Source organism: Schistocerca piceifrons, chromosome 2, assembly GCF_021461385.2.
Source record: "Schistocerca piceifrons isolate TAMUIC-IGC-003096 chromosome 2, iqSchPice1.1, whole genome shotgun sequence".
Taxonomy (NCBI): Eukaryota; Metazoa; Arthropoda; class Insecta; order Orthoptera; family Acrididae; genus Schistocerca; species Schistocerca piceifrons.
The window spans coordinates 674799522-674871610 of record NC_060139.1 but is presented as its reverse complement, the minus strand read 5'-3'; positions in this window follow the sequence as shown (position 1 = coordinate 674871610).

Here is a 72089-nt window from a genome sequence, read left to right as displayed (position 1 = left end):
CACTATTTCACTATGGACAACTGCATCTGAAACATCCCCTTTGAAAAATTAATGAATTACTGTGCTGGTAAACCCCTTGCATTATTTGATTTTCAAACAGTTGAGTGAAACTGAACGTACTCAGACATTACTCTCTTTACTTATTCTGATCAACACTAAACTGACACACAATATTTTTAGCGCAACGCAATCTGACTTTCAAAAATTCCTACAAAATAATGGCCCTGACTAACAATAACCTATACCTTTCATGAATCACTTACCTCACAAAAACCTTCGTTACTCGAACTACTGCAATACGGCGAGCGCCAAAACTTCCAGCTAAATAAAATATTCTAACTACTGAAGGCACTAACTACTGATAGGCACAGTTAGCAAATGAAAGATTTTGATAGAGAGCAAACAATGTATTTACCTTAATAGTGTTCAAAAGTCATAATATACCTATATATCAGTCCATGACATCCAGTCTTACAAATTTACTCTCTCTGATGGACACACGTCCAGATCATCCGCTCTCAAAACTCCACCATCTCACTCCCCACATCCACCACTACTGGCGGCTCACCTCCAACTGCACAATGCTACACGCTGTTAACAGCCAACTGCCCAACACTGCAATAGCAAATTCCAACAATGCAAACCAGCCACAGACTGCACACAGCACAGTCAGTGATTTTCATACAGAGCGCTACATGACGTTACCAACATAAAAACCTAAACAGCCTACTTACATAGCCCCCATGCTCCCCAAAAAAAAATTTACAAGTTTTTTGAGCAGTGGACAATACAGATTTGAAGAAATTTCTCATAATTACAATAACAAAGAAATCAAATGCACACACTTATTGATACAATGTTGGTCAAAAGCTAAAATATTCTCACAGTCCATAAAGACAGTCCTGATCATTCATGACAGTAAAATTGCAAGTGTTTTTTTTCTCAAAGTCTGAGCAGTAAAAGAAAACGCACACGGAAGTAGTGGATTTCCATGCAGTCTTGAAGAAGTAGTGTTGTCCTTCCAATAGAAAGACAATGCTGACTCTTGACATGCAGAGAGGTAATGGGCCACAACAGAGCAAACCCACAGCAGAGTCAGTCGAAGTTTTGAAGAATATTGGTAGGTAGATCATCACAGAGCAGACCCACTGTAGTCCTGGTAGAGATCATGGTATTGGTGGGCCACCAGAGGTGCAGATCCACTGCAGTCCTTGCAGAGATAATGGTATTGGTGGGCCAACAAAGATGCAGACCCACTGTAGTCCTTGTAGAGACAGCCAGCAGCCATCTGCTGCGACTGTGCACGTGCACAATCACCATTGATGAGTCTTGTCCATAAACCAACACTTGTGCACTCACAAAGTTTTTGGAATTGTCCTTAGAACCAGCAATGCTGTTAACCAGCCCCTGCTGAATTATTAAAACAGGTGCAAACACTAACAGTCCCAACTTCTCACATATTGTGCATATACTGTGACCAACAGAACTGTGTGCAGTGAAATGAATGCTTAAAAGTTACTTAATTTGATGAAATGGTGTCAAATACAATTTTATAACATGAGAATACAATCACAAAGGTACAGAAAACATCATTAAAACATAATAATACAGATAACATTTGTAGTAGTACAGGCTTTACAAAAGAATAGAAATAAACATGTACATCAGTGTTACAGGAATTATGACATAAGTAAATAAGTAAAATAATGAGAATAGTTTTCGAAACATTAATTTCACACATGAGCATTATAACAGAACAAAATAAATAATGTCTAAACATCTTTACAAAGTAAATGATATATTATCAATGCAAATTATATTTGAGGATAACAGTATTCCTCATCATAGTGAATGTAGCTTAGTATTAGAAAAATTATACAACATAAATCTTATTAACTAAACACATAAAGACAGGAAAAACACAAATACACAAGGGTACACAAACACATATCGGAATAACACAAAGGAAAGGACAGGGTTCGTTTTCAGTGTAACATTTGGTACTGCAGTCCAACCCAAAACTTCATTCCATAGATATTTCCTCTTATTTCAACATTTGCTCCTGCAAAAAAAATCCTATCTAGCCCTGTTGTCCCTAAACCCTACTGTTTTGTTCGTATCCTCTTTGAAAATAAATATTTATCATTGTACAATACTCACTTTTGCCCAAATCTTTTTCATATAACTTCTCACATTCCTTCCCTATTCTTCATAGTTAGTTTCTTATATAGTCTACCCCCTCTTAAGCTAACTTAAATCTACTGAGCTCAGATATATGTACTAAGGGACCAGGCAATGCAGCAGCAAAAAAAATTAATACAAACAGCAATGACAAAAAACGCAAACATGCAAAGCAAACAGCACTATTAATTAGCAAAGCAAATGCAATATTACAACTAATATAAGGCAATGTGCAGCAAACAAGAAAAATAAATCAGTAGTAAAACTCGCTTAACAGAGTAATACAAAGTGAAATTTAGTAGCACTATGTGTGGCAAACAGCAGCAGCAAATCCTATAACTTATACCTAAATATGACATAGCTCAAGCAAAAAAAAAAAAAATAGTACACTAAAGACAACAATGCAGATAAGGGAAACGACTGTTCACATCTTAGTGTCTATGTCATTAAAGTGGTGCAGCACAACAACTTATTCTATCAAAAAAATTACCAAGTGGTTGGAAAGAAAATTATGTATACAGTTGCTGTTACTAGGCTCTTCTTATTGTTCTTTCCTTTCCAAGTGCTCCTTTTTTGAAGAATGTGGATCATACAATTATTATTTAACAGATCTGTTGACAGAAAGTGTTCACATTAGCAAATACATTTAATTTTACTTTATAAAACCAATGCTGCAACACAGCTGGAAAGCAGATATCAAATGAAATAAGCAAGTATGTACAAAGCAAAGCATAAAAACATCATTCAATAGCCATGTGGCATTTCATAAGTCAGTAGAAATTCTCTAAACTCTTGTACAAAGACACTTGTCATAATCAGGTGTGCAGATGTAAGAATATTTCCCATCAATTCATAAGCATTTCAGTAAGTAGCACAAAGTATGTACGCCACAGTATAATCATATGTTTCCAAGTAATAGTATGTCATATTTGCGATGCTTTCTACAAAGGAATGTCAATAGCGAGGTTAATGACCTTGTAGCGACGCTGCCGCGTGCTAATTCAAGCTCGCCGGTGTGTGTGCGTGCTGTGCGCGTGTGTCAGTGCAGTGGTGTGCGACGTTTGTGTAGTTCCGCGCCCAGCCTCTAGAGGCGCTGTGTTTTCTAGCTTTTATATAGTTCTGTTTATTATTATTATTATTATTCCTTGTTTTTTGAGTTAGTGAGTAGTTCCGTGCCTCCTGACTTGTGTGGACGAGTACTGTTTTCTCTCCTAACTACAGAAGTTTCCGAGGATTAAGGATCCTCTGTATAGGCCGGAAGCAAATTTTATAGCTCCGATCTGTCCATGCATGCCGGGCGTCGTCAGATACGCGCTCGCAATAAAGTTATTGTTGCTCAACTGAGGGTTTTCATTCTTCTGAATCACGTTAAGCAAAGGTCGGACAGCCATCAGTTTAGCTGAACCCGACAAATGGTGACCCCGACGTGATTCAAGCAGAGACCGACGTGATTCAAGCAGAGACCGACGTGATTAAGAAGAAGCAGCCGTAAGCTACGCAAGTAACGAGCACATAATGATCGAACAGCAGGCCGTCTCCAGGCTTGCAGTCCGTTTGCCGCCGTTCTGGCCCGACAACCCGGTACTCTGGTTCGCGCAGGCAGAGGCAAATTTTAGCTGCGCTGGAATAACGGTCGAAGCAACTAAATTTGCGCTGATTGTGAGCCAACTCGACCAACGTTATGCAGCCGAGGTGCAGGACATAATCACAGCACCGCCCGAGGCTGGAGCTTATGCCAGGTTAAAATCAGAGTTGATTCGACGGGTGGCCGCGTCACAAGAGGACCGGATACGTCAGGTTGTGACACAGGAAGAAATTGGCGACAGGAAGCCTTCTCAATACCTGCGACATCTACGCAGCAAAGTTGACACCGCTACTGTGCCAGACAGTCTGCTCAGAACGCTGTGGAGCAGTAGGTTGCCGCCGCAAATAAAAGCCATAATCGCCTCACAAACGGACATGCCGCTGGATGACGTGGCGCAGCTAGCAGACCGGAGTCGGGACGCGATCACACCGGCTCCGGTCAGCGCAGTCGCGGCGTTGGACAACAGTGCAAACAGTACCGCGTCTGTAGCACGAGCCGACCATGATTCTCTCGCTGCCAAGGTTGAGCTTCTGTGCGCCCAGGTCAGTGCGCTGCTGGCGCGAGACGACGACAATAATAGAAGAAGCCGATACAGACGGCGGCGTTCGAGAAGCAGATCTTCCGGCGGTACTACCACTCCGCAAGGCGAGGTACCGTTGTGCTGGTACCACCGACGATTCGGCGATCAGGCAAGAAAGTGCACATCACCATGCTCGCACCCAAACGCCACCGGCGGTCGACAATAGGCGCAACCGACTGCCAGTTATCCTCCAAGTGCCTGTTCGTTACCGATAGGAGTTCCGGCGTTAAGATTTTAATTGACACTGGGTCGGACCTGAGTATCATACCACGAACAGCCATACATCGTTGCCGGCCGCCAACTGCCTTCCGTCTGGCGGCTGCCAACAATTCTTCCATCGCAACATATGGCACACGGAGGATGGAGCTTAATCTCGGCCTACGTCGCGCGTACGAGTGGAATTTTACAGTGGCTGACGTCACGGAGGCGATCGTCGGGGCTGATCTCCTCGCGCACTACCACCTGCTGCCGGACGTCGCAAACGCACGCTTGGTAGACAGCGTCACTGGCTTAGCAGTCACGGGTTTCCGTCGCAACACCGCAACGCACAGTGCCAAGTTGGTCCATGCTACGGAGGGTGAGTACACTGAATTACTGTTTAACTATCCGAACTTGACCAGGCCGCCCGGCGCTCCCAGGTTCATACCACATGACACGATGCATCACATTCAAACGACTGATGGTCCCCCAGTAGCATGCCGACCTAGGCGTCTCGCTCCGGACCGATTGAAGATAGCGAAGGCAGAATTTGACGCCATGATTCGCGAGGGCATAATGCGGCCATCTAAGAGCCCGTGGTCCTCCGCATTACATCTTGTTCCGAAGAAGGGTGGAGCTTGGCGCCCATGCGGTGACTACCGTGCGCTTAACGCGCGAACAGTGCCGGACAGATATCCCGTTCCGTTACTGAGGGATTATAATCACGCTTTACATGGTGCCACGGTGTTCACAGTTCTGGACTGCGCTAAAGCGTATACACAGATTCCGGTGGCCAATGACGACATTCCAAAGACTGCAATAATAACGCCTTTCGGTTTATTTGAAAGCAAATTTATGACTTTCGGTTTACGCAATGCCGCTCAGACCTGGCAAAGGTTTATAGACTCGGTTCTCCAGGGGCTGCCGTTCTGTTTCGCCTACCTGGACGATGTGTTAGTGTTCTCTGCTGACCACGATCAACACCGACAACATCTGCGAGAGATTTTCGAGCGATTGGAGCGTTACGGTGTCGTCTTGAACGTGGACAAGTGTGTTTTTGGGCAGTCAGAGGTGACATTTCTTGGCCATAAGATTTCTGCTGAAGGCTCTCTTCCTCTCTCCGAGAAGGTGGACGCTATCTTGCAGCTACCCCGACCAATTACGATCAAAGAATTACGTCGTTTTTTGGGGATGCTCAATTTTTATCGACGACACCTTCCTCACGCTGCAGAGCTGCAGGAACTGTTGACGGCGGCATTATCAGGCCCTAAAGTAAGTAGCAAGTCTCTGATACAGTGGACAGAGGACATGTGTTCTGCGTTCGAGGCAACAAAGAGGAGCATGGCCGACGCGGCGCTTCTCGCACACCCACGGCTCGACGCGCCATTAGCAATTGTCGTAGATGCGAGCCAGACGGCGATCGGTGCCGCGTTACAACAATGGTCCGACAACGCATGGCAGCCACTGGCGTATTATTCCCACAAGCTTTCGCCTGCACAGAGAAAATGGAGCACATATGACCGTGAGCTCCTGGCAGTATACCAGGCAGTGAAATATTTTCGCCCCCAAGTGGAAGCGCGAAGTTTCACGATATATACAGACCACAAGCCACTCACGTTCGCCTTCCGTCGGAATAGTGTCAACTGCTCTCCCCGTCAATTTCATCACCTTGAGTTCGTGGCCCAGTTTACTACCGACATTAGACATATTTCTGGGATCGACAACATTGTTGCGGATTGCCTTTCACGGATCAGCAGTGTTTCCAGTACCATAGACTTTCCTGCACTGGCACAGGCACAGAGAGACGACGAAGAACTCCTTGCCTATGTTAAATACACGGCTTCCGCATTGCAACTGAAACTCGTTGATGTTCCGGGGGAAGATACACAGCTATACTGCGACGTTTCTCGCGGCCGACCTCGTCCCTTTCTGACGCCGGCTTTTAGAAGACAAGCCTTTGATATAGTACATGGATTGTGCCATCCCGGGGTACGCCCGACATTCCGCCTAGTATCGCAACGTTTCGTGTGCCCAGGCATGCAAAAAGACTGCCGCGAGTGGGTCCAATCTTGTCTTCAGTGCCAACGCTGCAAGATTAACCGCCATGTACACGCACCGATCGGCGATTTTCCGGATACCACCGCCCGCTTTGCCCACGTTCATTTAGATGTAGTCGGACCACTTCCACCTTCGAACGGGCAAAGATATCTGTTTACAATGATCGACCGTTTTACGCGTTGGCCGGAGGCAGTGCCGGTGGATAATATCACAGCAGACACATTAGCTTCCGCTTTTGCAATGACTTGGTTGGTAAGATTTGGATGCCCACTGCATATTACCACTGACCGCGGACGGCAATTTGAATCAGACCTGTTCTCACAGCTGGCCAAGTTTTGTGGTTACACCCACCATAAAACCACAAGTTATCACCCAGCAAGCAACGGAATGATCGAACGCTGGCACCGTTGTTTGAAGGCTGCGCTGATGTGCCACGAAGAAACCTGGACAACCGCACTACCGGTGGTCTTGTTAGGCTTACGGACGACTTTCAAACCAGACCTGGGGTCGTCAGCGGCAGAACTGGTTTATGGAGAAACACTGTGCCTTCCTGGTGACTTTGTAGACGCTGATGCCACAGAGACAGTTGCTACTGGCCAGCCAGATTTCTTGCGACGATTGAGGGACCATGTATCAAAGATTCGCCCTCCGAAAGCCACACGTCATGGCAAGCCGCCCACTTTCGTGCACCAGGACCTGGAACAATGTCGTCACGTCATGCTCCGCACTGAGGGCGTTAAAACGCCTCTACAAGCTCCTTATTCTGGTCCATATTAAGTGCTACGGCGCAGTGCCCACACCATGGATATCCTAGTGAACGGCAAAACCACGACTGTCGCGTTGAATCGGGTTAAACCTGCGTATGTTTTGCCACTAGCGGCACCTCGTCGTAGGCGTCCACTTACCGCTGTTCCAGACACTGACGCCACATCTCCGGCGCCGGCTCTTCAACATCCGCCGCCCAACGCACCACAACATCCGCCTCCTGACGTTGTTCCTCCTCCTCCGACGAGGACGACCCGTTCTGGACGTCGGGTGCACTTTCCGGCGCGGTATCTCGACGCCGACGCTCCGCTTCCGCCCGGGGGGCTGATGTAGCGACGCTGCCGCGCGCTAATTCAAGCTCGCCGGTGTGTGTGCGTGCTGTGCGCGTGTGTCAGTGCAGTGGTGTGCGACGTTTGTGTAGTTCCGCGCCTAGCCTCTAGAGGCGCTGTGTTTTCTAGCTTTTATATACGTTCTGTTTATTATTATTATTATTATTCCTTGTTTTTTGAGTTAGTGAGTAGTTTCGTGCCTCCTGACTTGTGTGGACGAGTACTGTTTTCTCTCCTAACTACGGAAGTTTCCGAGGATTAAGGATCCTCTGTATAGGCCGGAAGCAAATTTTATAGCTCCGATCTGTCCATGCATGCCGGGCGTCGTCAGATACGCGCTCGCAATAAAGTTATTGTTGCTCAACTGAAGGTCTTCATTCTTCTGAATCACGTTAAGCAAAGGTCGGACAGCCACCAGTTTAGCTGAACCCGACAACCTCTTGTTTATCCACCTAATGGCTTTTTTTCCAGGCAGGTGGGCGCCCACAGTTCATTATGTCAAGGTCACTTAACTTTCTTACCAAAATATTTACGACAGCAGTTTGCACTGCAGTGACGGTCTCATACAAAAAAATTTCACAGGTTGAGAATTTACGTTACAAATGTGTAGAAATCCTATAAATATAACAGTGTCCAAAAAATTTTCGGTGGCATTGTGATACATTCACGCATGTACACACATTTCATAACTCTGAAAGTACGTTTCTTGGTTTCCAACATCCTTTTTCACATATCAGAGACCCTAACCACTATTCGTTACTCCTTACCTTATTATACATATACATATTCATCGACACTTCTTCAATATTTCATCATAATAAATACGTAGCATAATGAAATTCCTCATATATGGTTGCATCATCTTATTGATCATAAACATACCTCAACAGTATAATGCACGTCGTCATCATAATAATATCATAAAACCTCAGTCAAATCTCCAAAACGTCGTAGCTTTCTGCAATAATTTCAAAACCTAAAAAAATTTCTCTGCTCATTTCAATAGTGTCATCTACCTCAAACGTACTTTAAAAATCATGATTCCATACATCATTCAAAGCTCTCGTAGTATCACAATGGTTCCAAAAAAATATGAACAATTCACAAAGTACAGACAAAATACAATTTCATAAGTGTGAAGTTATCCAACTGTGTAATTACATAAACATCTGTGACTGATGTAGTAAAAAAAATGTTTGTCTCTCTCAGTTAAATGATCAGATAGCTGTGTAATTTATGTGGTAGAGAAATATGGTACCGATGTGTAAAGTTGTATAAGCAAATACCATATTAGCTAAGGCTCCTTGTGCTTGCCAAACACATGGTACACAAAGTAATCGTGTACCCCCTAAGGATTAATGTACTTATACCCTGAGGTGTTACAGATTACAGCAATGGAATCAAATGTATCACAGAAAACCTTTGTATCTTTGTAATACAAAAAACTTTAAAAATAAATGTTTTAAGTACAAAATTAATCACTCAAATACGTGTACTGTAGCGCTAAGCTGTGCGTCTTGTGAGATAATCTCTGTCATTACTTAAGGGTAAAAAATATGCCAAGTGTCGTAATTATCGTCGTCTGTAAGCAAAGTTCTGTAGAAGTCAATGTACTTACCTCGCAATAAACAAAAGTGAAATGCTATGCGTATAGATATCGTAGTTATTACGTACCTTGCCATTATCAAGAAAGTACTATAATGTAACGTATTGTTCTGCTACGGAAAAGGCTGTCTCATTGTAGCTACACCACAAAAGTTACTATTAAAACATGTTTTACTTTCCAGAATAATACATAAAATATGTGCAGATATAAAACAGATACACCGCAAAAGCAACAATGTAAATTGTGTCACACATTAGTAGCGTCGTGATACAATCGTGTAGCTGTCACAGAAACCAAATGCTAAGTCATCTTCAATCTCACAGAAAGTACTTTAAATCCAGAATGTATTTTCAAGTAAACCAAAATGTTGCATTAAAATCTCGTTAGCAGTACCGATATATGTTATAAGTATGTAAGCCTTATAGTCTTTACGTAATCGTGCAACTAACAAGCAAGAATGTACACACACAATAACACTGTGTCATCTGTTCACTGAAACAAAGCATTCGTAATTAATGTCTAAATATATTCCGTAGGTTCTAGACTGGATAGTTAACTTTAAAACATTGTTGCATGTTAACATTTTCGAAGTGAGACAAAGCGTACAAGTAACGTGAAGCGAAAAATATTATGGCAGAGAATAAGTTAAAAAGCAGATTATCTCTCACGAAACGGTTTTACATGTGAAATGTGGAGTAAACATTTACTCTTCCTAGTACGCAGAGATTCAGCTTCAAAGCAATTATCATGTTGTATACGTCGGTAAGTAATGCTAAAATGTTTTCAAGGATAGCGTCTAAGTAATTTTTCTCTGAGCCAGCCGGCGACGTGGCTGCCTGCGGTGCGAGTCATTGACTCTCTTTGTTGGCACGCGTCGTTATTAGGAGACCTAACTTCTACAAATTCACCTTGTCGAGAGGCCCTGCCCTATTTAAATCCCGCCAGTTCTGATGAAATTCAGGTCTGTCGTTACGATTATATCGTCTGTCGTCATACCGGTAGTTGCTGTAATTTTTTTCTTGTCGGTCACATGTTGGAGACTTTCTCCATGAGTCGTAACTGTGCGGTGGACCGTTGCGTCTGGAGTTATTCTGTCTCATTTTATAATAATTATTTTGGTTTCCATATTGTCTGTTTCTCTGATTATCTCTGTTGTAGTCATTACAGGGCAGAGGTGATCTTTCCCTGTAATTATTACTACTCTGCCAACGGTTGTCATACGTGTGGTGTCTGTTTTGGTCATGATTTGCGTTGTAAGAATAGCCTTGTCGTATCCAGTTATTATTTCTGTCATCGCGGAATTGTGACGGATATGACCTGTAACTGTTGTGTTCATGTTTTCGCGTCCCGCGATTGTCAGTGTCAATTTCCAATTCTTGTAACAGTCCCTGAAAAGCTTCAGTGTCGTCTTTGCAACGTCTTGCCAAAATAATATGTCGTAAATGTTCAGGCAATTTGATTAAGCAAATGCGGATGAGTTCTGAGGGGCTGTATGGGTTTGACAGGTACTGATTCTTGTGAAACATGTCTTCAAAATACCCTCCTGGAAATGGAAAAAAGAACACATTGACACCGGTGTGTCAGACCCACCATACTTGCTCCGGACACTGCGAGAGGGCTGTACAAGCAATGATCACACGCACGGCACAGCGGACACACCAGGAACCGCGGTGTTGGCCGTCGAATGGCGCTAGCTGCGCAGCATTTGTGCACCGCCGCCGTCAGTGTCAGCCAGTTTGCCGTGGCATACGGAGCTCCATCGCAGTCTTTAACACTGGTAGCATGCCGCGACAGCGTAGACGTGAACCGTATGTGCAGTTGACGGACTTTGAGCGAGGGCGTATAGTGGGCATGCGGGAGGCCGGATGGACGTACCGCCGAATTGCTCAACACGTGGGGCGTGAGGTCTCCACAATACATCGATGTTGTCGCTAGTGGTCGGCGGAAGGTGCACGTGCCCGTCGACCTGAGACCGGACCGCAGCGACGCACGGATGCACGCCAAGACCGTAGGATCCTACGCAGTGCCGTAGGGGACCGCACCGCCACTTCCCAGCAAATTAGGGACACTGTTGCTCCTGGGGTATCGGCGAGGACCATTCGCAACCTTCTCCATGAAGCTGGGCTACGGTCCGGCACACCGTTAGGCCGTCTTCCGCTCACGCCCCAACATCGTGCAGCCCGCCTCCAGTGGTGTCGCGACAGGCGTGAATGGAGGGACGAATGGAGACGTGTCGTCTTCAGCGATGAGAGTCGCTTCTGCCTTGGTGCCAATGATGGTCGTATGCGTGTTTGGCGCCGTGCAGGTGAGCGCCACAATCAGGACTGCATACGACCGAGGCACACAGGGCCAACACCCGGCATCATGGTGTGGGGAGCGATCTCCTACACTGGCCGTACACCACTGGTGGTCGTCGAGGGGACACTGAATAGTGCACGGTACATCCAAACCGTCATCGAACCCATCGTTCTACCATTCCTAGACCGGCAAGGGAACTTGCTGTTCCAACAGGACAATGCACGTCCGCATGTATCCCGTGCCACCAAACGTGCTCTAGAAGGTGTAAGTCAACTACCCTGGCCAGCAAGATCTCCGGATCTGTCCCCCATTGAGCATGTTTGGGACTGGATGAAGCGTCGTCTCACGCGGTCTGCACGTCCAGCACGAACGCTGGTCCAACTGAGGCGCCAGGTGGAAATAGCATGGCAAGCCGTTCCACAGGACTACATCCAGCATCTCTACGATCGTCTCCATGGGAGAATAGCAGCCTGCATTGCTGCGAAAGGTGGATATACACTGTATTAGTGCCGACATTGTGCATGCTCTGTTGCCTGTGTCTATGTGCCTGTGGTTCTGTCAGTGTGATCATGTGATGTATCTGACCCCAGGAATGTGTCAATAAAGTTTCCCCTTCCTGGGACAATGAATTTACGGTGTTCTTATTTCAATTTCCAGGAGTGTATTTCACAACACTGGAAAATTCAGATTGTTCGAAATGTTTCATCATTGTGATGCTATGTTCTACTCGGTCTTGTGTAGCTTGAGACCAATACGCTGAGAGGAAGGCATGATAAAATTCTCCTTCACTGTAACAATCGTGAATGACCGATCGCATTCTTACAGCTGGTTCATTCTCTAAGTAGCCACACATAAATTCTAATCTGTGCTCTAATGACCTGTTGGGAGGAAAACAATGAGAGAATTGATGAAGCCACGCTTGTGGATGAATGTCGCGGCCAGAATTCTTAAATGATTTGAATTTACGTGTAGTAATGAACAGCTTATAGTCAAAATCATCTTGTCGGCGAGTCGCCTATCGGTCATTGTTAATTCGTTCCGGCGGTTCCATCTCAAAATTCGGCGTACCTTGCCAATTTCTTTCATAATTTCCGAAGTGCCCTGTGTTATTATTTTGTGGCCGTTCTGTATTTCTATGTCCCTCTTCCCGTATTGGATCGTGAGTGTCCTCTGAAATATGTAGTTCTTGTATTACCTGTGTCAACTGATCTTGTACTTCCCATATTTCTCTTTTGTACTGTGTATTGATCTGATTTTGATTTTGTTTGAATTTCTAATTTGTTCATACTCTTCTGTGTCAGTGAAGGCTACCGGTCTCGTGTCATTCAGATCATCATCTAACTATGTAGATAAGTTAGTGAACTGATCCGAAAGTTCGGCTACTTTCTTCGATAATGAACTGATTTCCTCAGTGTGTTTTTCTGAACCAAGTTTCAGAGTGTCCATTTGTGTTGAAAGCGTATCTACCATGCCATTTAAGTTTCCTTGAGTTTTTGCAAGTTGTGTAACCGAATCGGTAGATGCAAATGAGTCAATTTTAGCTTGCAAGGTGTCGAGATTTTCATGAACAATAGTTTGCAGTTCTTTTATGGCTGCTTCGTGATTCTGTAATGCATTTTCATGACGCGAAAGAATAGGTTGAAAATGCTCACAAATTTGTGTTTTTACATCATTACAGACTTTTTGACATTTCGATTCGATTTTAAGTAACTCAGCAGTTAAGCCGTCACCAGCCACAGACTGCACACAGCACAGTCAGTGATTTTCATACCGAATGCTACATGACGTTACCAGCATAAAAACCTAAACAGCCTACTTACACATCATCTACGAAAAGTCTCACGTTACTGTTAACATTTCTGCAAGGTCATTAAAACACAACATGAGTAGCAAGGGTGTTGACAGCCAAAGTTACTTCTGCTTCTGTCGATAACTCTCCATCCAAGATAACTTACTTCGTCCTCCCTACCAAAAAATCCTCATCCAGTCACAAATTTCACTTGTTACCACATGACCATACTTTTGATAATAAGCAGAGATGAGATTTGGAATCAAATGTTTTTGAAAATGTGCAAATACTGCATCTACCTGAATGGCTCGATCCACAGCTTTCAGTATGTCGTGTGAGAAAAGTGCGACTTGGGTTTCACATAATCTATGTTCTGAGAATTCTCTCTGCTTGGCATAGAGGAGTGTTTCAAGAAGTCTGTTACCTGTTCTCAGATGGCAGGTGAAGATTTGAAAGAGTTACAATGTTCTTAAGTGTGCAATATGGTGATCTTCTCTTGCGGTGACCAGAACCCTGATGACAAGTACGTCTGCCCTCACGTTTCCATGCAGTGTGAAACTGTACTACCGTCAAATCCAAACGGCTCAAAAATCTGGATATTTGTACAACCAGCTTAATGGAGACCCACAGTGAGGTCCCTTTGAAACTCAGTCAAGTACTGATAAAACTATCTTATACGAGTACACTGCATCTCTGTGCCCTTCATAGTTATCATCCAACATCTGGCGCAATTGAAAGGTTTCTCTGAAGTAACTGAGAGCGTAATGTATGAAAGGCTAGCTGACTTCCTGAATAAAAATAAAAGATTGACTAATGCTCAAAATGGGTTTAGGAAGAACAGATCAACAGAAACAGCAGTCTTTCAGTTCTTGAAACGGTCCTAAATGCTTTGAATGCGAATGAATTAAGCTGTGGGATATTCTTAGATTTATCCAAAGTATTTGATCTAATCATCCATGACATAACTGCTTCTGAAACCAGATTGTTATAGAGTCCAGGAACTGGACTTCAAATGGTTCAAGTCTTATCTTATTGACAGACAACAGAGAATAAAAACATGTCATGAAGGAAACGAATACTTTCCAAATAAAAAAGCTATAGAGTGCCCCAGAGTTCCATATTATGCTCTCTGTTATTCCTGATACATGTACAAATGATTTGTCAGACCATCTAAGGCCTGCAGATACAGTGATGGTTGCCTATAACACAAGCATTTTTATAGAAGGAAGTAGTGAGGATGATCTACATCAGAATGTCCCCAAGACGACAAATGAGACAGGAAAATGGTTTACAGATAACACTTTGGTCATAAATAAGGAAAAAGCCATATGGATGACTTTAAGTATTGTTAGAAGCAAATCTAGAAGCATCCTAAAAATGGAGTTAGGAAACTGTGCTATTGCACCAGGTCCACACACAAATTTTCTAGGCATAAAGGTGGATGAGCACTTGAGATAGGAGAAGAACCTAGAACTTTTGAATAAAAACAAAGTAAACGCTGTTATGTGTTAATGAAGCTCTGGAACTATTGCAGCACTGAATCATTGTTGTGTATCTATTATGCTTATATGGACAGCTTGTTTAGATATGGCGTGCTCTTTTGGTAAAATACAGGTATTGCAAAACAAACTCTCAAATTTCAGTAATAAAAGGAGTTCCCTGCAAACAGCCATGCAGGGAAATATTTGGAGAATTGAGATTTCCTAGCTTATACATTTACGATTATGTGTGCTTTCTGAAGACTCACCAGCAGTTTCCAATCTTGGACAATCAGGTTCATAACTATAAAACAAGAAACAGCTGATGATTTTCATGGACATATAGACATACCCACACAAAATTCCTCTACCAAAAAAAGTCCATTATCAACCCCAAATACCTTTTAATACAAAGACTGCTACAACTGAGAAAATTAAAGAACTTCATAAATTCAAAGTGGAGATACAATAATTTTTAATAAAACGTTGTTGAAAATCTGAATATAAAAAAATAAAATTATTTATGTATACTGATGTAAGATGACTTTTTTTTTACAAGTAAGTTTGTAGATAACCTAAATATAAGAACTTTCATTGTAACTATCCTTGACTATGAATTGATTACATCCATACAATGTATATTGTTAGCAGATGAATAAAGAGATTGAACTGTACCGTTCACACCTCTTGTATATACCTCCCTGCCTGGTAACAACAATACACACAAGCAGTTCTTATGCACTCTGGTGGAAATTCTACTGTCATAGTGAATTGCAACTCTAATCATTTACATCTCTGTTGGTGGTGAGTACGTGTACAAAATTACATTGACAATTGATGATGCCTTCTGGGTGCTTCACTTTTTCCTGTATAATATTCACTACCAAACATGATTTTGGGTTTCAGCAAATATGATACTGGAATAAGGTGTTGTATCGCATTTTAATGATTGACGACAATGTTGACCACTTCAAACTGTGAAACGACTATATTCTCTGGATACTCTGGTTCCATTAGCACCCAAATTTCAAATCTTGTAGTTTACTGATTTGACATCTGGAATGGGCATATGGTTACGTAGTGGCGATATGGGAACTACTGCCTTTAAGAAGTTCTCTGACAGAAAATATTCTGCAGTTGATGATAACTGTATCAGTTACAGTTAACATTTTGGAATTGACATGGATTCCTCTTGTCAGAGAGGATACTGAGCAATTTACTGATACTTTACATGCCTTTCGAAAGAAGCAGTTTCAGCTGAATTAAGTACAACTAGATTTCAATCCAAAAGCCCATTTCCTTTAAACTTTCAGAAATATGATACCAGTCTGTAATGACTTTGGTATGAGATGTTATCTGTGACATCATTTTTGTCTGTTGGCCTACAATGATGTCAGGGATTATAACATTGACTCTTGATAACAGATAAACATTCACAAAGCATGTATGTGCCTCATTTCGTAACCGTTTATAATTTTCAGACTTTGTATTTCAGTCATTATGGAAATACGATTGACAGTAATTTCTTTTTTCATAATGTCAGTACAGTTATTGATCACATCCTTGAACTGAGAAGGTGCGTGTTACGATAAAAGAAACTAATGGCATTTACAATGATGACTTCCCATTTCGCAAGTTTACGGAAGGCATGACTGTTGTTTTGAACCACTAGTGCCGCATAATTTCGTCGTATTTCACGTCAACAAATACGTAGTTGTGGAAACTGATGTGAATTAGATTAAAAAAAGAAAAAGGACAAGTAACTGTAGAAATTGTGCACAGAGGATTCTGTACAAACCTAATTATGTATATAGACAGTTCATCCATTCTGGAAATCGAGACTCTCGGACCATTTTTGCCAGCAACTGACATTGATCCCAAGTATTTCAAGATTTTTGAGAATGTTTTAATTACTGTAATACAAACGTGACAAAGTATGGCAGGAGGCAGGTGACCCTTACTATAATAATCAGTAGTTCTCCGTTCAGGCTGACTGGGTCGCAATGGTAAAATTAAACATCAGGCAAGAAATTACTTTATTGCTCATATAACGCATTTCGAATTTATCTATCATCAGATATCCTAGTCCAGACTGCACATGTTAGTTCCACACACTACTTGAAACGCCATATCTATGTTCAGTAAACAATCCTGGATATCTGATGTTGGATAAATTCCGGAAATGCGTCATATGAGCAACGAAGTCATTCCTTGCTTGATGTTTGACTTTTATCATTAATATCCAGTCAGTTTGAATGCAGGATTACTGATTGCTTTAACTTCAAATTGTATATCTTATAACAGATGCCAAAAGAAATATCTAATTGTGTGTATTAATTACAACTTAACGATTTTCGGATTTTTCCTTTACTTGTACTGTACACTTACTTCTTGCAGATTTCATCATTGCAGATCAATGGAAAGTACCCTACACGTTTTGACGAGTAAGCACCAAAATATGTGACATAAATGGCTGTACCTTTTGACTGCATTGACTTAAAAGCTAAATTTTATTATACCACCAAGGGACTGTAGACCTTAGCATGTGACATAAATTTCAACTTGATAAGTCCTCCCGTGCCTGAGAAAAAGAGATCTTAACAGACAAACAGATGGACTTGACTTGATTTAATTTAATTTTTTATTTGGTCCTCTTGATTACATATTGTACAAAGGATGTACTTATAACAGAGGACAAGTCAAACGAAATAATACAAAATTATGTCAGAATTTTGTATATGGTAGAAATACATATTTTCTATGACCTATTGGTTGTGGACAATACTACAACCTGCGTTTTATTGGTGTAAGCCGAATGATTGAAAGTACACATTTTTATCCCAGTGCCACAAATAAATAAATTTAGGTTTTGTCATTATGATTTAAAATAAAATAGAAAACTTTTTATCTTCATCATATAAGTAAGTTCAAGTGAATACGGAAGTACACATTTCAACAGATAGACAGTCTGATAAGAAATAACAAAAAAATGTTTTTTCGTGTGACAAAATTACACACTTACAGTTTTCGGATTTTTTTTCCTTTGGTTTTACTGTGAAAGCTTCATTTCATGACTCTAGGCCAACGGGACGTACCCTACAGCTTTTGATGAGTGATTTTGCGAATTTTAAAATATGTAACATAAATGGCCGTATCTTTGATTGCACTGACTTACAAGCTTCAATCTTTTTAAGCTGCCAAGGGACCACAGACCTTAGTATGTGACGTAAATTTCAACCTGATACGTCTACCCGTTCCTGAGAAAAAGGGTTTTGAACTGTCGGACAGACAGACCGACAACAAAGCGATTTTAGAACGGTCCCCTTGTCCACCCCCCCCCCCCCCCCCAACCGGTAGCTGAGTGGTCAGCACGACAGAATGCCACTCGTAAGGGCCCGGGTTTGATTTCCGGCTAGGTCGGAGATTTTCTCCGCTCAGGGATTGGGTGTTGTGTTGTCCTAATCATCATCATTTCATCCTCATAGGCGCGCAGGTCGCCGAAGTAGTGGCGTCATATCGAAAGACTTGCAGCGCGCGAACGGTCTACCCGACGGGAGGCGCTAGTCACACGACACTTACGATTCCGTTTTTAGCGATTGAGGCACGGAAGGGTCACAAAGCAGTGGCAGGCGAGGTACACCTGAAAAACGTGTAAGCAGACGACATTTCTTGATGTGGGTGTAAATCTGTCACGAAATATCACCACTGATGATGTGTTATATCAATAAAACGAAACATGTTTAGCCAGAAAAGCACGTCTTTTCTTGTCGATGCATAGACGGATACAAAACCAATAATTCTAAAGCAACCATGGACGATATGGGCACACGAATGAAGACTGAATGAATGTGTGAATGTGGAAGGAAAACATACAAATACAAGAAGGCATAGTTTTATGAAAAGCACCCAAAAGTGAATGAAAATAAAAAGTGGTCGGTACTAATCCTTAACAGCATTTGTCGTTTTCCACTAGATGTTGTAGATGTGATGTCTTTAGACACAGTTTCAGTGTTCCTTTGGTATTTGGAAACGGAGGTTAGAGGAATGATAGGGCAAGCACAAGCAAGCAGTGTAAGGAATGAAATGGAAAGCCTGGGTGAAAGTTATGATAAAAGTTTTGCCCTCGGGAGGCTGTGCCAGGGATTCCCTGTCGGGTAACTGTTTGCCCTCTTCCGTTCTAGCGGCGCATCACGTCACGCGGACCTGCTCACGCGCCCGGTGAGCAAAGAAACCGGTAACCAACGTTAGCCGGTCAAAGTTCGCCACTTTTCTCGAAAAGAGTGCATCAGCTTGAGCCAATAGTCAGACTGTATCTGCGAAAAAAACAATCACGCCCTGTTCCTAATTCGTGTGATTGCTTCACACAACAGCTCTGTACCTTCATAAACACAAAACTGTCAACTTACAAGCGAAATGAGTCGATTGGTCAGCATCTACAGGAACGGGGGGAAAAGATCAACATAATAGGTACTGTACTCCTCTTTGTAGGCCTAAATCTGCATAATTTTCGGAGATATGAAATGTCCACATAACAAATTTCTTATGGACTGTATGATTCTAATATGATTTCAACTGTATTTATACTTCATAATCCATTACGTATGTACTGAAGAATGAATGAACCCGCTGCCAATTTTGTTATACGTGCTTCCGTTTCTATTCACTTTCCATTTAGCCCCAGTCATTGGGAATCTATATATCATTCCCGCAGTGGCTGTGAAGATTAGTATATCTGCAGTGCAGAACGATAAGAGGCTTTAATAAGTGGTACAATTGGAAGCACCTTCTGCCATCCAGTTCACAGTGGTTTGTAGTGTGTAGATGTGATTTCGTATATCATTGAATGCTCGAACGATTAGTGGGTACTAGTAAACCCACTGACGATTTTCCTCCTCGTCCTTGCACAACGGAGCTAGTGTTCCATTTCTATTGACCATGACGTCGACAAGACGCTGACTTTTAATTTTCCCCTTTTGAGGCCTGCCGATTGCAGTAGCCTTGTATCCAGGGAAAACTACGACGCTATCATTCTGTGTTTGTCCTAGGTTCTCTAATTTTTTTATCGCTGTAGCTTTCGCGCCATACAAGATGACAGATTGATAATTTCTATGAAAGTGATAGAAATTCTGAGCAATGCGCAGGTGGTGGTGAAAACGATTCTTATGATGTTTTTTTTGATTGTTTGCCATGGTTATGACGTGTAGTTCGGGTGCGATGAGGTGTATTACCGGAGGAAAAAAACGAGTTTCGTGTTGCTACGTAATTTGAACAGCGCTGGAGTTGCAAGTATCAAAAGTTCATGGTAATTCTGGACTGCTAATTATGACTGTTTACTTCTGGATTAATGATTTAAAATGGAGTCACAGAAGACTGGTACCTCAACAGTAAAAAACAGTCGGTCGTTAACTTCTTCTCATACGACTCGCGGTACTGCTCATCTCTGCATCACCTTGATACGGCAAGCCACACTGAGGAACCAAAACGTTACAACCACCTGCTTAAAAGTGTATCGCCGGCCGGGGTGGCCGAGCGGTTCTAGGCGCTACAGGTTCGAGTCTTGCCTCGGGCATGGATGTGTGTGATGTCCTTAGGTTGGTTAGGTTTATGCAGTTCTAAGTTCTAGGAGACTGATGACCTCAGAAGTTAAGTCCTATAGTGCTCAGAGCCATTTGAACCATTTTTAAAAGTGTATCGGTTCGTCCTTGGAAAGCAGTACAGCTGTTGCTTCGCGTGGCATGGACTAGACAAGTCCATGGTAGGTTTCCGGATGTATGTGGCGCCGGTTGCCTACACATAGGTTACGCAGTACCATTGAGTAAAGAAAGAGTCGGCGGTCTGTGGGCGCGGAGGTGGTGCCCGATAGCGTTCCAGGTGTTTCCCATCAGGTTAAAATCAGGAGAACCTGGGGGCCGAGGCATCAACGTGAGGTCAGTATCGTTTCCCTCAAACCATTGTAGCACGATTCTGTCCTTGTGATACGGCCAGTTGTGCTGCAGAAATATAGCATCGTCGTTCGGGTGGACATCAAGCTTGAATGATTGTAGATGGTCCTCAATAACGTTCACGTAGTACACAAACGCATGACTTTGCTTACTACCACAGGTCCCATGGTGCCAAGATGAATGACCCCCATGGCACAGTACTGTCCCCAGCGGCCTGCGTCCATCGTGCAGGGCATATTTAGGTAAACCGTACACCTGGATGACAGCATACGCAAACGCGGTCATCGATCTGATGTGACAAGAAACGTGAGTCATCTGACCAGGTGGCACGTTTCCTACGTTCCTCAGTTCAATTTAGATGATACCAATACCAATACAATTGTAACTGACGATGTTGTTTGATCAACATGAGAACACAGAGGTACCGGCCGTCTGCTACAGAGCCCAGTTGCCATCAATTTGCGCTGGACGGCGTGCTCTGAAACACTTGTACCTGCACCAGCATTGTACTCTGTCGTGATATCCGCTACAGACCGCCACCTATCCTACTTCACAGAGCGGGAAACCTTTCGATGTTGTCCCCTACTCTCTGTTTCACCGCCTTTCAACCACGTTTCATAGAAGCTCACGACGCGAACAGCCGATCAGCTTCGCCGTGTTGTTCCCAGGTCCTGGACGACAACAGTTTGTCCTTTGTCAAGATCGCTTAGCTAAGTGGATTTGATAAATTTTTGTATCCAGGAATCATCTCACAATGATACAGAATTTTGTATCATAATACAATGAAAATAAATAACTCAAAATATACATACACATGAAATACATAAGAACGTATTCATGAGGATAGGAACTGTGATCGTCCCTTGCCTTTCTGGAGGAACCATCCGGGCATTTGCCTGATTCAGGAAAACCAGAGAAAAGCTAAATCAGGATGCCAAGACGGAGCAGATTCCATCCACCCGAATATGAGATCATTGTCTTAACAACTGCACAACTCCAGTCTCATTTGGTTAGTCCTTATTGTACAACGTTCTTTTATTTGTACACAATTTACAATTTATATTGTGAAACACGTTTTCGCACTGCCTCACTGCAACGCTATAGACACCTGCTGGTCACTCCTGGACCACGAATGTGCTGCTATATCACTTCCTCTCCCTCCAGTCTGTTACAAAAGCTGACTCTACGCCCATGAATATGCAGCTATGGACCATGCACAACTACCTGTCCTCCACACAGTTCACCTGAAGAACTGAGTCAGCGTTCCCCCAATGATGAGTGAGATGTTGAGCTCAGGGGAATGGCAACGCATTACTGTCTTCCACGATAAATTTTGGTGCATGATTTCCTTGAAAAAATATTGCATTGTATTCATGTATTATAACGTGGTAGTGAACTGTAGTTGTACCCTGTCATTATAACCACTATTCTGAGTCTTATAAGCAGTTTTTAATTGTGCAGTATGCATTACCTATGGAGAAAGTTTCAGCTGCTTTTTAAGCAGGTATGTGTTAGTGATCTACTTCACCTCGCTAGGCAATTTATTATACAAGATTATTCCCAGAGAGAAAATACTGTTTTCAATTTTCCGTTTGTTTTTACTTGGTAAATGTTAAGTCCGAACTGGTTCTTGTTCCATTATTATATTTAAACCTATTAGTGTAAACTTAGTACTGTTTTCGTTGCTTTGCGCAGTAGATAGGTAGTTGAACTCACTTGATGCAGTAAGAATAGCCAGTTTGTTAAACAGTTCTTTACAATAAGCTCGCTTACTATTCTAGTTATTATTTTTACGGCTCTTTTCCGCAGTTTAAAAACTCTGTCCATGTTTTGTGCCATAGATTCCCCAGAAAGGAATCCCGTAGCTGAGAACTGAATGTATGTAGGAATAGTAGCCCTACGTCACCATAAGGCATTGGCTGGTACAAACTGATGATAGAACCCCAAGAGCATAATATTAGGATGATATACTTTTTGCCAGTATCTTTGTGTGATCATTTCACGTTAACTGGCAATCAACGATCATCTCTAAAAAATTTGTGTTTCTACACAATCTACAGATTTATCATCTACACTTAACGCGACAGAGTTGTTTTCACTTTTTATGCTGGAGTGGGACATCCATGCATAGTAGAGGATGGGTCGGATCAAGGCTCTTATACGTGTGGAGGATACTGGAAGGCTATATTATATTTCCAAAAATGCTCATAAAGGTGTTTCAGCACCCCAGTAACTTGCATAGCATGTGTTTTTATATTAATGAGAAATCTCTTTCTCATTTTCTTTTGATCGCAGGGAGCTTATTGTACAGTCCCGTCTGGGTAACAGAAGTAAAAGTAAGGCTGCATTATCAGTGGATTTGAGTAGAGCGCGCTGTGCCTCTAATCGTGAGCGTGACAACGTGGCTGAAGCTCACAGTGTGGGTGCCTGGTCACTTTACGGCAAGGCGGCTCGCGCCAGGGGAAGTTGATCCCGAAACTGACTTACACCACAGCTGCATCGTTCGGCTATTCAGCCGCTGTCGTCCACAGTTAACAACTCCGGCTGATGACCGCTAGCTACACTTATGGTTCGTACAGGTGTTGGTCAAAAATGTGGAAACACCGCGAAAAATGCGTGTTGGAACACAAATACAGGTGCTAGCCAAGCCTGCAGGTGGCGCTGTTGTATTTGACGACGAACATCACCTGTGAAATGTCCTAAATATGAAGTATCAGTCATGTTCAAAACAGCGTCCTGTGTAGGTGTCAGTGCGTTATGTCAATTCGAACTTGGGGAAATTGTTGGTGCTCATATGGTAGCTGCTTTCTTAATCAAGGTAGCCGAAGTAGTTGGTGTTTTGAGACACACTGTATTGTAAAAAATCCCTATATCAATAATGGACTTGTTATGCTAAAACAGAACATATATCTGTGCTGTAGAGTAATACCATATCTAATCATGAATTACGATCATCTTATGTTTAAAAAGGAATGAGACACCATAAGTCCCCCTGTTATCTTTTGTCTCCTGACTGCCATGATGTAAGGACGTATTATTTTGTTATGTATATATCATTTAGTTACAAATTATGATATCATTTGAGCTTATTTATTAAGAAATTGATGAACACCGTTCATAATCAAATAACAAACATTTCCATATGTTTAAGCCCCCATTGGTAGCGATTTGTCCTGTGACGTAACGATAATGCCCAATCAGCGCGCTAGCGACTGCACATTAGCATTTTCACAAGTCGAACGTGCAATCTAAATTATTTTGTACGAATTTCGTTCACTACTGCTATTGTAAAACGAATCATTTATTACATTGCATATCATATTTTTACTGCCCGGCGTCATCAAACTTTTGCGCTCTTCAACGACGACCTCTGTGCCTGATTTCACCAGAATTTAAGTATACAGGTAACAGGGTTGCCTTCGACAGTAGAGGTCTTAATTTTGTCCCACATCAAAAAATCTACTTATGTGTATTATTAATGAACTTCTGTTGCCTTCAATGTGATGTGTCCCACCTCTCGAACAACTAGCATTTGGAGGATCCGTTCGCAATTTCAATCATATTTATTGCTATTATTTTTCTATGTGTATATTATAGTATCGAATATTTATACTATATACACAGGAAAGCGGAAAAACATCGTCCACTAAGTCACAACTTAGACGAAAGTGTGTGTTGAATGATGGCGCCAGAGGGTCATCGAAGACGGAAAATAAGAGGACGACAGCTGCAGAAGTCACTGCAGAACTGAATGTCCTCGCGACCTCTGTCAGCACCCAACCAACACGAAGGAAGCTCCATAAGCGGGGAACTACACGGGGAACTGTAATTCCAAAACCAGTCGTCTGTCATGCAGATGTCCGTGGCAAGGGAAACGGGGTGCCAAAGACGTAAAACGTGCACTGTGGAAGAAAGTCATCTGGTCGGATGAGTCTGGTTTTGCAGTTTCTAACTTGCGGCCGCGTCTGCGTCTGGCATACGCCATCCCAAGCCAACGAAATAGATTTCTGGCTCCACTAGTAAAGTATGTAAAACATGCCGGGGGTTCGGTGATGATCCGGAGAGCCACGTCATGGTATTCGGTGAGTCCCATGGTTACTCTCGGAGTTCGCATTACTGCAGAGAAGTGTATGACCATGTCATTACTAAGGTAAAATATTTGTTCCCCAATGACGATACTGTGCTCCAAAACGACAGGACCCCTGTTTACGCACCTCGCATCGTCAAGGACTGGTATTATGACCACTGGGATGAAGTTTCGCATCTCTTCTGACCACTACAGTCACCATATCTCAGCTTTATTGAGCTTTTATGGTGTACTTTGGAGAGAAAGGGGCGTGATCGCTATCTACCTCCATCCCCATACACTTCTGACGCCGTCAGCGTGAGGGTGATCTGTAGTATGGTGAACACTGAGTAAATTTTCAACTGTCAAGATCGATAAAATCATTTATTCATATAGGTGACCGGTTTCAGCAATTCTCTGTTGCCATCTTCGGGTCTGTGTTTACATCATTACGAAATAACCTTTGTTCATCACAGTAAGTGGTGCTATTCAACGTACGTCCATGTTGATATCGTGGTAAGTGTACACACAAAATCGGCGGAGTAGTATGCGGGTATACATTTGTTATTTTAAAATTGACATGCCGACTTATAGTATAGCTCACAATACCAACATGGACGTGCATTGTTTGGAACCACTTACTGTACTGAAAAGGAGATTAAGTAATGATGAAAACGTAGCTCGGAAGAGGGCAACAGAGAACTGGCGAAACCAGTCATCTATATGAATAAACGATTTTAGCGATCTTGGCAGCTGAAAATTTATTCATTGTTAACATCTATCATCGTTTAGCAGAGCTTTCCACTATTTTGCAGGAAGAATAATATAAGATTCCCTTCAAACCCATTTAGAACCAGTATTTATCCACTGCGAGACAGTTTTCCTACGCTGTATTACGCTTGGTGATGTGCTGTGTTTTTGGTGTTTCCATGTTCTTGTCCATCCCTTGTAGGTACGCCGAGTAGAGTTAATCAAAATTGCGGGCTGTGTCTATCCAGACAGTCGGAAACCGTCTCCATACAGTCAATTTGTCCTCCAGGCGTCCGTTAGAAATAACAGTGCAAACCCCTAGCACCGTAGTGTGTGAAAATGTTGGCAAGGGAACGTAAACTGGATGAATGGTCTCGTGTTATTTCAACGACGAGTACGGTTTTTGTCTTAAAGCCTGTGGCCGTACAATAATAAAAAGGCAGTCAGAATAGCAATGCATGTCTCAGGCTTGCAGTCCCACCAATCCAGCAAGGAGATTGCTGATTGATGATACGGGGTAGTGTCAAGCACGGAAGGTGGATACCTCTCGTGGTAATCGGGAGTAATTTGAGCGTTCTTCAATATTGAGACAGGCTCCTCTAAAGTATTACCCAGCCCTACGGTCTATGTTTTCGACGATGGGTTTCACATTTCAAGACGACAATGCAAGAGCACAAGTTCCCGTCTTTTGAACGCATTCTCCCAGGGAGCAAGAACCAATCGAATTGAATGGCACGCAGTATGTGCTGACACGAATCTGATTGGTTTTTCAGCGTCAGGAATCCATCATGTTTGGTGGGATCTATAGAGCGAGCGGGTAGGGTGCGCGAGTGGCAGACTTCTGAGTACCGCCTATTAAAGGGCAACTGTCATTGACAGGAACTCTTCATAATTCTCTTGGAGGAGAATTAAGTGGAACCCACAAGGCTGGCAGCTAACTGACGTCCCCATGGCCGGTCCAGCACAAGACGACCAGCGCCGGAAACGATTGAGTCATTTACTGATTGCACTATTTAAAGCCTAAGGGCTACAACACGCCTCGTATATGTGAAGCACCAAGAGAAAGTTAATGAATGTGGCGGTTCTAGGCGCTTCAGTCCGGAACCGTGCTGCTGCTACGGTCGCAGGTTCGAATCCTGCCTCGGGCCTGGATGTGTCTGATGTCCTTAGGTTAGTTAGGTTTAAGTAGTTCTAAGTCTAGGGAAATGATGACCTCAGATGTTGAGTCCCACAGTGCTTAGAGCCATTTGAACCATTTGGTATATGAAACCGGTAACAGACCTAGTGATTTTCAAATGTGTATAATGGTATCACTGTCAAACAAAACATTAGCCAGCAGATGTGATCAATATCATACATTTAATTTTATCCCCATAACAGCTGAGCTGTTGGCTATTAACGTGATATTAAGCGAGAGCTCACATTTGCATTTAAACGGGAGAGAGGCTGGGTTACACCGTGAAACTAAAAGGTTTTCAAAGTGGTCTTATGTTGGGCATCATTAGTGTAACGATAAGTCACAGAAATTTTAGCTCACCTAAAGAAACTAACTGAAGCTCTTCTAAACCAACCAAGTCAGATGTTTCAGTTTTCATGACTAAGTGTAAACACCACAGAAATTTCACGGAAAAAGTAACGAGAATGAAGCATATTTAGGGTTGCTGAATGTTGAAGGGTTCCCACTGAGAGACTGAAAAACTATACGTCATTATTCTCTCGTTACAACATCCTACGAGCAATAACTATTGTTGATACTTGCTGATGGGGAAGCTACCTTGTCGCACTGCTTCCAGTAAATGGCCGCGGGGTTCCTGTTACACTATTGGATAAGCATGTGCCGAATTGTTACATACGAGTATATGTTATTGCTGTTTATTTGTCGTCTGTCATTGGAAACCGTTTATGCTATCAAAGTTTAGCTTATCAACGCAAAGAACACTCATACCAAGTGAAAAAGTACTGTGGTTATGTACTAGTTTTTTTCATATTTTTATTGAATCTAGCTCAGTATTTGGGAGATACTTAAAAACCATAACATCACGTTAGACAACAGAGAGGGCAACATTAGGGTCCCTGTCATTACGCCTAGTGTAAGAAAGATACTTTTCTTTCCAGTAAACCTTTCACCATATAGGTAATAGCTTATTTCTGGGATTGGTGGAATAGTAAAACTAATAAAGGCTGATAGAAAACCATGACGCCACAGCAGGCTATGGAACACGGTCGTAATTTAAATGCAATTTCGTGTCAGTTTCCAGATTGATTTAAGCATTTACTGTGTGCTTAATTAAGAAAGTTAATAGAGCGAACCTTCTAGCAAAAAAATATACTCGAAAACAGCCACTTTGTTAGCCGAGGTAGCTAACGCACTACTGTGCGGTAACGCTCGGTTCAGAGATAATCGATTTGAATCCCGGTTGTGGAACAAACTCTCATCCCTAGGCTAGAAAAGAGGGTGCTGAATAATTCCTGATATGATACTTTTCGCCATTATCCCAGATTAAATGCTAAATCTCTCCTTATTATTTCATGGAGTGAGGGCAAGTGATATAACTGATGGTCTGCGCAGATGGGAATTTTATACTAGCTGCCCATCTGGTGCTATGTAGAGATGAGTGTGCTGCGTGTCCATATCGTATTTCTCCCTGGTGTCTCTTCCTATTATCGTCATCAACAACATTGACATGACACTAAAACATTACACACCCACAACTCTTGTACTTCGCGAAGGGAAGACGCCAAAGTTCGCAAAGAAAATACTCATTTCTAATATTTTAGAATATCTCCTGCTTCTGTTTGTGCACCATAATAGTTTCAGAAACGCGAAATTTGTTGATAACTTGGTCTGAAATTTATTGATAATTTGGTCTCAGACAGCTTAAGTAACAAGTAAGGAAAAAAATTCACAAATATACTTTCATGATATTAGTTCCATGTTTAATGACAGAAGGAAAATGGTAAAAAGGAAATTAAAATGTCAAGAGGAACTAAAGGCACTGAGAAAGCAACTAAGACAAGAAAGAATTTCAGAGAAGCTGCGGTAGGGAGAGGGACAACAGGGAGGGAAGCCCTTCATTTTCAGTGAGGAGGAAGCCTACAGCAGACAAACTCGATCTATGTTGGAGCGAGAAGCAACACGACGCTTGCGCGTGTTTCTGCCCGCTCCTGGAGTGAAATAAAGTTACTTTACCAGGAAAGAAAATTAGGATGTAGTCTGTAAGAGAAGTGTTTCCACTGTTTTTCCAGAGACGAAGGTTATCGAGTTCGCGTTTATGAACAGGGCAGTTTGTTGTGAGCTTCCTATAGCGATATTCCCCCTCGCCCTTACCATCCCACCAAACCAAGTACGTACCCAGTAAGGAGGGACAGGAGAGGGCAGCTACAGATTTCCCCCCCCCCACTCTCCCTCCGCAGCCCCCCTCTCCCCCCTCCCCGCCCCGCCCGGCCAAATCCTCTCCTTAGAAACAAATTTAACAAATTTTTTGTAATCCGAACTCATCCTGCCATGCCAAAGGGGCTGTCGTGTCAAGCCGGTATGTTTGAAGAAAGACAGAACTTGTAAGAGATATTAACATGCAGCAAGTGTAATCAGAGACATTTGCGATGAAATTCAAAACTATACCGTCATTCACAGCGAAACTAAAATGAGTTGGTCCCCTACCCACCCGTCCTTGCAAATCGAGAACTCTCAACGTGATGTTTCGCTCGAGGAAGGTTGTCAATACTTTACCCACAGCACCGAATCTGTCAAAATACAATGGTGTGGGAATAATATTCAACGAAGGATCAACGACCGCGGAGGGATGTGACTGCGCATTGTAGGAACTTGCCAGTAGGGATGGTAGTTATCGCTGAGACAACTGGTTTTTAGTTGCACCTGTCCTTTCCGCCTCCAATACAATCTGACAGTTTAAACCGCTCACAAAATAACCATTTTATAAAACCGCGGATTTTCGGTCTTTTATTGTTCTTACTTCCGGGAATAAATGTAGACTTCGAACAAAGACTGAAAATTCTAATGAAGGGGAAGGATTAGGAGATGACGATCAATATGTGGTTGAGGTAGCGCCAGCGACGGAAATCGCTTCCATTGTCTCCAGCAGACATTGCGGAGGTGAAGGAGACGGGCTCGGCAAAAGCCAGAGAGAAAGGTCACAAGTCGATGACTTTCCTGCGTCATAATTTTTGGATGGTATCAATTTTTCACTCTGAAGCAACCACAAAATTAAGGATTCAATTGTTATCCCAAGTTCACAGCATGTCAATAAAATTATACGCACAACAATCAATCAAATTTACCTTCTCCTCCATGGAGCATCGTCAATGTTTTTTCGTTATAGGACGTCGCAAGCTTGTTGAGCTTCCTTCCGTTTGTAATCTTTTCCGCTACAGCACTCCGTAAAATACTTCAAAACTAAGGTGATACCATTCTGCAATACAACGATTGTCTGAGGACGACTGGGAGAAACTACCGTATAGACCAGGTGGGGGTCCTGCAGCGTCTAATTGGCCACACCACACGGCAGTTGGTATATTATTGTCTCTGCAGTTCTGTACCTATCCATATGTGTTTGCTGCTAGTTTCTAACTGTAGGCGTTTTTATTCAAATAGTTCTGACTGGTTTTTCCAGTCGCTGCACATAGAAACGGGATTTTTCTGGGCCTCATGGGCCTCATACCTCGGTTTCTACTGGCGATAGGAAAGCAGGGCAAGTATTTTGGATAGCCCTTGCGCTAGAAATCATTTGTATACCCAACAAAAGCATTCTCTTTGTGTCACTACTCTACACTACCTGGTCATGTTTTGAATATTACACACTTTCTCTAGCTTAGGCAAATGGAACAAATCGGTTGCTTCTTTTGAGTTACATGTGGTCCACGGTGCTCCTTAAGAGGCTTAAGGAGGCAAAATTTAGTTCATTGGCGGTTCCTGAAAAGCGAAAACAGCGTTTGTCACCATTTTTTGCCTTGAACAGTGGATATCGAAATAACTAACCGCAACAATTTGCTCAAATTTTAACAATATAATTTCCAAGTATTTGCTTTGAAGTGCTATTTTCAAAATGGCTCTAAGCACAATGGGACTTAACATCAGAGATCATCAGCCCCCTAGACTTAGAACTGCTTAAACCTAACTAACCTAAGGTCATCACACACATCCATACCTGAGGCAGGATTCGAACCTGCGACCGTAGCAACAGCGCGGTTCCGGACTGAAGCGCCTAGAACCGTTCTGTCACAGCGGCCGGCAAGTGCTATTTTACCGTTATCAAAAATTCAAATTCGTTATCGAGAAACAGCCCAGAAACATGGTTTTTGAGTACCAATACCATACCACGAGCTCCAGGACGGCTACGCAAAGAAAATGGCTGAAATTTTTAAGATGTATTCCTAAGATCCCGATCTCGAACAATTTTGAAACTATTCTTGATATTTTTATCCGTTCTCGATAAATAGAGGTTCAACGTTATCCTAGTTATACGCGTAAAATCCGGTGTCAGGTGAAGAATAGCTTGTTTATAAAGTAAAGAAGCAAGGCGAAACATGCTGTAAAATGTCTCCGTTATCATCAGAAGTGCTCCGGGAATCCCATATTCTAATACACATGCAAAATTTTTCTGTACGTAAAATCCGCTCTGAGGTGTAAAATTAGTTTCGCTTTATTTCAGTTCCACATCTACATCTGCACTCTTCAAACCAGTGAGAAGTGCATGGGAGAGAGTGCCTCCCATTGCACCTCTTATTATGGTTTCTTCCCGTTCAGCTCACGTATTGAGCGCAGGAGGAATGATTTTCTTAAACTGCCCCTGTGTGTAATAAATCTAATCTTGTCCTCAACATCATTTAAAGCCTGTGCTTGAAACATTGTAAGGCTTTCTCTGGATAGTGTGCGTCTATTTTTGAGAGTCTGCCAGTTGAAATTCTTCAGCACCTCTGTAATACTTTGCCACAGGTCGAACAAACCTGTGACCATTTAAGCTGTCCCTCTGTGTATACGTTCAACATCCCTTGTTAGCGCTATTTGGTATGGATCCCACACACCTGAGCAATATTCCAGAATGGGTCGCACGAGTGATTTGTCAGCATAAGTAAATTATCAAAATTTTACTGACCCATAAAGTTCTGTTCATATGAGAGACATGTACTGTAGCAGGGAGAAGAAGGGAACCAGCCGAAAAATGAACTTATCGGAGCACAAAAAAGGCGAATATGCCCCTGTTTAAAGGACTCTGAACGAAAGTTGGGATACCAGCTGCCTCATTCTACCTTCCTCAGCACCTTAAAAAGTTTTACAAAAATGATAGCGTGCGAACATAAGCGCACTTTTTTGCGCTGAGAGAGAAGGAGACAGCGGCAGGTGGAAAGAGAGGGTAATGTAATAAGTTCTGGAAGATAGCAGACAGTGACTGCGATACGGAAAGAGCGAAGGAGACAATGGCAGTGTGAGAGAAAAAGACCGATACAGTGGCGATGGAACTTGGTTGATAGTGAAAGAACAGTGCTTAGAAGGGAGTGGAAGAGACAATATCAGTGGGAGAACAACAAAGAGAAGGAAAAAGTGGAAGAGGGTAAGAGGCAGTGACAATAACAGACAGAATCTATGACAGCGATAACGAGGAAGAGAAAGACAGTGTTGAGTTAGAAGAGACAACACGAGGCGACGCGTTGCGTTGCGAAGTTCCACTCACCTTGTGGTGAATCTCTTCTCACACGCACGCCTCCTTGAAGGTACTGAAATGCAGTTCTCAGCCGGAAAAAATCATATAAGAAACAGATGTGCGCATCGTAACCACAAGTCACACTAAAAATTATTTTGTCGGTGGAAGGAATAGTCAAATGAAAGTATTTATCTGCGTAAAATTTCACTCTGTTACGGTAAGCTTAGTACACCATTCACTGCCAAGCCTTACTTTAAGCCGTACAAAGTCTGAAAAGTCCACAAGCAGATATCGTTCATAAGTGTAGCCAGTTTATGGTATTTATTAGTGACACTTCCCAAAAAGTTTACAAACGAAATATTTTTTTTAGAATAACTCTTTCAAATGTTGCTGTAATCAGTCTCACGCAACAAAATGTTCACGTTCGCGAGTAAGCAACACTCCACTCGGAATTTAGTTATCGAAAATGTCACCAACAGTTCTGAATTGCACACCGTGCTTTAAATCGAACTCTCTTCCACACTTACGCCACTTCTCAAACATTTTGGTACCGAAATATCACAATATTAATAATTTTCATCAGAGCACATATCAGTAGGTCTTGTCAGTGTGAGATCCAAGCCCCGACTCTGCTCTTCTCTCTACACAAAACAAGTTTCTAGTTTACCAAAAACCGTCCGAATATGCTAATTCCTGATGGCAGAGAAACATCACAGCCAATCCAAAAGCAGCACAAACCCCCTAGATCCCACGCATATATTCAGAACCAATCAAAATTTGTCACTGGATCAGAACAGCAAGTTACTATAAATAAATTCTGAGAACTCACGATCATAAAATTAACTCCCTTTTAACAAAACTTCTCCACCGAAATCATAATCTCATTTCACTAGTACCATAAACTGACGAAATAGTTCACAATAACAACAAAAATGAAATGAGCGTACAGTATTGTTGGCCGGGAGGCCCCATCAAAAAATGGGTCAAATGGCTCTGAGCACTATGGTACTTAACATCTATGGTCATCAGTCCCCTAGAACTTAGAACTACTTAAACCTAACTAACCTAAGGTCAGCACACAACACCCAGCCATCACGAGGCAGAGAAAATCCCTGACCCCGCCGGGAATCGAACCCGGGAACCCGGGCGTGGGAAGCGAGAACGCTACCGCACGACCACGAGATGCGGGCGGAGGCCCCATCCGGGAAAGTTCGGCCGTCGAGTGCAAGTCTTAATTCAGTCGACACCACATTGGGCGACTTGCGTGCCGGAGATGGGGAAGAACTGATGATGGGGACAACACATCACCCAGTCCACGAGCGGAAAAAAATCTCCTATCCGGCCGCGAACCGAATCCGAGCACCCTGCATGGGATGCAAGCACGTTACCACTCAGCCACGCTGACGGACAATTTATAACAAAGTCCCTGTTAGGAATGGCTAAAACAGATGTCAGTCTCGAACAATCCTCACGAAAGCAATTAGTACAATGTATAGACTGGAATAAAAATTTACATAAAACACACCTTCATTCACTCTCATAACCAAGCGCAATTATAACAGTAATTAATAATCAATTAGACAATTAGACAAACAGAACTGCAAATAAAAGTGACAGTATCTTGACTGCAGCTGAAACAGTGTCTGTCAGCTATTGACCTCTACCAGATCGCATAGAAACTACAAACACTCCAGCATATGACGCCACCTGTCCTGCGCATGACTCATACTGCACGTCTGTTCACTGCTGTTACGGTGTCAATAGCCACGATGTAAGGCGTTCCGCCTCAAGCAGCAGTGGGAAGCAATGAATGAGACAGCAGCAGTAAGAAAGAGCAAGAATGTGACAGCTGCAAACGAGAGAAGACAGTAGTAGGGGGACAGAACGAAGGAGACTGTGTCTGTGAGACAGGCGACAGTGACAGAGAGACAAAAAGAAATAAGGATAAAGAATTTGGACTGAGTGAGTCAGAGAATGAGCAAGTGGGAGAGGATGAGTATGAGCGACTTACGGCGATGGACCAGTTGGTGTGAGCGAGTTAATAGTTAAGGGAGCTTATGGGAGTGAGACGAGTTGAGTGTTAAAAAAAAACGCGAATATGTTCGCATGTCAGAATTATTGGAAAATTTTGAAAGGTGCTGAAGAAGGTAGAATGAGGCAGATGGTACTCTAATTTCGAATGAAAGTGTTTTATACAGCAGCGTTTCTACAGTAATCCAAAATTTCAAAGTAAAAGAAATTTTAGGAATGTAGACAGCTCATTTAAAAAAGTTTATTTAAAAACAAAAAAAATACCACTGCTGGAATGGCAAATTGATATACCGGTTGTTAGTAAAAAATAGAAAAAAACCTGTTACAACTGAGACCAAATGAACACTGGTTAGTGATGGCTGGGTGTTGTGTGATGTCCTTAGGTTAGTTAGGTTTAAGTAGTTCTAAGTTCTAGGGGACTGATGACCATAGATGTTAAGTCCCATAGTGCTCAGAGCCATTTGAACCATTTGAACACTGGTCATTCAGAACTAAAATACCGGTATCGGTTTTAACCGGTTGCTTTTTCTCTTCCTTACTTGCCAGTTGTCATGGACATAAATTTAAATTCCTGTATGATATCACGATTGTGACAGCTGAATTTAGTGCTACGGGTGCTGCCATATGCATATTGTTACGGGACGGAAGGCGTAATCGTTCTCTCCGGTTAACGATTTGCTCTCACCCTGTTGTGGCACTTACAAAGGGAACGCATGCAATCGTGCAGCCTGTAGTGTCTAGAAAGCCTGCATACTTTGTTCGCTAGACAAACAATCAAACAAGTCATATTAATGAGTTTTATCGCAAAAAAATTACAAAACTTAACTTTGACAATTACACAGATGTGTCGCAAGCAAAGGGCGACATACGAAATAATCTTCCTCAGTGCAGACAATCCCAAGTCTGTGCTACAGAGCGAGTACAAGACTAGAGCTGACGCTGCTATCGAAGTCGCTAATCTTGAAGCTGCTCTTGAGCAGGGCCGTCACCAGTCGGTGTGGCGCTTATGTCCTCTTCACACAGGGGCTGCTGCTGTCGCGTTGTCTTCCTGGAGGGAGATCCACTCAGCGTGCGATTGGCTGACTTCTTCTCACAGCCGTCTCTTCTCTGGCGACTGGCGTTCCGGCGCTAGACTTAACGCCGTAACACAATCGAGCGCAATTTTCTGAAACTATTTGTCGGCTTACGTATCGAACAAAACAGAAAGTAGGCCTGGTTTTGATAAAGACTCATTCTGGCAGCCCACTCAGTGAGATGACAAATACGTTAGCGAAAGATGCGGTTCGTAATAGAACAAGACTCCACTAACGTATCCAAGATACAGATCGCCTTGAAAGTCTGCGACATAAAGAGAGAGACTGATGACTCAAGGAAAGGAAAGTACAAATGGCGTTCAAAAAGTTTTGCACAGTCGCCTCTAATTTTTTTAATTTTTTGCAGGAGGAGAATGAAATTTTTTGTGAACATACTTGGAACATTTAGCTATACATTGAGCCTACTCAATGTAGCGTCCATCAGCCGTGACACATCTGGCCCAACGTTCTTTCCTTGATGTAAATGCACTTTGGTAAAATTCTGGGGATTGACTTTCGCACCTTCGTTTGACCGTGCAGGTGGGCCTTCAGGCGATCAAAGAGGTCAAAATTAGACGGAGCCAAGTCCGGACTGTAGGTACGATGAGGAACAATTTTACAACCCATTTTCCTGATTTTCTCCTGCGTCATAAGGACTGTACGGGGTTTGGCATTGTCATGATGTAGTATGATGAGTTGACCCTGAAGCTGTGATCTGTGAGTCTTGATGACACGTCGCAGCTTCTCCAGTGACGAACAGTAACGGTCCCGGTTGATTGTGGATGATTTGATCAATGGTCTCCTTATTCACATCACTCACTGCCGTCGATAGTCTACCGCATCGTGGATTGTCCAGTAGAGAGAAATCACCTTCTTTAAACCTCTGCAGCCACCGCTGGATACTGCTGCGATCCACTGTGTCCTCCCCATAAACAGGGAGCAACTTCCTGTGAATCGATGTGGCAGAGTCATCGCCGGTCTTGAAGAGGAACTCCATCACACACCGTTGTCGCAACCTGACATCTACTTCACCGTCCATTCTCGCTCACCTGTAAATAAAAGAAAATAGTTTTATACACCAAATTATAGCTAAAATGTCCCAAGTATGCTCACAAAAAATTTCATTCTCCTCCTGCAAAAAATTAAAAAAAATTTGGAAACGACTGTGCAAAACTCTTAGAACGCCCTTGTGCTTTCTCGGATACGAAGACGAGCTCGCGATTGCATAGGGCAACGATCGCAAATATTACCGTCGATCATGTGCAATTCAAGAACAGTAATCTGGCTCTTTCCTCGCGAACGTGCGTGAAGAGGAGGATATCAATCATCTCTTTTGTTTGTTTGTATAAATCGTTGCGTCTCGATCAACGGTTTGCAAGGAAACTTGGAGAAGCTGTACTCTTTATTGTCAAATTCCATACAAAGTTCTTGAAGGACGTCATTGTCCTGCGTAGGCTGCTTTTAGTTTTGAAATAACATCTGTATTTCAGGTTTTTGTGCTATAATGCGTGGGCATTTTCAACTTACCTCTGCCACTGTGAAAAACTGTAGTCTCATATCTTATCTTCCACACATTTGTGCAAAGGACACTTCGTTTAATGTGCTAACGGGCACAGCTTTCGCAGATGTAAATTCCGTATGTAAAATCATTAAATGCAACCATTATGATGATCTTTGTCGCTGTGTTAGCGTAAATCAAATTCAGATCCGTTAGTTGTAATATTAATTGAGTGTTATACGTGTTCACAATACAAAAACTTTTATGCTTGTACGACGTACCGCAAGAAACAAGATGGTTGTGCATAAGGAAACAGTATATGTTTAGAGAGTGCATATTTCACGAGTCATAACTCTCGCAAAAAGCGTTGAGAATGTGAGTGCGAAAGTGCATGTGTGTGAAACTTAATTATATGTAAATTAGTAATAAATACTTAGTAACACGAGAATTTAATTCAACAACATGTAATACAATATACGAAGTTTGCAAATTGTTTAAGAAAACATAGCTGCCTCTAAGAGGTTCTTCCTTGATGCCATTTAATAATAATAATTAAAAAAGGTGTTTAGTGGTTTATTCAGCACTTGCACATACAAGAGCGTGGAGCGAACTGCCTCCGGCCAGAACACAGGCAGTATATATACAGCTACAGAACATTCCAGTCCAATGAATCTGCACGACGCTCTAAGGGCCATTATTTGATGTTACACTTCAGTGAAATGATATAAAATAATTGTGCTGAAGCTACTGTTTATATTGTGTTGGCAAGATTCCGTGTAAAAAATCATAAGAAAGAAGATGCTATGCATACCGAGTAGACAACAACGCATAACCACGTGCCGGAAGCGAACAGAATAGCGGTGATTTATTCGTTTAAAAACTGGAACTTACTGACATACTGAGTTGATCCGTTCCCGTTTGTTTCATGATTCTTGATATTAGCCTTAGCTCCGAAACATTTCTGTAATCTGCATGCATGATTCGGAAAATCAGCTTAGTACGAGTAACATGTACGAACTGACTCAAAGTAACTTGACATAATGTAAATGACATTTTAAGTATTAATAGGCAGCCACATACCTTGTTGAGTTAGGTAATACCTTAGCCAGTTCTTAAACTGTGGCTATCAACATCGTTTTGCATGCATACCTAGTCGGCTGCTCCCTATTTAAAGCTTCGTGAGCGTGTACGAGACCAACGTAGAGGGTGTTTCTCTGGTCTGACACTGTTAAATCTCTCCAGAACCTAAATTATTTAACAATCATTATAGTCTGTGAATCGCTAAGATTTATTAGGAACGTAACTTTAAATAGGGTTAAGTGATAACATCCAGCAAAAAACACACACTATAACACCTCCCCACCCCTCTCATTCTTCCTGCTCCCACCACGTATTAACGTCAACCACAGCAACTGTGTCTTCATTTTGGAGAGGAAATTTGCAAGGAGCAAGGGATTTATTTGATATCACACTCTGTCTCGACCGTGGGTGGTAATCGACATTGTCCCTACTCACAGAGAGTCCTAAGTCATTAAAAGACTGAGGAAAGTGGACACAGGGTTCTACATCAACATACATACTCCACAAGCCACCGTACGGTGCATGGTGAAGGGTAACTGGTACCACTACTACTCATTTCCTTTCGTATTCCACTCGCAAATAGAGCGAAGGAAAAACGACTATCTATATTTCTCTGTACTAGCCCTAATATCTCTTACCTGTATCTTCGTGGTCCTTACGGGAAATGGACGATGGCGGCAGTAGAATCGTTCTGCAGTCAGCTTCAAATGCCTTTCCTCCAAATTTTCTCAATAGAGTTTTTTTTCTTTGGTTGATAGAACCTACCGGTAACAAATCGAGCAGTCCGCCTCTGAATTGCTTCGACCTTTAATCCGACCTGGTGGGGATTTCCGACACTCAAGCAGTAATAGAGAATGGGTACCACTAATGTTCTACACACGTGGTCTCCATTATAGATAATATAAACTTTCCTAAAATTATCCAGGTAAACCGAAGTCGACCATTCGGCTTTCCTACCACAGACCTCACGTGCACGTTCCTTTTGATAGCGATTTGCAACGTTACACCTAGATATTTAATCTACGTGACTGTGTCAAGCAGCACACGTCTCATGCCGTATTCGAACGTTTTCCTACGTTTAGAGCAAGATGCCATTCATCACAACAAGTAGAAATAAATGGAAATGGGCGTATGGCGTCGTTGGCCGGGATGCCCCTATTCGGGGAAGTTCGGCCGCTATGGGCGACTGGCTCACTGGTGATGAGGATGAAATGAGGACAACACAACACCCAGTCCCCGAGCGGAGAAAATCTCCAACCCGATCGCGAATTGAACCTGTGCCCACTTGCATGGGAGGCGAGCACATTACCACCCAGCTAAGCAGGCGGACACCAAGCAGAAATTTTACTTAAGTCATCTTGTATCCTTCTACAGCCACTCAACGACAACACCTCCCAGTACACCATAACGACATTAGCAAACAGCCACAGATTGCTGCTCACCATGGCCGTCAAATCATTATTTATATAGAGAACGCTGTCTTACGGCAATTCCATGGGGCACCCCTTGTCTCCTATAAACACTCGCCGTCGGGGATAACATATTGCGTTGTATTCCTTAAGAAGTCTTCGAGGCACTCAAATATCTGGGAACCTTTTCCGCATGGTCATATCTTCGTTACCTGTCTGCTGTGGGGCACCGTTCCAAACGCTTTTCAGTTCTATGAATGTGGAATCTGCCGTTTGCACCTTCATCCATAGTTCGCAGGATATTATGTGACAAAAGGGGAAGATGAGTTTCAACACTAATAAAACAGATTAAAGATTAACAGCGAGATGTATTCGATGAGAATTCACCACACTGTCACTCTAATACAACTTAGATCAAGGGAGACGATAACAGAGATATCAATCAATGAATGCACCAATCAGCAGTTGAAATCACAATATATCTTACACGGCAAGTACTGGAACGAGTTGAATGCCTGAGGGAATCCCAGTTTGCTAGAGAAGGGGGTGAAGACACGACTTAGCGATCGAGATGACAAAGGGGGGGGGTGGTTGTGGTGATTTCTTACCACATTGCTGGAGATGTCGTCTCACGTCAACAGTGCGACCCAATCTCGCGAGTCAAGTTAAAAATGTGACGCCTATTGAGTGATGTTACTCTCTTCTGCTCAAGGTAATGAACAAGCAGACTGTAAAATGACTCGCTATGTCAAGAGCATAGCGCGTTCGAATAGGAGCTGTATGGCTGCAGTTGGTCCAAAGAGAAGCTGGAAAATGTGAGACTGGGGAGGCTGCGCTCCTGAGTTTTATGTGTTTTGAGTGTCCACTCTGTTGCGGCCGCAAACTTCGAACATGGTAGCGCCTACTGCATCGGCATCCCACTTTACGTCCAACCATCACGGGATGCCTGCATCACAGGCTGTATATTCACCAGGACAACCTACATCGTCTGTGTTGTCAAAACAAAGACTTACCGGCGGCCATAACACAACACACCACCAGGTCTCCATCAATGGCCGCTAGAGACCCGTTCGTGGAGGTTGCAGAACAGCTTCACCAGAGGTCGCAGCTAGCCTTGTAACTACTTTGCTACGCCAGGCACGTGATCGCAAATAGTTCCAGCAGATACAACCGCCAACGGGCTTTATAAGGGGGTGCACTGCCAGCAATAGGCAGTTCGACGCACCGATCGGAAGGATACAGAGCTGACGCGCCAGCAGCCACGGCCAGACGCCTCTTCTAGCTTGCTGATATCTTGGTATAGTCGACGAACCTCTTGACGTTGTAGAACTGTTTGTGTTCGCTCCCCTTGAAGAAACGGGTCTGTTTTATCATTATTTGTTATTTTGTATTTGTGTCGATCCGCAGTTGGGATCGAGTCGGTTCTTCTGTTGTATATTGTGTTATTGTTTCGTTTCGGTGAATCCAATAAATTGTTTTCGGACTTGTGTTTTACGCATCTGTATTCTCCTAGCGCAGATACTTCACACTCTCAGTACCATCTGCTGCGAGGAGCAGTGGCCAAGGTGTATTTGCTAGGGCATGGAGAACAGACAAATTTTTCTCTTCACACCGATTTCATGTCCTGACTTTGCTCCAACAATCGAAATGCAGTTTTCTTTGCACCCGATGGTTACAATTAAAATGCAGCTACTCATAAAGGTCCAGTGTGGGCTATAATTATCGTATGGTAGCGAAACCTCATAGATATGCTAATGCGTTAATGTGGAACTAATTTCTGCTAGAAAAGAAATAGTTCAAATTCTGATCACCTGGTGCAAATCTTGCGCTGTGAATGCAAGAAAAATGTATAGAAATATTTCCGTGTGTATTAGACTAGCAAACAGCCAGAAAAGATCAACTAAGCGAGAAATTCATGTGTTGGTCTCATTATTAACCGCCACTTACACAATTTGTTCGATATGAGGACTGGAGAAGTCTAAGAGATGCTGTACAGTACCAGATTTGCGCCTGGTGGAAAAAATGAGAACTGATTTTTCCCGCCATAAATCGACACCACAGTAACGCATTAGAATATCTGCATGTTTCGCTGCCCACACTGGACTTCTGTGAGTAGCTGCACTTTAATTATAGCCATCCAGTACCATCGCACCTCCTTGAGAAAGAAGAAAGCAGCTGTTTGAATTATTACCTAAATTTAACTGTTTCCATCACTAAGAGCAAATAATTAAATCCTCTCAAAACGACTGCATTCTAAATAATTTTGGGATATGGTAGCGCATTAGTTCATGAATCTGTCCATTGCAGCTCCTTTCATTTTAAATTTTGAGTAATGTGTTAATTTGCATTTAAAGTTTAGGCAGCCTCGAAATAAAACACACAGCCTGACGAAAAATGTGAAGCACCCGGAAAATATGGTCGAATGTCAATGTAACTTCGTACACACCATCGGCGGGTATGTAAATAATCAGGGTTGCTATTCTTTGTGACAGATACAACGGGCACCAGAGTACATTAGTTATGTTTGTTTAGTACTGTTAGCACGCCTGATATGTTATATAAGGGGTGTGAACAGCGTCAGATGCCGAGTGATCACTGTACAGGACACGGAGATGCCATGTATTCCTCCGAGACAGTGTTATCAGCACCTGACAGAATTTGAAAGTGGCATGATTGTATCATAAATAACCCCTTCGAATCTGCGCTTGCCACCCCAGAACAAGTATCGGACGCATAGCGACATTCTGTGCCATCCCACACCATTGGTCGGAAACTAGGAGCAGCCAGGCTACAGCTGAGCACTACACTGAGTGTGGTGGTGTTCTGGTCGGAGGTCCATTCTTCCAGTGTTGTGGAGAGGCACAACGGCGTTACTCTTGGCGTCATAGTGTGGAGAGTCTTCACGTATGATTTCAGCTCATGGCTGCTAGTGACTGAGGAAACTCTGACGCCACAATGGTAGGTCACTGACACCCTATGTCCTCATGTGTTACCAGAATCGTGGTACCATTTTTCAGCAGACCGATGCTCCTCCAGACATGGCACGTGTCTCTATGAACTTCGGCGCGATGTTGAGGTGCTGCCGTGGCCAGCAAGATCCCCATATACGTCCCCAATAAAAATTGTGTGGGACCAGGTAGGACGTCAAATTCGCCCAGCGTCAGTATTCGGGTTTTAGTAACCAGTTAGAACACTTCTGGGCCAGCTTGCCACATGAGAGCATACAACTGCTTTATGAACACCACTCCCAACAGAATCATTACTCACCCAGACCTGAGTGGGTGCCATGTCATACTGATAGTGTCTTTGTAAATATGACTCGATAGTATCACAGAAATAACATCGCCTGACCTCTCAGTCTGAGAAATTACATTTCCTTTCTTCCTCCCTTTCTGTGTGCTTCACTTTTTTTGTCAGGCAGTGTGGTTGGTTAAATTTTCCATAGATCATAACTGCGAACTTTCTTTGTGATGTGGAACGGATCAGTTTTACAATTATACTACGCTTTCTCAGCAAAAAGTATGGCAATCTGCTGAATATTTACCTGATTTATTGACTTTTCTTACGTGAGTGCAATAACTTACACTTAAGTATGTTCACTCTCCCTTAATGTTCTCTTCTTTTTATTTGCATACTTATGATTTATACTTAACTATTACTTACACACACACACACACACTACTACACATTCTGAAGTGCTTCCATGTAGTCGAGAAGTTATGAAGCAGATATAAGTTAAATTGTTTGTGTTTGAAGTTAATTTTACTGTACGATAACCCGTTAAAACACTCGGTTGGTGGTGGAAAAATTTTTATGGCTGCGTATTTTGCTCCTTTCTCTGTCACACTAAGGTTGAATGATCGGTAGTGCAAGTCGTTTCTCCTTCTAATGTTCCTGTTGCTTTCGATCTGTGATTGATTATTGACATACTTGATAAGGGAATAAATGTATTTTAAACCTGTTGTTAGTAAGAGATGTGTAAGTCTGCAGGCCTGCGTGGCCGTTCTCACTGAAGATGAAATTTTCTAAGTCGTTAGGCCGCGTCATGCTCCTCTTCATATCGTTGTTATACAATCGACGTCTCGACCCCTCAGCTGGAACTTTCTTAAGGATCTTTCTGGTGTTCCTGGTTAACTGAACTCTATCAAAGACCAGTGTCGCGCTCACGAACACCAGAAGATCCCGAAGATGGTCCTAGCAGGGGGTGGAAACATCAGCTGTGTAAGGACTTGAAGAGAAACTTGTCACGTCATAATATGAACGGCTTATTTCAATAGTGGTACAAGTCCATTACCTCCACTTTTCTGCCTATAATGCTTCTGAAATTAATGAGTCAAACAAACAGAAAGAAAGGTTCATCTCTAGCAAGAAGCCATATGCTTGAATATTTCTGGTATCTCAACTGCAGATTTTTCAGCGCTCATTTAACTTTATGACTCTGAATCTCAATATGAACAAAAATGGACTTGTACCATTATTTAAATAAACCCTTCATATCATAGAAGGCTTTTCCTTTTTAAAGGGCTATTTACAAGAGATTCTAGAGCAAACACCAGATATTTCCCTATCACACGCTTCTGTGCAAAGAACAAGTTTTTTCTTCAGTGACTAGTAACCTCAGAACATAATGCCATTTTCATCTTCAAAATTTGATATTATCTTTTGCGCAAAAGTTGCAGAGCTTAGACGTTTAAGGAGATCTGCAACATGTGAATTTCCCAAATTAAAAGCTGACAGCTTAGAATATTCTGTTTTATTTATTGTTTCACCCTCATGCATTATTTACAACTGTGTGGTCAGATCTTGTGGAATACCGAATTACATGTATTTTGTTTTCTGCAACTTCAGTGACAGTCCATTTACGGAAAACCATTAGCTAGCCTGAAAAACTGAGTCCGACAAACGGGAAGCTGCGATACGCTAACTGGAAACAAAGTTAAGCAGGAGCTGTCACACTCTCCGAGGGTTTGGAGCAAGACGAGCGAGGAGATGAGTAGCTATCTGAGAAGAAGGTCAGCGGATGGTACCATTCTTCCTGCAAAGTAGTTGCAAGTTCAGGTAACGATGATGGAGGTGGATAGCGGTCACACACCTTAGTCTCCAAAGTAGACCTCAGTCTCAATAGTAATGAGGTCTGGTGATTGGGGTGGCCAGGGGAGTTCATCCCCTTGCGCACAACATCCGTTATGGACGGTGCAAGCTCTGTACGCGGACCCTGTTGTCTTGGAACACAGTATCATTATTTGAGGAACAAAATTGTACCACGGAATCAACTTGATGATCCAAAATGACCACACACTTCTTGGTAGTAATGCGACCTAGAAGTGTTATGATGGTGCCCATGGAATAGCACGATGTCGCTGACCAGATCATCACAGATCACCCACAGTGTTTCACTCCTAGGATATAAACTTAGTCAAAAGTTGGAAACAGTATGAAACATCTGACCAAATGAGATTCTTCCATTGCTGCACAGTCTAGGTTTCATAACTTCGGCATAACTTTTTCTTGTTACTGCCATTTACTTCACTGATGAGTGGTTTTGGGATTCCAGCATTTCAGCTCGCCGTACAGTGCCCTGCTTTTGGAGCTCACTTTACCCAATTTTGGTGCTGGCAGGATTCACGAGTTCAACGTTCGTCTCAGCAGGGACTTTTTTTAACAGTCGTTCTATGATTTTTCGTCACAACCGTCTTCAATGAACATCTGTGATGCTCACTCATCACATACTTTCGCCTGGGTTGTGATTTCGCGGATGATGTTTTTTCGCTGTCTCTCTCTGTACGCGGTATAAATATTCGATACGGTGCCTCTTTAAAGACCGAACACTTCGACTACCTTGGTTGCAGAAGTACCCACCATACGAGCACCAATAATTTGCCCACGTTCGAATTCATTTAGCTCCGACATAATGTACTCACAAGTACAGAGAACACTATTGTGAACACGGCTGACACCTCCAACGTGTTGAGGAAATTATTCAGCTGCCGTTCGTGGTAAAATACTACATAACAACCTGCAGGCTTGCTGGAATCTGCATTTATGTTCAAGCATGCATTTGTAACGTTGCTTTCACAATTTTGTCCAACCCCTGTATCTATGTACAGGAACGTCCGGTCCTTGGAATTTGTTAGTTATCTGCTGGTCATCTGCTCTTCCTAACGCTCAGTAAAAAGACTGACAGACGACCATAGACGTATGCGTATTAACGTTTGTTAAGATTGTAACATTAAAAAGATACCTGTCACAGAACTATTTGGTTGATGTTGAATTACTTTGCTTCCACTGGACTTCTAGGCTATTTCAGTCATTCCTTTTTAAGGCAAATTCTCTGAAGCATCATAATAATAGTATACAATAAAATAGCCATATGAAAAAGCTGATTAAAGACTTTTTCGACACAAAACCCAAAAAACAGCAATGCCCTGTTACAAATACCACGAAAAAACCCCAAACATTAAAAATCAAGCCCGGAGACGCTTTCGACATAGATACTGCACGGAAAGAGATGGTGCCAAATGGGGTAACTAGAGATGAACTAACGAAAACAAAACATAGGACGGCAGAGAAGTTCAGTCACAAAGAATAAAGGAATTTCGTCATAGGAGACGAAATTTGTTGCCACATGCAACAAGGCAATACATATCGGTGTGGAGCTCAGCGAATGAATAATATTAACATAAGTTTTGTGGGTCATGGTAACACAAGCTATCACATTTTCTCTACAGTTCAAGATTGTGTGCACTCCAAAATTTTGGAGAAGTCCAGTGCCGTAGACTGAGGGATCACGGTACGGACGATGTAAGCAGTAAGCTACGCTCAAGTTGGCTGGCTCCAGTCCATCGTGTGGCGGTACACTATCTGATCAAAAGTATCCTGACTCTCCTATGTATTGCGAAACAGAGCACTAGATGTCACAAGAAACGGACCCACCACAGTAAAAGGAGGCGGAGAGAATTGTATTGACAATTGAAAAGCGGTAACACAAGAATGGATCGGTTAGAAGAGCTCAGTGACTTCGAACGTGGATTAGTCATAAGGTTTCACCTGAGTAACAAGTCCACCAGACACTTCAACGCTTCTAAATCTGCCCAAGTCAGCTGTTAGTGACGAGACTGTGAACCGGTAATGCGAAGGAACGACCACAGCTAAAGCAAGAGCAGGCAAATCTCATGTGCTGGCGGACATGGACCTTAGAGCATTGCGGGGTGTGACTGAAACAATTCGCATAAAATCAGCGGGAGGAGTGAGTTCAAAAGTGCCACAATCAGTCCAGGTACCACAATGGCTGTGCGTCGGGAGTTAAAGAGAATATGGTGCAACGGTCGAACAGCTCCCCATGAGCCGCACATTTCAGTACTCATTGCTAAGTGACGCTTGAGGTGGTGTAAAAGGTCGACGCCACTGGGCAGTGGATGGTGACTAGTGATTTGTAGCCATGAATCACGCTATACCCTGAGACAGTCGGATGGAAAGGTTTTGATTTGGCGAATGCCTGGAGAACGTAACCTTCCATAATGTTTATTGCCAAGGTGAAGTACAGAGGATGTGGTGTTATGGTATGGGCGTATTTTTCGTAGTTATTGTGTGTACCCTGTACTGCACATAAGAAAACGATAAATGAGGAAGAATAAGAAAACGTTTTACAGCACTGTGTGCTGCGCACAATTCTGAAATGAGTGTACCAGCATAACAATGCACACTGTTATTAAGCAGCTTCTGTGACCAATGGTTTGTGAACAGTAACATTCCTGAGGAAGAACACATTTGGCATGATTTAGACCGTAGACTTCGCTCCAGATCCATGCGTCCAAAACCAATGATTTCTCTGTTTCGACTTTTGAGAAAGAATGGGCTGCCATTCCTCCTTAGACATTATCACCTCATTGAAAGAGTGCGCAGCAGAACTGAAGCCGTTATAAAGGCGAAGGCTGGACGAGCTCCAAATAGGTGACCTTATACTTTTGGTCAGATAGTATATCTTTATGTAGCAGGGCTGACAGCTTCAGCTGCATTTGTAAGTCTTGTTTTATTTACAATCGATTTCGGAGTTAAACTGCACAATCTTCAGGCCCCTCTATGAGAATGTGATGAAGTGAATACGGGGTATTCATCATGATACAAATCATCTCATAAAAGGTAAAAAACAATTTTTTTTATCTCTATGAGATGAATAATTATGGTTACCTGGAATCCTCATGAAAACCTGGTATTGTAGAAGATCCTGAAGATAATATAATGTAGCAGTGGAATCTTTTACAAATAAAGTAAGACCTATAAAACACCTGAAGGTATCCTTACTTACACATAAATATATAGTAAGTCCACCTCCGTAGCTGAGTGCTCGGCTTTGATGGCTGCTATGCGGAGGACCCGGATTCGTTTCCCGATACTGACATGACTTTTTCTTTTGTTGCAGGCCTGCTACGAGTTGCTCTGGGTATCCCGACGCCTATGATGCCTATTGAGGAGCTACTTGACCGATTAGTAGCGGATCTATGTTCAGGAAAGTCTGCAAAACGGCCGGAAGAGCAGTGTGCTGACCGCAAGTCCCTCCATACCGCATCCGCCTGACGCCGCTAGGCACCGGATGACACGGCGGCCGGTAGACATCCCTCGGGTCTTCACGGCCTGGCGAGGAGCTCTATACAAAGATATAGTAGCGGCTGTCGGCCCATGATCTGTCGGAAGATAGACGTACATGGAGAATACCAGAAAGAGAAGCAAGCTGCTTAACTGAACTCATTCTAATACGCAAAACTGGCCAGAAGCCCATCTGATCACGCTGTAGAGGCGGCAGTAGCATTGTCTCTGAAGTAATGCCACGTCTTGGATCGTGCATCTCTTCTCAAGTTCTGGTGATCGTCTGAATACCTGGTTCTGGCTGCGACATTGGATCCTGAGAATGTGCATTTTGTAGGTGATCTGACGCAGGCAGAAAAAAAAATTATTCTTCCAGGACACAAACGAATTAAAGACGTTAGCTGCCAGTGGACTTTGACTTACGTCAACGGGGCAAGCTGAAAATTTGTGCCGGACCAGGATTCCAACCCGGGTCTCCTGCTTACTAGGGAGATGCACTGATCATTACACCATCCGGACACAGGGGTCGCCAAAATCTTTCCGTCTATCGTAATACACCTCCCGTCAGATTCAAATTCTCAACTTACGTCACACACTACTGGTGTAGTGCCCCTGCTCATACGCCTCATTACTCGCAACTACTCGTCGATTACCATTAGATTAGAGATTGGTATCACTGGCCGTCATAGCTGTAATTATATACGAGGGTTGGAACATAAATAGTGGCAACTATTTATCCACAAACGATACAAAAGAGTTACATGTCTGCGCCTGGTACTCTCCTTTACAGTAGTCGCCAGCGTTGTGTAGAACCCGTTGCCACCGATGTGGAAGGCGTAGAATATCGTTAGCACAGCCTGTTCTGTTGATGGTGCGAATGGAGCGGTCTGGTGCCTGTCGAATCTCTGGAACAGTTCTGAAGCGAATGCCTCCAAGTGGTTCCTTCATCTTCGGAATCAAATCAGTCACAAGAACTCAAGTTCGGGGAGTAGGGTAGATGTTACAGTATTTCTCAGTCCCACCGACCGAACAGAGAGGCCACTCCTTGCGCTGTATGCGCCCGCCGCCCGCGGATTGTAGTGCAAATTGATGGGTGGGTTGCGCAGAAAGTGTCGCCGCTTCTTTCGCAAAGCTGGTCACAGGTGATGCTCCAAAAACGAACAGTAATACTGTACACTGACGGTCTGCCGTGGAAGAACGTAATGCGTTGGGATAACACCATAGCCGGCCGCTGTGGCCGAGTGATTCCAGGCGCTTCAGTCCGGAATCGCGCTGCTGCTACGGTCACAGGTTCGAATCCTGCCTCGGGCATGGATGTGTGTGATGTCCTTAGGATAGTTAGGTTTCAGTAGCTCTAAGTCTAGGGGACTGATGACCTCAGATGTTAAGTTCCATAGTACTTAGAGCCATTTGATAACACCATCACAGTCGTACATGAGAATCACAATAACTTTAGACCACTCCATTCGCACCATCAACAGAACAGGCCCTGCTAACGGTATACTATGCTTTCCATGTCTCTGGCAACGGGCTCTACACAACGCTGGTGACTACTTTGAAGGACAGTAACAGGTGCAGACATGTAACTCTTTTGTATCGGTTGTGAATAAATAGTTGCCACTATTTAAATTCCAACCTTCGTAGGTGGTGTCTCTTCTTTCGGACATGTCCGGATGATGTAGTGGTCAGTGAATCTGCCTAGTAAGCATGCGACCTGGGTTCGAACCTCAGTTCGGCACAAATTTTCAACTCGCTTCATTAATATAAATCAGTGCCCACTGGCAACTAATGGCCTAAATTCCTTTTTGTTTTGATTCATAGTGGCTGCAGGATCAAAATGATATCTGTTCTTCCAGACACGTATAAAATTATTCTTTGTTGGTGGAAGACTCCCACTTTCTGATGAGTTTCCTTCCTATTGCCATCACATCCTCTTGCAAAGAGGGTGCCGAGAGCTGTGGTGAAGTTCCGGACGATCGCGAACTTCCTCACCAGCGCATTAATCATTATTAGACAGACCGTCAAAGCGGCAGCTGAGGCGGGATGAAGGCCCGAGTTTGGCGCAGCCTAAGCCACCCGCGGGAAGGCGTCCTCTGGGGCGGGAGTCCTCAAGTTGCGCGCGACTCAATTAGCTGCGGATATTGGCCGGGATCTGGCGGCGCCGTAACTTCTGCTAAGTAGCAGAACGGCGGCTTGTTAAGCCGCGACGGCTGTCATGCCGCCCTTCCGCCGGCTCGACAGCCGCTCCCGTCGACTCACGGAGGTATTTTACTCTGCATAATCACTACGGCGCCTCCTCAAATAAGAGGCGTAGGTGGCTGCTTCATGCCTTGACTCAGCGCCAGAATTATGCTTCCAGTACTTGGCTACAAGATTAGTTTTATTACACGCTATTAAAAGAGAGGTTGTAGTTCTAAATTTATGTCTGATTTCCGCGGAATTGAACATGAAAAACGGTTCAGTGACAGCTTTTACACCATCATCGATATCTTCTTCCGGATACACTACATTCCTGCTAAAAACAGTATAGTGGGAAAAGAAAAATGGACACTCTAAGGCAATGGGTCACATGAGTGAACTAGTGTCCCTTATTATGCTAGATGTACACTGCATTCATCATAATCACAGTCTCGTACATCTATTGGACTGCCTGTTCAACTCCTGTGTATACCCCTGTTGTGACCCCTTGTCGCGTCCCAGGCAAGATAAACGTTCCTGCTGCTACAGAGAGGGAAAGTGACAGCTTGTACATCTAGGCAAGCGAGTCCACCAGCAAATTCTAGCAGCCGGCTGCAGAGATCGTATGTAGTGCGGAGTTATTTTCCACCTCCCGCATCACGTGGAACAAACAGCACGAAGCTTAATATCACTGCACACTAGCATATAAGTCGCGCTACAAACCAGCGGAGTTCCTGCAGCGTTTCTTCGAGAGTGTGCTCCAGTGTTCCAGCACGGTTTTCACCGAGAGCCATCTCCTCGCAGCGCGCTATATCTGCGGTCAGCGACAAGAACAATTCTCCGGACGTAAAGAAACAAAGTTGCTTTCCTCTCAGTAAACACAAATCTCTTTTTAGTGGTGGTGACGAGTGGTGAAGATCGAAATAAGAAACAATAATTGGCTGATGGCCGAATTGCAACCCATAACACTTTCTGGCTCAATACCGGGACAAAATAACTCCTGTCAGAAGGTCAGTTATAGTAGAACACCAGTTAATACCTCTACTAACTAGTCTGGCGTGAGGGCGATATTGAAAATTACTTACCCAGCTCGAATTAAGCTATCAGCGTAATTCAGAAAATAAACAAGTACGTCAATTGTGTTTTTTCCTGGAGTTAGACCCCAGTCACTGCTAGTCAATGTACAGTAATAGGTGAGAGGTTTTAGAGTCTGGTGCAACCAAAGTCAACAACCAGTATAATTTACAGATCCAGACTGTTGATGCGGCGTCGTAGTTCACATGCCGACTGATGTTTGTCCGGAGCGTTTTGGTTGCTCCGGGAGGACGACTCGGCGGCGTAGAGGCGGTGGACTTTATCGCGCCTTCCTCGATGCACCGAAGTAAGCCCCTGTTGTGGAAGAGCGAACACTTACGGCTATCGGCGAAATGCTGCGAGTAATGAGAATAATGGGCAGGGGGCACTACATTAGTGGTGTGTGGATAAATTGAGAATTCGGGTCTGACGGGAGGCGTGATAGGGTGGTCCGTACAGTCAGTGTTCAGTGTGTCTTAGTGGTGAGAGCGTCTCCATACTAAACAGGACGCCCGGATTCGAAACCCGATCCGGGACAAATTTTCAACTTTCCCCATTGGTTTCAGTCAATGCCCGAAAATATATGTAATTCTTTTGTGTCTTATCCCATTTACGTCGCGACCCACAGTCGCATATCTGATGCCTCCTAGCTGCGGTTTTTTTTTTTTTTTTTTTTTTTTTCATTTATTGAATTTCAATTCCCCCCGAAGGGGGCGGGCTGGCAGCAGCCTAGTACGCCGCTCTTCAGCCGACAGATTTTGTGATTAGCTGCGGCCGATGTGATCTGGACGCTGTCTGGCGGCTGACAGGCTGGTCCCTAGTATATCCGGGACCCGCTTGGCGAATCTGCTGTGCAGGTGGCCAGTCGTCGTAGGCGCTCGGCCGAGATACATTACAACTGACCTATCCCAAGAGGATAGGCCGCTTTTCGACAGTGCCTACACTGGATAGTGGACTGTATTGTGCTCCAATTGGACTAAGCCTCAGGGCTAGACTCTCAGAGGCTAGGAATGTTGTAGTACTACCATGCCCTGAAGTTAAGTATTTGTATGCCACTGAGTAAATTTGTGTTTCTGGAAATGGAATTGTAATAATTTCAGTAGCTGTGCTAACAGGTTTGCATGACTGGTATTTGGTTGGAAATAGCGCCTCTGTTTACACTGACATCAGCAGCACCTCGCTATTCGTTGTCAACATCCTACGGTGGCGATGAAGTCTATCTACAACAATCCCTTTGGCTATATTGCGAGACTACATTTGTGAGCAGAAACGATCACAGAAATATCGTATAATAAATTCTCAATTCACTTACTGTGTCAAATATGGGTAAAATCTCGAGCTTTCGATGAAATCCTCAATCGTCTTCGTCAGGAACAAGTGACTGTCGCCGTCGCTATTATGTTGACCATTTGAAAGCTTGTGATTGGTCGGCGAACGTCATCTTTACATCACGCAGATGGAGATTGTGTGCATCTCTGCACTGGTAGTGGCAACACTCTTATGGGAACGTAAACAGTTAAGCGCAAATCTCTGTGTCTGCTCAGCGCCGGGATCTCGCTTCCAGCGCAGACATGGACACAGCCTCTGGCAGCATTGTGTAATGACGTTCGCTGACCCGCAAGGCGTCTGTAGGCTATAAATTGCCACCACAAAAGCAGCCATGACAGTTATTGCTGACGAAAACGATGGACGATTTAGTCGAGAAATCAAGATTTTACCTAGATTTGACACGAAAAGCAAACAGAAAATGTTTCGTAAAAGGACGTCGTCGCGAAGGTTTAGATCTTATGTCATATAACACCTTGCAGAATAGAGTTTCACTCTAAGGCCGATTGTTATCGCAAATGGTGAAGTGACACACGATAACAGACGACGTCCCGTTCATCAGCTGAAAATCTTTACGGTTTAGCAGGATAGTGGACAAACGTATTGGATAGCGGGTCAGGTGGTGCAGTGGTTGGCGCACTCTACTCACATTTGGGAGGCTCGAATCCTGTTCCGATCACCCAGATTAAGATTTTCCATGCATCTGCAAAATCGCTTCAGCCAAATGCCTGGATGGGTTCTCCAATCCTAGCATGTGCTTGTGGTCGACGGGATATTAGACCCTAGTCTTCCTTTCTTGGTTACATCACAGAGAGTGCGTTGGGTAATACGGGATGTATCAGCACGAGTATTCCCTGACTAGAAAAGCAGATCTCCCTGGTAGTGTGGAAATGGCAACAGATCGGGCTTAATATATTCTGTGTTGTTCACTGTTCCATCAACGGACACTAGAGATACGGCGTTAAAGTATGCAGGATGTCCCACAAAACACAGATTACGATTAATATGTTGTGCGAATAGACAAGTTGATCCGGTTTTCAAGAAGGAACGCACACCTGGGAACGAACAGCTTCGGCGCTGGAGAGCATACAAGTCTGAGAACGAACTGCTGTGTCGGTTTGCTCCAATTCTTTTTGGTGTCTGAATATAGAACGAATGCAACCCTTCAGTACTGCGGGTAGACCACCTGATCCTAATAACATTCCTGCGCACAGTCCTCGGGTGCACCCTACTGCAGATCTTGTATGGTCTGCCAGTGCAGTAACGTTGCTGACAGCAGTGCGACATGTGCCAGTACACAGCTGCGGAAATGACAGACAAGGTGCTCGCATAATGCAAAGCGAATTGCAGTGGGAGAGTTGCTCCAAGACTGTAACCAGAACGTTTTCGAAAAACACTTACGCCACTTCACTTCCCGTTCGCGGTCACCGAGAGACTCCTCAGAGAAGCCGGAAAGTTGGACGTAGGTACTTTTCCGTCTGAGGGGTTCACCCTCCTCCTTTCATTCACTCATACTAATACAAGCACTACACTACACTACACTTCACAAGCACTCCTAACAGTCATCCACTCGTTTTCATGACAAGTCGGAGGACGGCAGCTTAACTTTAAAATCTGCGACTGTGTATAAATAATGTGCTGGATTTGGGTAAGGGCATAAACCCCTGCTCTTTACCTTTATGTTTCTCATGTCGTCATCCAGTGTTTCCATCACGACTGATGTTGGTAAAAAGGAAGACAGGAGGTGATGCATGGACTTGAGCTGTATCTATTATTCTAAAACAAAAAAAAAACAAAAAAAAAAACGAAAATATTGTCGCTTTTGATTAATATTTTTTATCGTTTTACCTGGATGCTTCTTACTGCTGCTGTTCATAAGGATGGAAAATTGTGCTTCGTCTTGTCGTAGGTGTCATTACAGTACACTACGTGAACAATTATCACAAAAATGTTATCTCTCATGTTTTCCGGAGTGACTGATTACTGACGTACTCCACGTGTACAGCCGTCTGAATATTCGGAAGTACACCATTAACTGTCACAAAAATGTTGTTGTAACTATTAATCATTTCTATATTGAGATAAATGTACATAGACCCTCTTGTGAACCTCGCTCGCACAATAAAGAAATAATATTCAATTTTTCCCCATCTGCCTTTCATTTATTGCACAATCTCAGTATCGGGGTTAACAAAGATTATACATAGAACATAATCTTTCGCTCAGGTTTATATCTCATCAAAGAGGCACAAAGAACAGCGTTGTAGTTCAGTACTCCTTGACGCTTGTGGTTATGTTAATTAATTATTGTTTTCGTGACACTTGGTGTCACTGTAATTCTAAAGCTCGGCAATGTAGGTAAATATTTTATAGCTAAATATCTTATTACGTAATATCTTCCCTTTCTGTACATTTATCATATTTAACTTTACTAAACTTGTGTTTCTTTTATTGTATACTAGGCGACGTGGACATGTACGCTGACTGTAACCAAAGTACGTGCATTTAACGGATCCTCTTTTTATTCTGTAGGCTAAACAACCAGTGGTGGCTTTAAGCTTTATATATTCATTACGATATCTGATAAGTTTTGTAGACACCTGAGAATGGTCTGACAATCCAGACTATGCACCTGTGAGCAATGTAAAATGAAAGGGTGGTTTAATTTTAATAATTACAGCCAGTGCGGCAAACTGATATCATTCATAGCGGTGGATCTTACTGCAAGTAAAATATTGATTTTAACAATAACTGTAGCGGAGAAGATACCTTATAAAGTGGTTCTAGAAATTCTTATGCAATACGTAGGCGAAGGGAAAGGTAGGCGAAATTCCACACATTGGTTCATAGCTGGTAAGCTAAGGTGTGTTGGGTTCTGGGGCCAGTCCCTACCATGTTTATACCACGGACCGGAAACGAAACAGGAATGTGCTACCACAGATAGGAAATCGTATGCAGAAACATTCACTCTGCGTGAACTACTGCCGTAGAAAAGCAGCATCAGCTGTGCAGTCACTACTGCAGTCGACATTTAAACAAAATCCACGCCTGTTGTGACAGTTCCTATCGACTCGTCCACCATACAGCAGGTGACTGCAGGGGGACACGCAGGTGGTAGGTAACTACGATGTGCGCGCCACTTGTGACTACACGCCAACTATTCTGGCAGCCACCGTCACCATCCTCAACGTATGTTGCAAGGTCAGCACTAACATAGCACCTTCCATAGATCATCTCGTAGCTCGTGGACCTTTAGCAGAGAGACATGCTCGTTGAATCTTGGTGTGCTACGATGAAATGAATACCGGTTTGTGGCTACGGTTCCGTTCTACTATTGAGAAAGCTGAGATGCAATGTTCTTTTGTTGTTTCGGACGGCAGTCTGAAGACTGGTTTGATGCAGCACTCCACATTTATCCATCCTGTGCAAATCTATTTATATCTGCACAACTATTGCAACCTGTTTTCTGTTTTACTCAGTTCCACTAACTCTTCATTAGTTCTTCTACTTACTCATCTAATATTTGAAACTTTTCTGTAGCACAATATTTCTAATGCCTCTATTCTGTTCTGGCTTGAACTGTTTATTGACCATGTTTCACTCCCATACAAAAAAAAAAAAAAAAAAAAAAAACAAACCTTAAGAACTTCCTTTTTTATTTTTTATGTCTTACTATTGTCAGTCTACATTTTCTATCTTCTCTTCTACAGCCGTCATATTATTTTCCTGCCCAAGAAGTAAATTTCATCTTCTACTTTTAGTGTCTCATTTCATAATCTACTAGGGCTCTTCTTTTTCAGTCTGCAATCAGTTGCGATGTTAAAGGCACAATGAAAATATGGCGATACTTTGCGCAGACGTGTTGCGTTGCGTCTCTAGTGTGCCTGACTGTCGCACTTTACAGTTCTGAGCGCACAGTGTGCACGTAAAGACTTCTAGAACAATACAGTCTTCCACCAAGTGTGAGGTGCCTGCTGAGGGGTTTCGCTTGAGTTCATGCAGCCCACATAGCGTAACTGTCATGCGTTTCCTTCTTCATGAGTATTCTCAGCCGCATAGTATACATACAACGAAAATACTCCTGCAACATTTTCAGTGGAAAGTGCACAGCACCGACTTGGCTCACTCTGATTTTTATGTCTTTGCTCACATGAACCACGGCTATGAGGGCAGCATTTTGGCACAGACAACGAGCGGCACACCAACGTAGAGAATTGGACGAAAGAACAGGTGGCTGCCTTCTATGACGAAGTATTGGAATGCTGGTAGCGTATCATGACAAATGTCTAACAAGAAACCTACCCAAGGGATGCACTTCGATTTTGGTCTTCTTTGAATATGTTGTAGTGATGACCAAAATAAGACACATAGCTTTCTAAACGTGCCCATAGGGTCGTTAAGAGCGCGAAACGCAGCTTGAAAAAAAAAAAAGTTTAATATTTCTCAATGAATGCTGTTCAAACGGTAACATATACGAAAAAAATTCAAAATAAAAATTCTGTTGTTTTAATGTACGTTACAGCGTTGTATACAGATATGTAGAAAAATTAAATTTTGATCGAAATCTACTCTCTCTCATTATTATGTTTTTCATTTCGACATTTGACTAATAGCAAAACGTATAGCATCACTAATACCAAATTTAATCATGTATGACGAATTGGCATTCCAAAGACGCTTTTGTCAGAAATAAGCTAGAAATATCTCTGTATCATATCAAAGTGCATTCAGCATTTTTTGGCTCTAACAGTTCTACGCCTCTCTCATTAATGCACAGATTTACAATAATGTTACAACAATAATATAAAAACAATTTCAAATGTAAGATAATAAAATCTGGAAAGGTTCCAAACTGAAAATAAAAAATGCACTAAACGTAAAGAGAAAACACAAATACAACACAAGATATTTCATATTTAAAAAAAAAAGAAAAAGGAAAAAATATGTAGAATAATATATATAAAATATACATTTAGAATATATTTATGTGGGGAAGACTTACTAAACAACCTAACATGAGAAATAGCATTTTAGCGGACACATATCGGAAACTCGTCCAGCAATATAGAGATATTTCTAGCTTATTGCTGACAAATGCGTCTTTGAAAAAACACTTCATCACATGCGGCTGAATTTGGTACTAATGCAGCTGTATGTTTTACTATTAATCAAATGTCGAAATAAAAAACAAAATCGTAAAATTGTGTGTGTGTGTGTGGGGGGGGGGGGGGGGGGGGAGGGGGGGCAAAGGCATCTCGAAATAAACCACTTTTTCGATAAATGTGGGTGCACTGTTGTAGCGTACATCAAAAACCATGGAACTTCTATTTAATTCTTTTTATATCTGTTACCGTTTCGAGGGTATACATTCAGAAATATTAAATTCAATTCGTTTCAAGGAGGTGTTTCTCCCTCTTGACCGCCGTATGGGCACGTATAAAAAATGGGCGTGTCTTAATATGCTAAACACTACAACATATTCGAAGCCGGTCAAAAACGAAGTGTATCCCTTGGGTAGGTTTACTTGTAAGTCGAATCGGCGACTACGCAGAGAAGTACCTGGAAAGTGTAATTAAACGTTGCAAATAAAATGTTTTTTTTATTTTCACTGTGGTTTTCATATTGCGACCGATAGGAGGTTGAAAAAAATTGCTGTTGAAATTCCCTCTGCATTGCGTGATTTAATCCGACTGCATTCCATTACATCTTTTTAACTTTTTTTTAATGTTCGTGCTATAATCTCCTTTCAGGACACTGTCCATTTCGCTTAATTCCTCATCCAAGTTCTTTACCGTATTTGTTCTTTTATTAACTAAAAAGAACCAAAACCTGAATAGGGTTCACAATACACTTTCACAAAAGAGAATAGGTGAACTATACGAAGTCCTAACACTCTGCGATAATAATGAAACATATTGTATACGTCACATGAAAATCCTTTGAAGGCCCGTGTACAAGTGTACTTTAATTGACGTTACTATTCTCCAGTAGTCTTGAACATCGTACTCCTTCGTGTTTATAAGCGGTCATTACCACTGTAGTAAGTCTTCAGTTTTATGAAATGAACTACTTGTTAGCCTTATAAACTTAATCTAGGCCACTAAGAGCAAGGGATTCTTCCATTTACATTTTGAGGCCTGTGAACACGTTTTTCTCTTAAAATAATAAATATTTGTTTCAATATACACACATAAAAAAAATGTTTTGCGTCACCTCGGTTCCGAGAGTTCCGGAACCAGTACAGAAAATTGGATCAACATAAACATCATTTCCACCTTTTTTATTGCTCATGAAAACCACCATACAGCGAGACCTTCAGAGGTGGTGGTCCAGATTGCTGTACACACCGGTACCTGTAATAGTAGCATGTCCTCTTGCATTGATGCATGCCTGTATTCGTCGTGGCATACTATTCACAAGCTCATCAAGGCACTGTTGGTCCAGATTGTCTCACTCATCAACGGCGCCGGCCGCTGCGACCGAGCGTTTCTAGGCGCTTCAGTCTGGAACCACGCTATCGCTACGGTCGCAGGTTCAAATCCTGCCTCGGACATGGATGTGTGTGATGTCCTTAGGTTAGTTAGGTTTAAGTAGTTCTAAGTTCTAGGGGATTGATGACCTCAGATGTTACGCCCCATAGTGCTTAGAGCCATTTGAACCATTTCATCAACGGCGATTCGGCGTAGATACTTCAGAGTGGTTGGTGGATCACGTCGTCCGTAAACACCCTTTTCAATGCATCCCTCTCTATTCGATAGAGATCGTGTCTGGAGAACATGCTGGACATTCTATTCGAGCGAACTCGTTATCCTGAAGGAAGTCATGTGTCAAGATGTGTACGATGGGGGCGCGAATAGTCGTCCATGAAGACGAATGCCTCGCCAGTATGCTGCCGATATGGTTGCACTATCGGTCGGAGGATGCCACTCACGTATCCTACAGCAGTTACGGCGCCTTCCATGACCACCAGCGGCGTACGTCGGCCCCACATAATGCCATCCCAAGACATCAGGGAACGTCCACCTTGCTGCAGTCGCTGGACAGTGTGTCTAAGGCATTCAGCCTGACGGGTTATCTCCAAACACTTCTCCAACGATTGTCTAGTTGAAGGCATATGCCACACTCATCGGTGAAGAGAACGTGACGCCAATCCTGAGCGGTCTATTGGGTATGTTGTTGGGCCCATCTTACCACGCTGCATAGTGTCGTGGTTGCAAAGATGGACCTTTCCACGGACGTCGGGAGTGAATTTGCACATCATGCAACCTATTGCGCACAGTTTGAATCGTAACACGACGTCCTGTGGCTGCACGAAACGCATTATGCAACATGAGGGCGTTGCTGTAAGGGTTCCTCCGAGCCATAATCCGTAGGTAGGAGTCATCCACTGCATTAGTAGGCCTTGGGCGGCCTGAGTGAGGCATTTGATAGACAGTTCCTGTCTCTCTGTATCTCCTCCATGTCCGAATAACATTGCATTGGTTCACTCCGAGAGGACACTTCTCTTATTGAGAGTCCTTCCTGGCACAAAGTAACAATGCGGACGATGTCGAACCGCGGTACTGACCGTCTATGCATGGTTGAACTACAAACAACACGAGCCGTGTACCTCCTTCCTGGTGGAATAACTGGAACTGATCGGCTGTCGGACCTCATCCGTCTAATAGGCGCTGCACATGTATGGTTGTTTACATCTTTAGGCAGGTTTAGTGACATCTCTGAACAGTCAAAGGACTGTGTCTGTGATACAATATGCACAGTCAACGTCTATCTTCAGGAGTTCTGGGAAGAAGGGTGATGCAAAGCTCTTTCTGATGTGTGTAGTTCATGCGTCTATTAACACCTTTCCTCTTAGTGCACTGCGAGTCCCCTATGTTTCTGCTCTTAGTTAGAGCATCGTTTCCCACGCTGTTGTTCCAAGTGCGCGTTACTCACATCTGTTGTTTTGATTCAGTTGTGCCTGGGAAACACTTTGCCACCACCGTGTACTTCTCTGAAGCTGTCTCAGTTTTCTGTCGGCTATAGCCCATTAATAAAATTTCAGAAACTTCTTTAAGTTGTGTGGCCATCACAGCTGGCCATGCCATAATGTCATCCTCATATTCACAGCGAGGGTTGTTAGGTCCAATAGCAGAAAAGTCGGAGTTCAATTATACTTAACTGGAAATTTCGGCCTAAAAGCCGGACTAGTTACTTCAAATAGAAACAGTCAGGTTGGTATTTTCAATCGATTTTTAATTGCCGGTTCTTTGTGAAACCAAACTTCAAAATACTTAAACTAAAAACTACTCTGCGAATGTTTGTTTCACACAGACTCTGAAACACCGTATCTATCTACATGAATCGGTCCTTGATATCTGATGATGGATGAATACCGAAGCGCGTTATATGAGCAATCAGTCCTTGCCTGATGTTTGACTTTAACCATTGCGATCCAGTCAGCCTGAACTGAGAACTACTGATTATTATAATAATGTCGTCAGCTTCCTGCATGACTTCATGTCACATTTATATTATTGAATTTAAAACATTATCGAAAATCTTAGAATCCCTAGAACCGATATCTTGTCAGTATCAGTGTCGATCACAGGCAAAACTGGTCGAAGTTCTCGATTCCCGGAACGGATGTTCTATCTATATGCAAAGAGAAGTTTGCTCGGAACCCTCAGTGAGCGACTGGTACTTGCAACTGACCAGTTTTTTTAAACTGCATGTACTACGATGCTCTCCTCGTTATTTTACGTCCACTTTGTTTACTAACCCAATGTGATTGTTTAAACGTCAATCCACTCTTTCCGCAACTCACATACAGTTATTTTCATGATCAGTAGCTGGTTCCTCTTCGTTGCACAACGTGGCACTTTGAATTTTTACCTTTACTACTATCAGTTCCCCATGCAAGAATAGTGGCTTCCCCTAATTTATGTTCCGTACACAGTATATGTTCATATAAACCTTTTTGTTTGAAATGATCATTTAAATCTCTTGCAGCATATCGATTTTTTTCTTGCGACAACCTATTACATACGCACATACACACTTGTCGTAAGCATTTTCCGCTTAAAGAGCCATACCTTCCTTATTGTCGATAATCACAACGGACCACAGTATTTAATGAACTTGTTTGAGTTATTTATGGGCACAATCGTATAAATAAGTGTCAGAAAAATAGATGAGTTCAGAACGATCCCGATTTTTTTTCAAAACCTGCTGTGGGTCTGGTGAAACTAAGCATGTGGGTGATCACTTACAGGGAAGACTCTATCGAACAGAGAAACCCGCCATTACTTCTCCGGAATCCGTATTTATAGACCCGAAGTTCGCAAATGAATCAGTTACCTGCGGCATGGTTACCACACAGAAACTTAGCTTTATGGCGCTTCGCAACTTCTCAGAATTTGCATCTGAGACGATCTCCGCCGTCAGAAATCAATTCACGGTAGAGTTTTCTCTAGAAATATTGTGGGATGGTTAGAACTCGCTTCGAAACTTACTGTCGCCTCCAAGACGCGCAGGAGCCAAACAGTCTCGTCTGAACTGCGACGAACGCGTCCTTGGCCAAGTTTAGCGAATTAGTACAAAACTGTTCACAAATATTTTCACTTGTCGGACGATTTCATAATTCCACGATTTTGTAATTCCGGGTAATTCTAGTAGGATGAATTACATCACTGAACAGTTTGCGGTGTGTGTTAATTGCAGTCTGATGCTCAAGCTACTGATTATGTTTCCTTTCCACTGCGAGACACATGCTAGTTTTTGACTAATCAACTTTGACCAGAAAATGTTGAATATTATCTTCGATAATTATGTGAATATCTGCACTCTGAGTATGACTGTACGCGCATCCGCATTGTGCTGTTGACCCAGCATAATCCCTGCTGAATAATTAAGATTAATTCAGTTTGTCCTTAAAGAACCCCGGCCGAAGTGGCCGTGCGGTTCTAGGCGCTACAGTCTGGAGCCGAGCGGCTGCTACGGTCGCAGGTTCGAATCCTGCCTCGGGCATGGACGTGTGTGATGTCCTTAGGTTAGTTAGGTTTTATTAGTTCTAAGTTCTAGGCAACTGATGACCTCAGAAGTTAAGTCGCATAGTGCTCAGAGCCATTTGAACCTTAAAGAACCGTACAGTTAGAATTTTCACAAATATTCCATGTTTAACTTCAAGAGTACAACCCCTTTTGTAAATATCTCTTTCCCAACGGGAATACCAGCGCATCATCTTTCCTTCTGAGATCACTAATTTCATGTACCCTGTAATAAAAAGTTGGCAGGAAACAGTTAATAAAGTTTAATCGGAGATTGGTAGATCTGAAGCGCGGTACTCAGATTTCCATTGTGCATTTCTCTTTGTGGCAGAAACTAGGCCCAAATTCGCTTAATATTTCTAGCTCATCTGACGACTTGAAACTCAGGGAAAGACAAAGAACGTTAGATGATGTATTTGTTCAATAGGAAGCTCGTGGCTACGAAAGTCCTAGTTTTAAGGCGAAAGACACCGTGCGTCCGCAAACTCTCTCCGCAGCGGCGAGCGTCACGTGTCTCGCCTAGCGGTACGTGTAACGTTGGCAGCACGTTCAAGTCTCACCTACACGTGTCCTGAGGACCTGCAGTGGTAGTGTTGTGGTAGCAGTGCTGCGTGTGCATTGCAGCTGTCAGTTGTGTTATTGTCTAGTTCCTGTGTAAGCTAAATGTAGTGAGAATTCTTACTACTACAGAGAGAGCGTTTTTAGTGGAAGCGGTTTCCCGTGCTTGTGAGGCGGCAATTTAGATTTGTTTTCCCGTTTCGAGGTGTCGTCATCGTGACTCGACATGTGATTTAATAAGCAAATTCCAGGCAACAGGTTCAATTCATGATGCACCACCATGAACGAAAGCTTGACGACATTTCCGACATCATGCTGCTGAGTCCATCAAAAACAGTAAGGAGATTATCGCAAGAGGCTAAAGTCTCTCGTACGACAGCATGTAAGGCTGTAACCAAAGAACTGGGGACGTGCCTGCATAAAGTTACTGATGTGCAACAACTGCACTGAATGGACGATGCGGAACGAATAGCGTACTGTGAACTGTTTCAGCGATTTGTTTACCGACATAGAGTTGATGTTTCAGCTCGAATCTTTTTCACTGATGAGGCTTGGTTTCGCCTATCTCGCTACATTAACTCCCAAAATTCACGAATCTGCCCATCAGAAAATCCTCATGCTTTCCAGAAATGCCATTCTGCGCAGAGAAAATCGAAGTGTGCGTTAGCACAAAGCGAACGCGAATTATAGGGCCAACATTTTTCGATACTACCATCACTCCCTGCTGAATGAAAATTATATGAATCACACATTTTTACAACAAGATAACGCTACTGCTCGTAGGACACATCAGTCCCTACGACTTTTGGATGAAATCTTTAGACACAGAGTAATTATGGGAGGTCTCTAGCTCCAACGCTCACCGGATCTGTCCCCGCCCGACTGTTTCCTTCTGGGTGCGGCAAAAACATTTGTGTATCAAAATAAACCAATAGATAAACCAAAGACAGCGATAATTACCTGCATTCTATTACACGTGAAAGATTGGCAAAGGGTTCGAAAACAAATATAAATGTGTTGAACTATGCCTTCAAGGAAGAGGAAAACATTTCCAGCACCTACTGTGATATTAATGAGTACAGTGTATTTAATTGTAATCAATATAATTCATTAATTTCATTGTTTTGATTGTAATGTTGTTGAATCCCATCTCTCAACATAATTGCAGCCACTAGCAGTGAATCCCCGCCCGCAGCTTATACAGCAGCCTGAATGTGCTGCCAGCCTTAAGTGCCCCCGCACAGCGGTCTCAGGACAGACTTTGAGGATGCATTGTAGTCCCATCAAACAATCGAATACCATATTTTGACGATTTGTAAAGTCCTCAATTAACAGTAGACGTACTTTAGTACGTTTTCTGTACAACTTTTTTAACAGTTTATCACTTTACATGCTGAGAGTATTATTAAAAATGCCATTGGCATCCTAGTTGACTTTGTGTACTCGTCTATTAGCATAGCGAACCTTAGCCAAAACTCTCACAAATTTTATTTAGTCTCACCTCAGGAACAACTGATCTGCGACCTGAGCGCTACTTCTGTGCATAGGCAATAATATCCTTACAAGACTTCAGGCAAGTGGACCGTTCCGAATTTCAGTGTTCTGATTTCATGCAGGAAAAACAAATAGGCATCTCACATCTTGCATCTCCAGCGCTAATGAGGGCAGTTATGTGCAGGCTGTGGCGACATACAGGAAGGAATCCGAAAAGTGCACTGTGCTCTGGTCGCAGACCTGACGTAACATCCAGTTGCAAGTTTTATGTGTGTCTTTGTCGGGAACGTAACGGGGTAAGGCCATTGGGTTGACGCACTGACGCGCTGTTGTAATAAACTTTGAATGGATTCCGTGATTTGAAAGGTCCCCAGTCAGAAGACAAACACGTGCTAACTAACTACATTTAACACATAAAGTGAGTTTAAACGGTCAGGTTACACAAGTATTGAGCAGATAGTTATTCCTCATCGTCTGCTGTGTTCATAGATACGTTCAGAATGATTTACGTGGCTTCAACCCAACCAACAGTCACCAAAACTTTCAGTCATACTATTGGTTCATCTGTTTGTATGTGGCTGAATATTGGTGAAAAAAGAAACCATAGTCAGTATTTAGGAAGAAGTTCGAGAAAGGTACTTGTGTACCGTTATTAATCACTATAATGTGCATTAATCACTTACCATAAACTCGACATGTGTGGAGCTGTGCATCAATAATAAAGTGCATAATCTAAGAGGTCAAATTTAAGATTCGTCAGTACCTAAATGCCAAATTACCCAAATAAAAGTAAAAGAGAGTGGAATGAAGAACAAGCAGGTTTTCGTAGTCGTTGAGACATAGGTACGTCTATTGAATGTTTATGTTTATACTTATGTTTTAAAGATATTCTGTCTTTTTGTGTGTATGGAGAGGCACAAAAATGTGTAAATAACAAAACTAAATTTCAAAGCTGCATCCCTTATACTAATATCAGCTATCGACTAAAGCTTATACCTTGGCAAAATATTTAAACGAATTTGTTAATTGACTACTGACACAGAACCTATACACTTTTCGATGAGTGTACCTGTAAAAATACTTTTTAACTTTTTAATTTATTATCTTTTGTTACCTTGTTGTTGTATACCAAGCGCCTCGCTCTCTTATGTTCCTTTTATCTTAATCGCAGATATCTCATGATAGCAATAGTTAGAACGTCGTACCAAATAAAGAAATTTTAATAAGTGATCACAGACGGTTTTGACTGCAAAATAGACCTATTAAAGTTATCAAATAAGGAGGGTTGATTGCATCATAACACATGCCCAAAAGTAGAGGGATACATCTTAGGAACACGAAGCAAACCGTTGAAATCCGTAATAGCGAAATACCATAGCCAGCCGCATCGTTCATCCCCGAAATGTCTGAGGCTTCGCCGCGCGGGATTAGCCGAGCGGTCTCAGGCGCTGCAGTCACGGACTGTGCGGCTGGTCCCAGCTGAGGTTCGCGTCCTCAGAAACGTTCAAATGTGTGTGAAATCTTATGGGACTTAACTGCTAAGGTCATCAGTTCCTAAGCTTTCACACCATGAATCCATACGTTATGTGTATTGACGTCCAGGAAGGACATATCTATTGAGACTCGAGGGCTTGGCATTGGTGAATCAATACGAAATAGCCGTTCCTGGCACTGCTGTTCCGTATTACGCAGAGTATGTGAACGAGTTAAAGTCGCTTATCTCAATGGATTTCCCCATTTGTAGATGATATCTTCGCTAGGGTAATCTACCGTCCGTGTCTGCTCCTCTTACGTACCGGGTGATCAAAAAGTCAGTATAAATTTGAAAACTTAATAAACCACGGAGTGTTGTAGATAGAGAGGTAAAAATTGACACACATGCCTTGGAATGACATGGGGTTATATTAGGAAAAAAAAAAAACAAACAAACAAAAAAAAACAAAAAAAGAAACGTTCACAAAATATCCGACAGACGCGAGTCGTTTGCTAATGATCGTGTCAGTCCGTGCGATTATTGGCTTTGGGGTTACCTGAAGTCGCAAGTGTATCGTGATCGACCGACATCTCTAGGGATGCTGAAAGACAACATCCGACGCCAATGCCTCACCATAACTCCGGACATGCTTTACAGTGCTGTTCACAACATTATTCCTCGACTACAGCTACTGTTGAGGAATGATTGTGAATATATTGAGCATTTCCTGTAAAGAACATCATCTTTGCTTTGTCTTACTTTGTTATGCTAATTATTGCTGTTCTGATCAGATGAGGCGCCATCTGTCGGACAGTTTTTTACTTTTGTATTTTTTGGGTTCTAATAAAACCCCATGTCAGTCCAAGCATGTGTGTCAATTTGTACCTCTCTAACTACATTATTCCGTGATTTATTCAGTTTTCAAATTTATACTGACTTTTTGATTACCCGGTACTTTTGTTACCGCGTCACGTTCCCACAACGCCATCGGGCGGCATCCAACTTCACGATAGGCGGTGGTCATAACGTTTTGGCTTGCCATTGTACTTCCTACTTGCCACAGTGTTTTCGTGAATCACAACAACTTTTTTTTCATTTAGTGTTTTAGCCTTATCTTGTCCCAGAACAACACAATAACCACCAGTATTAGCTATTCATTCAAAAATCTACGCACTGTACTGAACGAGTATCTCGAAAACGGTGAAGGTGGTCGAATGTTCACGTGGTACTCTCGTGAGCATCTACGGAAAGAGGTAGGACAGTGAAACTCCACTAGGTGCTAAATAGCTAGACGTCCACGACTCTTCACAGAACGTAGGGTTCGGAGATTTGTGTGCTTAGGACAGATGGTGATCTGTGGCATCTCCGTCGAAAGAGCACAATGCTGGTGCACGCACAAGTATTTCGGAGCTCACCGTTCATCGTATATTGTTGAACTTGGATCTCCGCAACAGACCTCCCCTACGGGATCACATGTTGACCAACGACATAAATTACGATTGCAGTGGGCACGGAACTATTGGGAATCGACCGTCGAGGAACGGAAACGTGTCTGCTCCTCGGGTGGATCACAGTTTTGCTACAATACGTCGATGGTCATTTCTGCAAACGTCGTCATCGAGGTGAATGGCAGCTCGAAACGTGCATGCGTCAAGGACGCAGGTTGGTGGAAGCAGTATTATGCTCTGAGAGACATTCTCCTGCGCTTATATGTGACCTGTAGTAGTAATCTAAGACACGCTGGCAGCTGCGAACCACCTGCATCTCTTCATGTTTGATGTCTTCCCCGACGGCGACCACATCTTTCAGCAGTATAGTTATCGGTGGCCGAGCGGGATTAACCAAGCGGTCTGAGGCGCTGCAGTCATGGACTGTGAGGCTGGTCCCGCCGGAGGTTCGGGTCCTCCCTCGGGCATGGGTGCGTGTGTTTATCCTTAGGATAATTTAGGTTAAGTAGTGTGTAAGCTTAGGGACTGATGACCTTAGCAGTTGGGTCCCGTAAGATTTCACACACATTTGAATATTTTTGAAGTTATCGGTGTCTCGGAGACAGAACCATGCTACAGTGGTTTGAGGAGCATTGTAGTGAACTTACGTTGATGTTTCGGCGACCAAATTCGCCTGATGTAAATCCTGTGGAACCCCTCTGGGTCGCTGTCGGTCTCCATCACTGCGTACGCAAATCAGCGGCCCGTTATTTACGCGAATTACGTAATCTTTGCGAAGGCATCTAATGCCACATACTTCCAAAGACATACCAACGAATGCCGGATCCGCGATACGTAGAATAGATGATGTATTTCGTTCCAAAGACGGACAAACAAGCTTCTAAGCAGGTGGTCGTAATGATTTGTGTCATCAGAGTATGTCACTTCAGAACTTGAACACGCTTTCATCCTAGTAATAACGTGTTTTCAGAAATTGCTTTCGTGTGTTTATCAACGGAGAACTGAAATGCATAAATATATTTGCGTAAGTTCTTATTATATCAGAAAATACAGCCTGAAAAGAAGTCATAATTCTGCTATTTTTTTACGGAATTGCAAAAAAGAGTTCTTACATATGTGAAACAAGGATCTACTGAACATTTAGTGCACTGCAAAAATGTGAAACCCTTACCCATCGAGGCAACCTGCTCTGAAATGAATGCCGAATGTAGACTCAGCGCTACACAGAAAAATGTGTATCGTCGTACAGTCGCGAGGAAATAAACAATCAGACATTCAAAACCGCAGCGTATATTAGCGTATTAAAGCATATTCTAAACACATTACAGTTCAAAATTACTAAAAACAAACCGAAATTAGTTTTATTTTTTGAAGTCATTCTGACCCTGCGACAAAAAATCGAATGTTCATTCAGATGCCGGAAACTGCTGGGAGCTTCCAGAAACGACAAGTGATGCACAGAAAGCACATGGTGTAAAGTATACGCTACAACGAGATGCAGATAGTTTAGTCAATTCGCTAAGCTAGAAAAAAATAAAAAAAACTGTAGCGTATATGCTACGTAAAAATCAGACACAGATAGTTTAGTTAACTCCCTAAGCTAGCAAAAAAAAACTGAATGTAGCATATATGCTAGCTACTTCAGGAAGGAGTTGGTTATTGGAAAAACGACACACTGCCTTGGAGAAAAAAGTAACTGACTTACGTTCTGTTATTTTAGGATGTCTCACGTATTTGAGTCGAAAACGTATAATAATGAAAGGATGTCGACTATTTCAGTCATTTCTAAATCAAAAATTCATTTTTAGAACAGATTCCAACTGCAGAGTACCTTAGATAAGGAATGGTATGTGTGCTTGCGATGGGACGAAAGCCAAGACATTTGTGTAAGAGCCAGTCATAGCGTTTCAGATCAGTATAAAATCAAAGACGTTGAAAAGTTACTGTGATGGTGGTGTAAGAGAGAAATCTGATTTCTGAACATACGGCTATTGAAATGCCTAACTAAGGAGAATTATAGATTTTTTGTACACTTCCGTATTTGCTATCCGTTGTGACAAGAAAGATGATCGGAAATAAAGTCTGAATGACTATGTTTACGTTTTGACATTTTACAGCTTCCAGTTAAAGGAATGGGGAACTGAGAAATATGTAGCGACAGAATGAAGTTCCTCTGGATATTGCTGGATGTGTAATCTCCATAGTATTCAGGCCAGCCGCCTGAAGCGTAGTGGAGCTTCCATTGAGATAGGGGGCCCGGACGCGGTGTGGTAGACGAGGAATTCATAGCGATGGCAATTCTGGTTACGAACTAAAAAAAAAAAAAAAAAAAAAAAAAAAAACTGCACAAAGACCACGTAGTGGTGGGCGCTCTACTGCTACGATGTGTAATCCTATTTCGCTCGATGGCGTGCATCCGTGCCAACCACAAAGCGGTCTGCACGTTTTCGTTGTTGTGATCTAGTTTTGCTCCACTATGCTCCTCGTACCTCTCTACCCCCCGCTTTTCCATCTAGAAATTTATCAAAAGCGCCTTTTTTTATTGTACTCGCCGCATATTGGTTTTTTTGATAGCATAGTGGAGACACGGGCGCTTTGTACCGCGTCCTTGTTTACAGACGTGCCTTTTAATTTTTTTTCAAAGCGTGAGTACACTGACAATGATAACAGGTTTTGCAGGCAAAATTGTTGGGGTATACAAGAACCGTCTAGAAAGGATGTATCAGTGTATCCAAATTTTGCAGTTGCAAGGTGCCTATTTTCCGTGCAGAAATCCATCAAGATTGAATTGCTTTTTGTAAAGTGTACTATGTACTGATGTTCATGAGAGAATATAGCAGATCCTTGGCCAGCGCTACCTTCCTTCAGTTAGGCGGTTCGACGCATGGGTTGTGTAAGAACTCTAGTTATACAAATTATGCAATAATTGGATTAAATGAAACGTAGTTAAACTGCATCGGGTTATAGTATCAAGTACCAGTATATCTCGGATATGTATAGTTTTGTGTTAGAAGTAGTGTGTACTGTGTGCTGTTGTTGCTTTTCTCTGTTACACGCGTTCGAGGACGCTCGAGCAACGGCGGAGGACTTGCTGTAATAAGATACGGCATCGTCGAAAGCTGGTCACCATAAGCGAGAAACCGACGGCCGGGACGAGCTGAAAGACGTCGTCGCTGGAAGAGCGGCCTTTGATTGCTATTGAAAAAAATATTGTATTCTAATGCAGAAAGAAAAAAAAAGGTTTGTATGATCTTAACTCATATATCAGTTTTTGCCCAGATGTTTTAACAGCATTAAGTCGCACTCATACGTGTGAGCAACCAGAGTTTCTGTTATTACGTTGACGATACAAATGTATTATGAAGAACGAATAAAAACTGAACAGAAGATATTGTTCAAACGGTTAAAATGGCTCTGAGCACTGTGGGACTTAACTTCTGAGGTCATCAGTTCCCTAGAACTTAGAACTACTTAAACCTAACTAACCTAAGGACATCACACACATCCATGCCCGAGGCAAGATTCGAACCTGCGACCGTAGCGTTCGCGTGGTTCCAGACTGTAGCGCCTAGAGCCGCTCGGCCACTCCGGCCGGCGAAGATATTGTTAATGGAAAGTTAAAACCTTTGTTGGGAAGTTATCTGTTGCAAGAGTGTTTGTGCTAGATGCGCATCGTGTTAAATCTTCTTCGGATCATGTTACTGAATAGAACCCGAATTATTAACTGAATGAGCCTGAGAAAAAGGGAAGCGGACTGTCTTCGAGGCTGAGTTTCGGTGAAGTGACTTTGGGTATCGGTGCGGTATTAAAGTCCATTATCAAAGGCTATTGAATTTTCTTTAAGTGATTTACAGTTTCCAAAAGTTAAAAGGTGCCATAATTTTTGACATCGACGTAATACTAACTAAGAGATATGAGTTGGTACATAATTGCGCTCATAAATGTGCTAATATCGCTGGTTGTCATAGCAACAGACGACGAAGTTATATGCTGAGATGCGAAAAATGCATTATTGCTTGAGCTTATGAGCAGATTTATTTATCACAGTTGCAGAATTAATGACCGCTAGTCCTTTTCTAAACAAGAACCTGCTAGGATGAAAAACCATTCAAATCCAAGACTGCACAAAATATTTTTTATTCAAGGCAATCGGTTTCAACAGTCTTAGCTGTCATCTTCAGGTGTTAAACATGTGAAGATGACAGCTGAGATTGTTGAAACCGGTTATCGCGAATAAAAAAGGATTTCGGCGATCTTGGCTTTTGAATGGCTTTTAGCAATTAAAACAGGTCGCCCTTCAATGCTTTCATAATGAGAAAATTCAACCTGCTAGGATAAAGTATTTCCTCGGAAGAGGCGACGGTGATATAGACCCAATCAGTAATGATGGAAGAGTCTACAACATTCTCGTAAAGTTAAAGCCTTAGAGAGATAATCCTATTAGCCACTGTGAAGACTAGTAAGCTGCTAAGAGTAATGAAGGTCCAAACCGACCAACATATAGCACTAGAATTTTTCATCTTGTTGGAAACGTATTGTTATTAACGAATT